This window comes from Diadema setosum, chromosome 8 (genome assembly GCF_964275005.1).
Source record: "Diadema setosum chromosome 8, eeDiaSeto1, whole genome shotgun sequence".
In the NCBI taxonomy this organism is placed as follows: domain Eukaryota; kingdom Metazoa; phylum Echinodermata; class Echinoidea; order Diadematoida; family Diadematidae; genus Diadema; species Diadema setosum.
The window spans coordinates 4,163,515-4,218,109 of record NC_092692.1 but is presented as its reverse complement, the minus strand read 5'-3'; the positions used below and the strand labels follow the sequence as shown (position 1 = coordinate 4,218,109).

Sequence of the window (54,595 nt, the reverse complement as noted above, 5' to 3'; positions counted from 1 at the left end):
GTATTTGGAGACATTACCACAGGACAGTTACCACAGGATCACCACACACCTTATAGGGTTCTACCTCAGAATTACCACACAATATTACTACAGAAATAGAACAGTAAATACCATATACACTATGCGTAACTTATACCACTTTCCATGCACCCAGCTTGAAAACTATTTACAAATCAAAATAATGAAATCAGTGTGATTGAACTGCAATCAACTACTAGTACATGGATTTAATCAAAACGAGAAATATACACACAAAAAAAAAACTGCTTGTAGCTCATAGATTAAGCAAGTACAACTATAGTCGCTGATTACGAATTCTGTAGCTCCTCAATAAATACATAATTATCAATCTCTATTTTCTTTTCCCTTCCTCTCCTCTTTCTCTTATTTTTTCGATGTGTTTCATCGTCTGTACTCATCAGTCCATGAGCACAAGTGATTTTGATAAGATTTTTTTTTATTATTGCTGTGCTAGCAGAATTTTATTCTTTATCGGCACTGTTTCATTATTTTTTTATTTATTTTTTTTATTTTTTTATTTTTTATTTATAATTATTTAGAAATTCTCGTTGTTTCCACTCCACCACCCCTAGGCCGAACTGAAGAAGAAATTCGTCGAAGAGACTACTCCTCGGATCCTTTCCTTCTTGGAGAAGATGCTGGGTTCTACCGACTACGGAGACAAGGTAAAAAATTACTCATCGTCAGCTCCAAACAAAAGGTGCCATCGATATCAAACTCCGAACGTTCGTTAATCCGCAAACGAGAAAAACGAAGTCGTCATTCCGAACTCTCTAAAAAAAGAGAAGAGTTTAAATTTTTTCACTCTTGAAGGAGTGAATGACAGAAAAGCGTGAGTTTCGAGTGAAATTGCAGTGCAGTTTTAGTGAAAATGTTCATTTTCACTCATTTTGGAGTGACCTCAGGGATAACTCGAAGATTTTGGAGTGATCCCTGAGGTCACTCCAAAATTAGTGAAAATAAACATTTTCCCTCAAAATTCACTCCAATTTCACTCGAAACTCGCGCTTTTCTGTTATTCACTCCTTCTGAGTAAACATTCTCACTCTTCTTTTTTAGAGAGAATATTCACTAATTCGAGATTGAAATAAGCTTCATAAATCCGAAAAAAAAAAATCTCGGAAACACAAACATTGTTTCATTTTTCGATTAACATTGGTATTAGTAATTGCATTATGTCATTTCTACTGAAATCCATACCATTATGATGATGATAAATAATGGTCTTGCATAGTTATGTCCGCGATCGATCAGGTAATTGTTTGTCAATCGACTATAAAGTCCATTTTCCCTCTTCATTTCGATATTACTTTGACCTCTCATCTGCAGCCATCCTACGCTGATGACTATGATGTCAACGTCTTCAACCTCATCGACGTCGTGATGGAATAGCTTGGCGAAGACAGCTTCGCCAAATATTCAAAGCTCGTGGAGTTGAAACAGCGTGTCTCAGAAATCCCCAACATCAAGGCCTATCTGGACAAACGACCTAAATGCCAAAAACTAACTACCTTCTTGCCGGCTTGCCTTGCGTTGTAGCAGATTCCACAAAGAGAAACATCTGTAACAGTTTTCAAAATTATGTCATATTATACAGTGCACTCCCGTTATAACGAACACGGTTATAACGAAATTCCGGTTACAACGTAGTAAAACACAGGTCGCCACATTATCCGCTCTATGTTTTTTTTTTTTTTTTTTTGTGTTATTTGTTCAGTTATAACGAAATTTCTATATAACGAAAGAAAACTGCCGGTCCCGAGGACTTCGTTATAACGGGAGTTCATTGTACGTAGCCCGAAGCCCCGAGTAATGATGAAGATTCGTGTAATACAGTACTAACATGTCCATCTCCGTTTAGATTCACAGCGATATTTAAATGTAAACGAGAAAATATATGAATAACACGACAGATTTGAGTTATAGTAATGATACATATTTAAAGCTATGTGCAGAATTTTCTGGGGTTGGAAAATTTATCATTGATAGGCGTAGACTATCCCAGGTAATGAGAGAGCGAAGCACGGGCAAGATTTGGGTTTGTGTTCTTATTGAGAAAAATGTGTTGCAGAGAACGTCAGTACAAGAAAGTTTTGTTCACACCTATCAAAATTGGAGCGATACAGAAAGTTGACGAGCGACCTCTATCCTGGTGTGCAACACAAAGAGGACGGACTCTAATATATTGCCATTTTGGCGTGTTTGACGCCATCGCGAAAATGAATCTCATCGAGAAGGTTTTGTACACAAAAACGAGAAGAAAATATGTTAATATCCCATGGGACTAACAAAAACACACAAAAAAGAGAGAGCAAATTATTGAAAATTTATCCGGCTTCACAGACTTGATGTTTACACTGAAGAAACGGCTTAATTGGCCCAGCCCCTTCTTCAATTTTCCGCGGCCCAAGTTATTTAGGCCTGGGGCGTTTCATAAAGCTGTTCGTAAAGCTACGAATGACTTAAGAACGACTGGTGATCGGTTCTTGCGCTGAATTATGGAAATTCTGATAAGTATAGCACATCAGAACTGATCAGCAGTCGTTCTTAAGTCGTTCGAAACTTTACGAACAGCTTTATGAAACAGGGCCCTGGTGAAAGCCAGGTAAACCTTTGTTGAAAAAAAAAATGATAATGTGCATACAAACTTCTTTCAAAAGTTTATCATCATTTCACTATGACTCAAAGAAGCACTTGGTCAGACTCCTCTCGATGCCATGGAGGATAATGTTTGCCTGTAGCAAAATATAATCTTGGTAACAGGCCAAGGGAATGTGTATTTTTTTTTTTTTGTAGAATCTGAAAACCTTTTCAATTATTAGTGTGTTTTCTTTGACTCGTTCTCTTTCTTTACAATTTCGAATTTTTGTAGAGTTCCGAGCCACACACAAGACAGAGTATGCAATTGACGAAAACTTGCCAGAATCACGTGCTGTGAAGGAATTTTCTGATGTACTCAATTTTTACCTATCTTCAAGTATTTTAAAGTATTTTCTGTTCATTTTTGATTGGCTGAATCTACATTATGGGGAAATTTGCAACTGCCAATGCAAAGCAGTACGAAGTCTTGACCGTTCCCATTTCGTCTCTTTAAAGAAGAACTCCGGATGATTTTCAGACTTTAGGCACGTTTACAGTGCGGGGCCGGGCTCGGCCGCGGCTCGGCCGCGGCCGAGCCCGGCCTCAATTGCGCGGCCGAGCCTCGCAATTTTGTCCGTTTACACTGCTGGGCTCGGCCGCGCTTTCGATTCAAACCTTTCATTATTTGGTCGTAGTGGCGCTCTGCGTGTAAACTAACGCAATTTGGTATTGTCTGGTTTTCAGACCCTTTGCTAACTGAATTCCGTGGCGACGAAGTCGCCGTTCGGGAAAAGGCCTTTGCCGAAAGAAAAAATCCTTTGCAGGACAAAACTACCTTAAACTATACTAGTTTTCGACGTTGAGGGGGTTAATATCCTGAACAACGAAAGATACAGGCAGAGGGTTTGGAAGCCAGACTAAAACTGGCCGCGCAATTGGCCGCGCATTTGGCCCAGTTTGCGTTTACACCAAGAAAAGGCCGGGCTCGGCCGCGGCTCGGCCGCGGCCGAGACCACCTCCAGAGCGAGGCCAAATGCGAGGCCAATTTTGGCCTCGCATTTAGCCTTTTGCGCGTTTACACTGAAGCGGGGCTGGACTCGGCCGCGGCCGAGCCGCGGCCGAGCCTCGCACTGTAAACGGGGTCCTTTACATTTGAACAACTATAAATTGGTTATATACTAGGGACAGAGTTACAAAATTTATAGTGATTGGGATAAGGAATAAGAATGTTTTCAAAATGTATTACAAAGCACAATCAACAAGGATGATAACATAACATAGCAGTTCCACCATAGGAATGCGTGAGTTGGAGCTCAAGGAAGCAGAACAAAAGAAGAAAACAGGCAAAAATTCTACATAGGTGAGCAAGTGGTATTGTAAAGGATTACATTGCTACATTTCTTAAATATGTGGGCCTCTACTCATGAATTCTTATGGTGAAGCTGCTATGTCATCATCCTTGTTCAGTGTATAATCTGTTTTGGGTTTTTCTGAATATTGGTTTCGCTGCTCAAGGACCATAATCATTGATTCCACAAATTTAAACATGAAGCTGTCGATTTATTAACTAATATGATGTGAAATCATTAAAATCTCCAGAACTTCTTGTTTAAGAATAAACACATGACTTGTATGCTGTCGAATTCATAGATTGCTACAATATGATACAATCTGTTAAAATTCTATTCAATAAGATAAAAAAGACGAAAAATATTGTGAGGCTGTTCATTTTGAGTTTACACGCAGTTTACTTTTATCACTCCTTCCAAACGACTCCATACCAGGACGAAATTAAAGTGAAATATCAATCTGAGCAAAATGAAACATACAGAACGGTACTGTCTTTGAAAAAAAAAAATCGAACATTGAAATCAATCGTCTGTTGAATTTCAGTGTTTCACAAATTCAAAGGAGACAAAAGGATTAGTGCCAGATCACCCTCTAACTTCAAATTAGAATAAATTAAATCACATAAATCAGCTTCGTAGAAATAAGGACCTTCTGAGCCTAATCACAAAGACTTACCCATAGTTAGTTTTCATTGTGAGAATATTTTTCCCTCTTGGAAGTTAGGGGGAGGGAGGAGGGGTCTATAGTCAGATTTTATATGTAATATGTGTGTGTGTGTGTGTGTGCGCGCGCGCGCGCGCGTGCATGTGTGAGTGTGCGTGTGTGATATCATCTAGAAGGACAAGAAAAGTGTGAAATCGAAGGATTTCGTCGGGTGTTATAATGACTGAGTCATTTTTGTGTCTCTCAGTTTTCAAACCACCACTTCAGATCAACATGTGTCCTTTAAACGGATTGAAATGTCCTGTCATTCCAGGGGACCAGTTCGATTCCAAATTCCCCCTGCCTCTCCAACAAAGGCTTTGCAAACATGAATGACAATTGTTGCAAACCTTTGGTATTTTGGCACAGGGCCATTAGCCTGGATCAGTGATGTCACTTATTGACTGGTTGCACGTCCACTATTCCGGAAGAACTTTATTGCTGTTCGTGAACGTGCCTAGGAAAGGGGATAAAAATGATGCGAAAAGAAACATTGCATGTAGGCTGTGTACTTCTATTTGCAGAGATTATGAAATTATGGCAACAGACAAAGTAAACAACAAGCTTACATACGCAGCAAATATTTCGCAGACAAAAAAAGTGTTAATAACGGTCCCGTGAATTCCTCTGATAGAATAGGGATTATGTATAATCTTTAGGATAATTATAATGTATCCCCAAAAGTTACTTTTTCATGTTGTTATTCTGTGTACTTTTTACATGATGAAATTTATATGCATTTGAATTTAATTTTAATGTAAAGAATAAAAATTATTACGTTCGATTTCCCATTCCATATCTTTATACCTATCTTGATACCTGTGAACACGCCCATTCAGTTCGATGAAAGACGACTAAAACCAAAAACAAAGGAAGTGACGCACATAACAAGATTATCATCATATTCACTCGAATCACCTCTATCTCCATTCAAAGTACATTGTATTCTCCCATTTGTTTGTGTTGTGTGACGGATATGTTTTGTGTGTTACTCCTGCACACACCCAACTTCCGCTGTATAGCGCTCGCCCCAGACAAAATATCACGCCCTAGTCTGAAAGGTACAAACTTTAACCCGACATTTTCTTAAAGTATACAGCGAGAGGGCCTTGTCAAAAGGCTAGCTCTGCATTAGCACCCGCTTAATCACCAATGATAGACTTACATGGGCTACCAATAAAAGGAAAATACACTAGTAAACTAGTACACTAGTGTAGAGACTCAGTATAGTCTGTCATTGCTGACACTCCTTTTAACAGCTTTCACCAATCCTGTATCGTCCAATCAAAGGAGCTAATGACAGTGTTCACGCCCCTTTGACCAAATCCCTTGTCTTCATTCGTTGAAACAAAACAAGCAGTTTTCCTTTAAGTTTCCATTACATGACCGAACCCGGGGACCGAACTAGGTGTGGTTGTCACTCCTCATGTTCCTAGCCAAATGAAACCGTCCAAATGTCGCATCTCATGCCAAATAATGTCTTAGTACTTGCTGCTATTTGAGGCAAACGAGGGCGTGCAGAACAAAAGGAACGATCACAATGTAAAACAAACAAACAAACAACCAAACAAACAAACAAACAAACAAACCGACATACTCAGTATGTGTTTCCTTCCCTGGGAATGATCTTCAGCCTCAAACATTATTCTCTCTTCTGTAATTTTAAAAGAATCACAGCTCCGCATTCTAGAGACCTTTATAGAGGCCTTTAAATCAAGAATGTACACATCAACATTTCATGGGTTTGGAATAATCTAGAGTGATATCAGGCACCATTTTAATATATGGATATGTGGAGATGAAGTAATGTCATTCCCTCACTTATACTCTCCGATTGGCTACAGAAAGAATTACCGAATATTTACTGTAGAAAGAAAACAGTAAAAGAAATTACTTTTCATTTTTTGTGCATTAAAAAATAGACGATTTGAATTCAGTCAAGATTCTTGTGTTAGTATGACGTTAACATTAAATCTTCTTGTAATTCGCCGATGTGGATGTGACCGACATCACTGATCTGGAAAACGTGAAATTTGAAATTCACTAACTTTTCGTAATAATGTTTGTTTGATTGTATTATAAAGCAGGACTGTGAGAAAAACAACGTATTTGCGGAATGTCCCTCAACAATTCCCTTCTTCCTGGCTCTTTGTCTTGTTTTGTTAAGTCTCGTTTTCGAGTGAATGTAATCATCGACAGCTCTGGACGGAACCCCATTATTTTGCTTCACTGTTTGTGGAAGTCAATTTGAACAACGACTAGGATTTTTACAGGGAGGTATAATAGATAGAGGGACAATACTTTGTAGGTTTAATCCATGCAAACACATGTATGGGTTCTAAAGCATTCCGACTGAATTTTCAACATTCCTATACTCTTTAAAGTAATGCTCGGTGTCTCCCCAGCCCGAGACAACATTTGGAGACGAAGAAACAGTTTCACATTCATTATAGATTGCAAGCTGTTAGCATTTTGAATGAAATACTGTACTAGAATTTGTTTAGAGCTGTTTAGGAAAAAATCAAGTATACAAACACGTGTCTTTCAGTTCTCTTTGTAATATGCACATCAAAAAGAAATGAAAATTAGGTCCTCGTAAGAATTTGATATTTTTCCATGATGTGTTCATAATTTAATATTTGCGCATGTTCGGTTCCGCCCAACTGGTAATGTAAGGAAAAAATAAGTGCATTTCTATACAGCAGATGCTATATACATAAAACTCTTTAACCGCGCTGCAATATGGTCCTATATGATATTTATTGGATTGATTTCTCATTTAGATAAATGTTGTAATTAAAATGTTATAAAATGTATGTGTATATATATATATGTGTGTGTGTGTAATATATGAGATTATGAGAAAGGAAGGAGAAATCGGTGCGTAGCTTTGACATTATTCCTCTTACTGTTCCTCCTTTTCGGAAAAGCGCAAGGGTTCAAAAATATGTGTATATATATATATATATATATATATATATATATATATATATATATATATATATATATATTGCATTTGCATTTTATATGAACGCAAATCAATATCGGTGAATTCATGATCTTTCATGGGAAGCACTACTGGGAAGAGACGCCTTATAAATCATCTACAGAATGGTAATAACCACCTACCTGGTTGGGGACCTTCAGAAAGGATAAAAGCGAGAGAGGTGTATACCACAGAGAGGTACAGAATATAAATCTAAAGTAATCAGCTTAAAACACCAGAGAAAAGTGTGAACAAACAGTTAGATCAGTGGTTTGCAGGCGTCAGTAAAAAATAATCGAAATTCAGACAGACTGTGAAGAATGTCAACTTAGCTCGGTCTTTACTCTATCAGTAACTTACAATATTAGCGACACTCTTTATCAGCGGTAATATGCGAATATCAGAAAGTATATAATAGCCTACTTAATAGTAATAATAATAATAATAAATATCATTTATAAAGCGCTTATTACAACGTTTCTAAATAAATCTCGAAGAAAAATTGGTACGATAATGCACTACTTGCAGCAACGTTGCCTTGTCATGTTTTATTTGTTTCGCTCTCGTGTTCTGCCATCCGGTAAGAGAAAAAGCATTACAGCGAAACTACAGCTTTCTGTCTTCTATAGAGTTTATACCAAACTGTTGGTCTGCCAGAACCTCGGTACGGCAATTTTCTTGAAGTAAACGAGGTCATCTTAGTCATAGAACGGCGTCGTTGCAATTGTAAATACAACAGTGCCACGTACAAACAGCGAGAGAGTAAAAATTCATATCATTTCACTTCATTTATTTTCCATTTTCAACAACAAAGAGAAAAAAAAATAATCAGAAACACAACGTACTGGTATGATTGCAATGTGTCTTTAATATCTAAATCAACACGTGAATTATTAAAGGACAAGTTCACCTTCATTAACATAATGATTGAGAGAATGTAGCAATATTAGTAGAACACAACATTGAAAGTTTGAGGAAAATTGGACAATCCGTTCAAAAGTTATGAATATTTTAAACATCTGCGCAGTCACTGCTGGAAGAGAAGACTACTGCAGTGTATGATGTCACATGCGTACAATTATATAAGGAAAATAAAAAGAAAATTTAACAAAACTTTAGTTTTTGAATAAAGTGCACATTTCTTCGACTTGCTACTGACGTATGTTAGAGTAATATTATTCCCCCTGCCTTCTGAAAGAGAGAAGTCGAGTGTTCTTTTGTTATGCGAGAAAAATGGAAATATGTTGAATTTTCTTTTTTCTTTCTTTATATCGTTGTACTCATGTGACATCACAAGCTATAGCAGTCTTTTCATCCAGCCGTGACTGAGCAGAAACTTCAAAAATTCTTAACTTTTTAACAGATTGTCCAATTTTGCTCAAACTCTCACTGATGTGTTCTGCTAATATTGCTGCATTCACTCAACCCACATGTCTATGAAGGTGAACTTGTCCTTTAAATGATTTGGTAACAAATTTTTAACAAAGTCATATATACAAAATCCATTAACGTTGAATCAAATGTGCAATTAGCATGAATTGGGCAGGCTGTTGCAGGGACTGCTAAAAGCTGACATAACAAAGATTACATAACTACCGAGCAGACGTGTGGTAGTTGCGCAAACATGGCAGCCTTTTATGTGGCGTCACGATTAAAAGCCCAACCCAAGGTAAACTCTTCTTTGTGTTACACGTAGCTCAGAATTGTCCCAGTTGAAATGCTAAGCTTTGGGATTTGTGAATACTACTCACATTCAAGGTGTCGAGAGGATTGTAAAGGTTGGCTAGAGTGCGTGATGTATAGTGATGACAAAAACCCATATTTGCCTCATGAAAATGAAGACGCTGTCCGTGTCTTGATAAATGCCATTCAATTCACTTCAATTCATTTCAATTCAATTACTTTACTTCCATCCTTCAGATGTGCAAGTCATTAAGCATATTATGAAATATAACACGAATGATATGAGAAGAAGCAATACATCCGTTGCAAGGATGAAATAAATCATAGCCATGGAAAAAAAAAAGTAATCTACTAAAAAGGGGAGCTTGTAATACGTGGATTACTCGATAAACAATATGCAAATAGCATTTAAAATTTTTATGTAAATAGTTTGCAAAGAGAGAGCATTGCGTTTTTGTAACTATATGATAGGTATGATTACGATGAAGCGTATTGTAAAGAAGTAGTTTTAAAGTACAGTGGAAGTACAAAGGAAAAATAAGATACAACACAAAAACTATTCATTGAGACTTGTATACCACGAAAATATGACAAAATGGTCGATGGTCGTTTAAATTCCGAATGTTTTCGAATGTTTGTTACGTATAATGCAATAAGATATAATAATTTACGATTCGTTATTCCGAAGGTTCGTTATGCTACAATATAGTATAATACGATATGATAATATACGTTCGTTCGTTGTAATTCCGCACACACAATTTCCATGTATAGGCCTACCTAGATATTGATCCGAACATTTTTGTGGCGTTGTTGAAGGTACGTTATTTCGAAAGTTCGTCCATTCATATTCCGAAGGTTCGTTAATCCGAAAATAAAGAGAAGATGCGTGCAAACAAACCTTCGGAATTACGAACATTATTTAAAAAAAAAAAACAACAACACAGATTTAAACTCATTACTTAAAATTTTTGTGTTAAAATTTTTACGTTCAAGTGGATTTTACATCATATTTCTCTCATATAACTGAACTCAAAATGGAAAAGACTATCAGACTGGTTGAGTACAGTCGATGGTGTACAACATTATATTAAAACTTTAAGTACAAGTGTATTACATAGTTTGTTGTCATGCAGTATGATCAATAAATACATTAGACGAATCGGTATTTACTCTAACTCGGTATTCCTCTCGGGGGCGAAAGTTAGTGCTCTTTCCATGCAGAGGGAAATCTCATCCTAAATGTTCTTGAATGCAATCCACATTCCCAAAATCGTTGCTAAGTCGATAATCTCTGGCAAGCTTCCTGCGTGTCAGAGTTGATTCTAAAAAATGTGCATATCGGATTTGACTGTAATATTAACTGGTCCATGCAGACATACAAGACGCAGCCTTCAACTCCATTCCTCCCTTATCATCCCTTGACTAGTGCCTTCTACCAAAAGAAAACGAGCTGAAATTGAAGCTTAAAGTTTGTCTTTGAGTACGCCAGTGACGTTCCGGCGGGACCAACATCTCTTCAAGATGTCAGGACTAACGTGAAACAAAGTGATTGTAATTGGGATCCTAAAGAGAATGATTCTTTCGAGTATCATACAGATTAATGTCCACTTATACTAGGTGTTTCAAAAAACATTTCCCACTTTTGATCATTAATAGTTCAAAAACTTTTCATCCGATATAACTGTCATTGATAGGACTAATAGCTGAATAGTGTATGATTTTGTTGGAGGTAATTTGAATGTGAAACTGCACATTGCCTGAATATGAGACCATTCTGAAGCAAATAATAAGCCAGTTTACAGTTCCACTTTGCGCATGAGCAGAAAAAGGTCATTTGTACAATCAGGCATGTTGGTTTTTTAATTCACTGAGACAAGCATCCCTGATGTAATGATTATTCATGTAACCCTTATAAATGGTGCTTACTAGCACATCCACCTGACAGCTATCCTGGTATTTAGCGATGTACGTAGACGAAGTTTGTTTATGCATTCAACACAAAGCAATAAAATGAATGCCTGCCGAAGTGTCAATTGACATACCATTCTTGTCACCTGCTCTACATAAGTTCATTCTTTGTTTGAACGTGAAATCCATAAATTGTGGGCATGCTTATGCATCATGCTGCTTTGAAAATAAGTGAAGTGCCTAACCAATTGAGAAAAAAGAAAGGTCATTTGTACCAGTGTGCCTATGAGCTAACATTACTGTGAACTGGCTTATTTTCACACGACAATAGATATATAATGTACTCTTAAATGAATCCCACAAGGACTGGAAAAATCATCCCCCAGCATTCCCACTGTTTCTCACTAATCAGTTACTAGCCATCCCCATATACACAAGTGTACACTCTAATCGATTTTCTTTGCTTCCTGTCACCATGTTTACGATAGAACAGAAGGTATTCATTGTAATTTCGCTTTTCAGAAGTAGGGCGAGCACTGTCGCGACTCAACGACAGTATCGGCAGGCGTTTGACTTTACACAGATGCTGCAAGAGGCTGAATAAAGACTAGTTGTGATAGTGGAATTTCTCATGAATAAATAATGAAGCATTCAAACCCTGGCCATTGTTCAGGACCATTGTCAGGGTGTTAACCACACACTCCCATACACACCCATTGACCCCTGTGCAAAGTGAAAGTTTTGTACAGAGGGTAGAAAATAGAGCAAAATCTTGAACCTAACTGTGAAATTAATCATGGATTTCATGAAACTAATTCATGCTTTCATATTTAAACCACCTCCAACAAAATTGTACACTATTCAGCTATCACTCATATCAATGACAGTGTTATCTGATATATAGTTTTTGAATTATTAAGAATCAAAACTGGGAAATGTTTTTGAAACACCTGGTAAAAGCAAGTTTCTACTTGAAACGTGAAACCTTGAGTTTGTATACTAGTACTTCCATCGTCAGTTTCTGTCCATTTCGTTCTTTTCTCAGGTGGATCGACAGTGTCCTACACCACTTTTTTTTTTTTTTTTTTTTTGAGCAGGTTGTGCAGTTTACCAACAACATTGTTATATATTGTACAAACGCTCACGTGTGGTGAACAGATAGGTATTACCATAAGACAAACAGTCTTGGTGCGTGTAAAACAAAAATAAATATACAGAGAGCGGAAAGGAAAAATAGCCCCGTCATGATGCCCTATGCACCGACCTATTTGCCCAGGGAAGCCTTGCTTGCATATGAATAGTTCGCTTGAGCACGTCGAAACCCTTGAAGTGGTAGAGTCAGCGTATTATGGGCATCGCGTCTCGTCTTCTAAGGTATAATAGGCCCTCCTATATAGGCCCTCCTATATGGTAGAGGTTTGACTCGCTGACGGAACACTGTTGTACCAGTCACTGCGCTGTACGGGCCTCGTGGTGTTCGTCCAATCTGGTAAGTGACAGTGGTTCTTTCGTTTTTGAGAAAACTCGCTGTCTTGCAAAATACTTTATGATTGCCTTTGTATACCCTTCTCTTTTGTGTTTGAGGCATGAAAAGTGACAATAATCTTTGTACAGAATCCATAAGGGTAAAGGTAAAAAAAAGAAGAAGCTTTTACATGAAATGTTTCACCACGCCCAAAGCTGCATCCGTGGGACGTTGAATAAGTATAGGGTAATTATGCGTAGGTTGCTAGGAGATAAAGATGGGAGTGTGAATTACATCAGAGCTATACACCGCGTATATTTAGATGGTGCATAATTAGCTCAATGAGAAAAAAAAATTAAAGTGGCTGATTTAATTACATTTTTGTTTTATTATCGATCTCCCCTTCCCTCCCTTTCCCTCCCTTTTCCCCTTTTCCTCTTTCTCTTCTTTTTTCAGACCATAAATCTCCTCCTATCTTATAAAAAAGACGAGAAACGCGAGAAAGATGCCGTCCTACAGGTTGGTTTATTTCAACGCGCGAGGTCGAGTGGAGATCGCCCGGCTTCTCTTCGCCCTAAAAGACGTCGAGTTCGACGATGTGCGCTTTGAATTCACCGCCTTTGCTGACTCCGAAGACAAAAAGAGTGAGTGTCCTTCGAATGACAATATTGGAGTATTGAGGGAGAGTGAGGGGGGGGGGGGGGTGGTGGTAGAACAACATAAAGAAATAGTTTCATACCCCCCCCCCCCATGATTTGTTTTATACCCGGAAACCAAACCAAGTCCTAACCCTCATCCTTTCTCTGTATACCTGTAAGGACTGTGGAGTCCGTGTGACCCAATAGGACATTATGTCCTCGTATCTTGAGAATATGAACAGCCTTTAAACACAAAGGATCACACAATCACACACACACACACAATCAGACACACACAAACACACACACACACACACAATCAGACACACACAAACCAACACACACAAACCAACACACACATTAACGCATCCAATGCGATGCACGTGTTAATACATTGTGAGGATGTGAATGGAGTATAAAAATGTTTTTGTTTTTGCTTTTGTTTTCAATTTTAAGAGGGGATACGGCTTGCATGTGAAACTCTATAGCCCAAGATTAATCATAATTGACTGCAAATTTTCACGACTTCTTTGTTTAAAGGGATCGTACAGTTTTGGTTGCGACAATTTCAGGTTTCTAACATTTTTTGGTGAGATTATGAGAAACCTCTTATGAAATATGAAACAGCATGTAATTCTATGAAAACTTCAACATTTGATGAAAATTGGCTTTGAAATGGCTGAGATATCCAAAAAAGAGCGATTCTAATAAAGTATGGGAAACACACTTTATTACGATCGCTTTGTTTTACTTTGTTTTTGGATGTTTCAGTTTATCCAAACCCGATTTTCATCCAATAAACGTTGAATTCCTCTTAAAATGGTATGTTCTGTACCATACCATAAGTGTTTTCTTGGTATCTCACAAAAAGTTAAAAGCCAAATTCTCATCTCCACCAATACTGTACCATCCCTTTAATACTAATTAATTTTCTATAGAGGGCTCATTAACCAAACATTTTTTTTTGCTTCATTCAGAAGGTTTCGTTATTTCGAAGGTTATAGTTAATGCCAAAATGAAATAATGTTCGATCATCCGAAAATGAAAAGAAGGTGCCTACAAGTGAAACTTTGGAATTATACAAACCTTATTTCGTTTTTAGATTAACGAACCTTCAAAATAACAAACTGTATAACCACCTCGCGCTTTATCTCTGCGAAGGGGACTTCGACCAATAGGCCCCGTGTTTGCTTGTTATTATTGTATTCATCATGTTCATTGCCTCCTAAGCTGCCATTAAAAAATATCATAAATCATGTACCAACCGTCCATTTATATTGACACTGGATAAACAATGCGTCAAGGTATTCATATTAGTCAATGCTGCAACCGTCGTATCACACGACAGGATTTTCCCCCCTTGGTGAGAAGCAGTTATCACCAAAAAAAATAAAAAATCTAATTTTGCAACTTCAAAACACACACCATGAAATAAAATCTCAAGATTAATCTGTAAAAGTATCAAAAAATCGCCGATTTTCCTATGTTGTTCTAATCTTAAAACTTGCCTTACTCTTACCATCAGTATACTTACCAGGTATGCATGCAAGCACTCTCACAAAGCAAACTCTCCCAATTGAAAAGGGATCCAAACAGAACCCCTAATAATACTCCTCATACATGTTGCAGTATATTTTGTAATGCTCCCCATGCACTGAGTGATTGTACACCACGTATTCTTTCTTTGGTATGTGTGTGGCCCTGAAAAGGGCCTACCCATACTGGGAACTTATATGGGTCGGCGGCCTAACAAATGTTAGTCGGTCCTGCTGGAATAACATGCTGGATTAGCTATATGCTAGTCCAGCATGTGACAGACTAGTTTTCAGTGAGGCACTCTCGCACTGCAAAAAGTCCGGTGTTAAATATGAAACACCGAGCTGGTGTTAAACTTTCGGTGCTCATTCATGGTGTTAGATTAACACCTCCGGGTGTCATTTCAAAATATAAAATTGGTGGGTTTTCTTTTTTTTTTGAGAGTTTCTTAGTTACTGAATTTCTTGTTAATTTTGTACTTCAACAAGACGATGAAGAATTTTCCGATAAAGTACTTGATTTTTGAAAAAATGTGTAAACACATTTACACCACAGTAACACCAGTTGGTGTGGTCTCCTATTCAAGCTGGACGGGTGTTATACCATTGAAATTAACACCACCAATATCAAATCAACACCATGCGGTGTCATTAATGAATTAACTCCAGCGCAGTGTCAAAAATATCACCAGCTACAGTGTCAAATTAACACCACGAAGTGCCAGGTGAACACTTTTTAACACCGTCACAATACATTTTCTACACCTGTGGGTGTGGTCCTCTATTGAAGATTGATCGGTGTTAGATTTAACACCCATGGTGTTAAATCTAACACCGATGTTTTTACAGTGCGACGTTGTTCTCCCGCCCTGGAAACCTTCAACGATTTCATGAGTGTCAGTTGTTCTTGGTCTTGCCAATTAAGAACTGTCTTGTCTTGATATGAGCCTGCCACGTATCGCTAAACAGATGAATGTAGGTCTTTTTGCCAACAAGTGTTTCCAATTTATTGGTCATTGGTTTATGAGTCATTATTATGAGTCATTGGTTTCATTTCGAAAACCAATTTATGATTTATAAGGTTCATACAACCATCATCATCTTGTCTTGATACATCAGAATGAATGTTAAATAATAAATGTCAGATGTTCCTAGGTGGGGCACGCTCCCGCAAGCTGTCACTCATGGGATACTTTTTTTAACGGAAATGTGCGTGAACGTGATGTCGTACAACATCGTCAAAGTTGATTGATAGGCCTACATACAATGGTCACTTTTTGTTTCTCAATCCATTATGTCGACAGAAGCCCCGCTAGGCCAGGTACCCATCCTGGAAGTGGAGGGCCAGCCGATCATGCCGCAGAGCCGAGCTATTCAGCGCTACCTCGCCCGGGAATTTGGTGAGATACACCTCTCAGCTGCTGTAGTTTCTTTATGGGTTTCCTTGTTTGATTTGATGTTTGTCTGTATATTCGAAACCTGCGCAAATCTGTTCCTAATTCATCATGAGTACTAGTTTTGTGTGGAAGCGTGACACACAAAGTGAACGGCATGTCCAATGTTAACGTGTGTTCTTAATATTATGCATACATACATGTACCTGTGTGTGTGTGTGTGGGGGGGGGGTGTTTGCGTGTGTTTGCAAAAGTGAGTTGAATAAACATTTACTCACGTCTTTACTTAAGTTATTCATTCTTTCATTCATTTATTTCTTTGATCGCTTGTTGGTTGGTCGTGACCTGTTTATGGCTGATCTGAGCGCGACAAGAGCGTTGGTTGTTGGGCAAAGGACAAAACGTTTATCAAACTCCTCCCACCAACTACTGGTATGGCGGATCTCTTGATACCACACATCTCTGTTTACTATTAGCATCTTTTATTACCGAATGAAATAAAACTTCACAATGTCCGAACTTCCCTAATTCTTACTTGATTATCATTATTATTATTATTATTATTATTATTATTATTATTATTATTATTATTATTATTATTATCATTATTACTGATTATAGGCTTGTAAGATTTTACTCTTTCTTTTCAGAGTAACTGTTAAAGGGATGGTGTAGTAATTAGTATTGGTTGAGGTGAGAATTCAGCTTTTAATTTTCTTGCGAGATACTTCGAAACCACCACGACCACTTTATGAAATGTTAAAGAGCACACAATTCTAACGGGAATTAAAAGTTTATTTGATGAAAATCGGTTTTGAAATGACTGAGATATCCAAAAAGAAAGTTAAACAAATTAGCGATCCAAATGGTGGGTCCCACCTTTTATTAGGATCGCTTTGTTTTGGATATAATATTAGCCATTTCAAAACCAATTTTCATCAAATAAACTCTGAATTCCTCTTAGAATTCTATGCCTTTCATATTTCATAAGAGGTTTCTCCTTATCTCTATAAATCCCCATAAAAAACGTTGGAAACCTGAAGCCCCATCTCAACCGTAACTGGACCATCCCTTTAAGTGGTCCGGAATTTTCTTTTGTAACGGTGTTATTTCATTATTGATCGCATTGCACAGATCTCTATGGCAGCAACAACAAGCAGTCAACCTTCATTGACATCGTGGCCGAGACCTGCGACGAGTTCCACGAGGGGATGTATAGGTTCCTCTTCTACGAGACGGACGAGACGAAGAAGGTATCACGGATCTATGGGGTCATCCCACGAGACCGACACCCACGAGACCGACACCCACGAGTCATACAGCCCATGAGTTCGACATTGAAAACATGGTCCAAGAGTCATACTGTTCACGAGTCATACAGCGCATGAGTTCGACACTAGGTAAAAACAGCCCACGAGTTCGACAGATACAACACGGGGTTTAATGTTTCGATCTCGTGGGCCTTGTTAGCTTAGTGTCGAACTAATGGGCTGTATAACTCATGGGCTGTATGACTTGTGAGCTGTATGACTCGTGGGCTGTAGTGGCCTATGACTCGTGGGTGTCGGGTCTCTTGACGTGCTCCCGTAAAGATGACACTATGATATAACATCACGATCATGTCACGATATTCATAACATTCACGTATCAATCATTATTTTGCCTTGCGGTGCTTATAAATGCGAAGAAGTAGTCATATCTTGATTCTTAATTTCTTTGCTTAAAATTTCACTTTTCAGTGTTCATTCTTTTCTCCTTACACCATTTAACATAGATTAAGTTTTAATGCTGAAATGTGTTTTAAATTTGTCCCTGTTCATTACATATATTTGGATACCTCTTTGAACTGTTTATCATGGGTAGTGACAATCTATTCTTTTTTTAATCGAGAATCTTAAAAAGAAATGAATCACCTTTCCGTTGATTGCTCTTGTATTCAGGTATCACAACTTTGCCAAAGAAAGTTTGCATTCCTAGAAGACTGCAGCTCAAAGAAAGGTCCTTTAGCCAGGTTTTTGACGTGTACTGTGACATGTTTAGACTTTATATAACTTAATGTCGCTTAGACTCAATGAAACTTGAAAAATCAGGAAAATTGAACTTTACGAAAATGAGTATCCGAAGGTACTCCACTTTCAAGCTTTAAGAGTACCCTTTTTTGAAAAAAAAAAAGTTTTGATATCCATTTTCAATGAAAATTAGGTATCCCTTCAAGTTGTTACTAGGAACTGGCCAGGCAATTGTTATCCATGCTTCCTTGAAATTTGTGTGAAATTCTGCATATATTTATGGAAATTCCTACATAAACAGTCATAACTTCTTAACAACATGACTGATTTTAATCAAACTTTCACTGAGTGGTTCCGTACTCTTTCTGAATGTACTTTTTACGCTAGAGGTACTTCTCTAGCAAGCAAACAAAATAAAAACACACAAACACAATAACAAAGACAAAACAAAACAAAAACAAATAACAAACCAGCAACCTTCCGCTAAAAGTTGAGAAGAACAGATTACGTAAACCTTGGGAATGTTGAATACCTTGAAATGATTTAGAAATTCTCGTTGTTGCAACTCCACCCCCCCCCCCCCCAGGCCGAATTGAAGAAGAAATTCATCGAAGAGACCACGCCTCGGATCCTTTCGTTCTTGGAAAAGATGTTAGGTTCTACAGACTACTTCGTTGGAGACAAGGTAAAAAATTACTCATCGTTAGCTCCAAAAAAGAGACACTAACAATATCAGGCCTAAACTCCGAAGGTTTGTTAATCCGAAAAAGAAGATTTGTCATTCCAAATGTTCACCGATTCGACATGTTCGAGATTGAAATAAGCTTCGCTTATGTGGGAAATGAAGAATAAAAAAAAGGTGTGTTCCATATCAAACGAACATTCGAGCCTTACTTTATTTTCAGATTAACGAATCTTGAGAATAACGAACCTTATGTCATTTTCGGTGATACGGACCTTCGCAATAACGAACCTTCCAAATAACGAAACGTAAACGGGCATTACTGGCATCTACTCGTAATATATTTAGGAAGTTTGACAAATTTAACAACACTAGCCGTGCTTCAGCCATATCTACACCTCTTTATACCCTATCTTATGTTTCTACACTGCTTGGTTTGTTTTAATGTGAGTCATTTTGAAAAAGAACGTCTCGAGGTAAATTTGTACCGTATTCATTGTTCAATTACTTAGCTTGCTTGAGTATATTGAGCGGTTTGATTGTATTGCAGGGGTGAAATATCTACCCTTGGTATCAGTATATTTGCATTGTAATTGTCACTTCCACTGAAAACCACACCATAATGACGATGAATAGAATGTTTTGTCGCATATCAAATTTTATGTTCCGGGATCGATCGGGCATATATATATATATATATATATATATATACATATATATATAATATACAGCTCAATATACTCAAGCAAGCTAAGTCATTAAGTACAATATATATATATATATATATATATATATATATATATATACCCGATCGATCGCGGAACATAAAATTCAGTATGCGATATATCTATATATACGTCGTAGATATTGTATGTATGACATACATGTATGTTTGTCAACCGATGCAGTCCGTTTTCCCTCTTCATTTCGATATTACTTTGACCTCACACCTTTAGCCATCACTTGCTGATGTCAATGTCCTCAACCTCGTTGACGTCGGGAAGGACCATCTCGGCGAAGAAGTCTTTGCCAAACATTCAAAACTCTTGGAGCTGCATAAGCGCGTCTCAGCAATTCCCAGTGTCAAGGCCTATCTGGACAAACGACCCAAATGTCAGTACTAACACTCTCCTTCGCGCACCTGATGGGTTGCCATGGCAGCAGACTTCTACAGATGTCCATAAAGATTTTGGAAGTCAATGGTCACATAAATCCCCAGTAAAGATGAATAGAATGGTTAGCAATAGCTGAACACAATACTAATTTTCCTAATTGCTTCTAGAGAGTTCAAAAAATATCTACACAAAGGGGAGTTTATTCTCATATCAAAGTGAAGACTGATTCAAGTTATTGCAATACATTTTAAGCCTATATGTGCAGAACGTTCTAGAGTTGTATCATCTGTGGTTGATAGGTGTAACTATTTTAGATGATAGGGCAGCAGAAGCACAGGCAAGATTAACGTTGTTGTTATTAGTTATGTTGGTTATTGTTCATAGAGGTCTTAAAAAGTTGATGAGAGAAGTCTAACCAAGAGATGCATACACTACCTACATAGAGGGCGGACTACATCAAATCGCAGTTTCATCATGGAACGTCTGAGGTCATCACGAAGATGGACCACCTCATCGAGATTTAGTCCATAGTATCTACTGTGAAACAAGGAGGAACTATACTAAAGGCCACCGCACACTACACGATCAGACCGGTCCCACGAAAAGAGAGGCAAGCCGCGTCGTTTTTACTGTACGACCAGTCGCACGACTCGACACTGTTACGGCACATTTTGGTAAATTGCACATTTTGGTAAATTACCAAAATGTGCAGTTACCAAAACGTGCCGTGACATGTTACGGCACACTTAACGATCACACTACACAGCTATAGGCTTACGACCGTTCTGGCTTCAGGAGGCCTACATTTTACTGTAGTATGACTGGCTGAAAGCCAACGACCGGTCGTGAAAATTCGACATGTCAAATCTCTACGACTGACATTAAAACCCAGTCGCACGACTGGAAACTGGTAATGCTGGTGACGTCACACTTTCGGTCTAAGGTCGTACGACAGGTAAATCGTGGCAAGGTGGTGTAGTATGTGGTGGCCTTTAAATGAGGAAAAAATATTAAGACTCTGAAATTCATGGCTTATATTCTTTTAAATCGTTCTACTCCTGTGTCAGATCAGTTCGAATTGTTGATTATTTTCCATCCAGACAAGACAGAATACGGAATCAATCAAAACTTGAATATCCATAATTTTTTCAAGCGATTTTCTAATGTTCTCAAACGTTCACCTATAGTTTTTCAGCATTTTGTTTATTTCATCGGCTGAATTTACACCTATCTTAAGAACATTAATTGAACTGTAAGTTCATATGTCATAAGTTGATACAAGTTCTTCATCTTCCTTTTTTTTCATCTCCTTGACCACATGCAATGTCTTGTATGCTGTTGAATGCATGAAGTACTCTGATATGATCTGCTGCAATTCTCTTCAATAAAAAAAAGAAAAAAAAAAGAAATGTGAAATATTGTGAGTCTGTTCATTTTGAGTTGACTTACAGTTAACTCTCTTATCCCTCCTTACAAGTGATGACCTGGGGGTGTTTCATCAATTTAGTCCGCGCTGACAAGTTGTCAGCGCTGACAATCACCGTAGTAACAGTGACCAGAGCATCTCATCCAATCAAACCAAGTATTTTGCTGAAATTGTCCGACTAACGTTGATGAAAGGACCAAATGAAAGTGAAATGCCAAACCGACTTCCAAGTTGACTTTCTCAGAGCAACACCAAGCATGCATGCGGAGCGGTAGTAATTTTCTTAAAATCAAAGGTTTAAATATTGATCGTTTGTCATATCTTCCTCACTTCTTATCCGATTTTTGTTATTTTTGTACATGTATTGTTCTGTAAGATATTTTCTTTCTTTTGAAGCTTTTCTATTTTTGGGGTGGATTTCCTCTTTAACTCTACATAACCAAATACCACGGTCAAGAGACAGCATCAACACCAACCATATAATATTGACATTTAACCTATTGCAGTACCGCGCATTTATCTTTTTGGTGACAACACCTGTACTCTGTAATCTTTGATGGGACTCATTGTGATTTAGTCATTTTCAAGAGACAAAATTCCAGGTTAGAGTTAATAGCACTCCAGTGGCTTTTTACAGAGAATCTCTCGGTTCTTTCATAAAAACAAACAAACAAACAAACAAGCAAACAAAAACACCACAAACCTAGGACAATGTAATGTGGATGCAAATTTATATCTTTTATTTACAAAGAGTGGAGCCAACAATTAACATCAGAAAAATATCAAAGATTCATCGCATTTATACAACAACGAAACAATCCGAAAAGTCAAATATTGTATTGACACTGTCCAAAAGTAGGTCCCTATGACAGAAGCTCTTAATGTACACACTAAAGTCATGCAGCACTAGCTTAGACAATATACACGATTAGATGAAATCGGAACGAATAAATAAATACCTGTATTAGTGTTAGCTCTACAATGACGCAATTATTACAAAGATTCATATCAAACAACACATATATGTACTTGAATTCATCATCTATTGCTTTACTACATGGACGTTTAGGTGATTCGGCAGTATTGGAAAAACACATGTATACGTAAATTCCACAAACTAAAGCTACAAATCCAAACACAAATCAAAAAGTTCTATCAGCTTTGTACAACACTAAATCAAACGTGATTACTCTGCATATTTTGAAACATGAATCAGCAAACAGCAAAGAGGGGAAAACCCCATTCTCCCGAATTTGAACAAGGACGAGAGAATACATCATATTATATACGAATAATACGAGAATAGAGCAATATTTCAGGAAACAGTCGACACAATCTAAAGTATTTTACACTGGGGAATACAATGCCTCACGCGTTACATCATCAGTTGAAGCGGTTAATAGCACATGGAGATAGAATGATACATGGCTTCTAGCGGCCAAGTCGTCAGGCGTTAGTCCACAAACACGGCATATCTAGCACACCCCAATAGCCTTCCACAAAATGATGAGACAAAAGTAAGCTTTATATACCAACCTGCGCGTTATTACACAATGCGTTCAATATTGTTCTTCAGCACACCACTTCACGTCACTTACACAGTAATTATGTGAAGTGTTTACAAATAGGTTAATACGGACAAAAGCTATGAGAGGAAATGTCACGTGATTTCTTTCCTTGGAGAAAATGATCACTTTTGGGAGGAAAATGCTGTAAAAGAAAGGTCATCTTCACAGAATTTACTTAAAGCAAGGAGCTTCTATTTGAAGCTCCTTCCTCAAAGGCAGTGCCTATGTAGAGAGCAAGAAAAGGAACAGAAAAAAAAGATACTTGCCAAAATGGCTTCCACAGCGTATGTTTACATGATTACATACACACATGACTGATGACACAAGTCATTTGCATTTTGCGAAGAAAACTACAAATTATTATGAAAGAATACTAACAGGTAGTTTCATTGTACAATGTTTGAGTCTGAAGATCGGGAACTGCAAGATTTAAAATTGGCGTAAAGTAGACGTATTCAATTCATGACCGCAGGAGAATTAACATTTAAACTCATATTCGTTTAATGTTTGCGTTTGAATGTATTCCCAGAAAGATAATCATGTTGCACTTGAAAAAAAATGCATGCAAGAACATAGAAAAAATATACCAACAACAATGCCGGCATCAAAAGTTGGTGTAAATGAAATCGTAAACTTGCCGAAAGGTAATGCCCCTTTTTTCGTGCGCTAAATTTTGCACGAGGTCTATTAATGATATTATAAAATATAATAATGTGATATGATAACTATTCTCACTTTATAACGAAAATGAACACCTTAGAGTCAGTCTCCACGTTACATCACGTCAAAAAATGACAATCCGATACACAGATGAGCTGAAGGATATTAACACAAGACAGAGCACATTATTCCACTGCACTATACCATAAAGACTTTAAATTTAAGACAGAAGATGATAGTTATATACTCCCTTTGGCACTTGACTTTGGACAAGACACCTATTTCTTTTGTTTTCAAAGTTTCCTCACAAAAGCCATGCTAATTTTGCAGCTAGCATGCATTACGGGCATTAAAATACTTCAATTTCCTGTAAATCAATATCTGTGCGGTAAAACCAGATAAACATATGGAAAGATCATTTCTTCATATATTTTCTTCAAGACGAATAAATGCTGAGTGAAAAGAATGCATGTGTGTTTTGTACTATGAATGAAAGATGTAAATAAACCATTACATTAGGTGTTAGAATAATTAAATTTGTCCTTTCACAATGAACAATAAACTGAATTAATCAAGACACATTATGAATTTTCATACCACTAAATAAGCTGTACAGCGACATATTCAATACCATGCGGAACATCCATGCATATTTCATCAAAATCCAGTAATTTGTAGAAAATTGTAAAAGGGCTCTAAAGATACTGACCACTGGTTCCAAACTGACGACCTACATGTTGAATGATGTCTTTCATTCACTGCAAAAAAAAAAAAAAAAAAAAACTTCTCTTTTTTTGTAGTCTTCTCTTTTGCATTTAACAATCATTTCACATCATTCCTACAATGTTCTAGTATACTGTACAATGTCAAGACTGTTTCATTCCATTTGTATAAAGTTCTTGTTCTATTCTTACAAAAAAAAAAAAAAATCACTTCATTTCTATAATGTTCTCACTTCAATGCCACAAACTTGTCACTCAAATTTTTACAACATTCTCACTCGGTAATATTCTCCATCATATTTTACAATGTTCTCGCTTCACCCTGCAATATTCGCAATCGTATTTTACAATTTTCTCACTTCAATCCAACAAAGGTTCATTCTCAATTTTTAGCACATTATAGATCGTAATTCTATACAGACATCAACTTATTACAATGTTCTACTGCAAACTTCATAAACTCTTCCAATTCATTTTCTTACATTGTTTTCATTCCATTCTAACAATGACCTCACTTTGTGTTTGTGCTGTATACTACATTACATTGTCCATTTCACTTCATTCTACAATGGTTGTGCCCATAAGATAGTTCACAGAAATTATTCCCTGAAAACACGGATCCCTACCTCCTCACATGCATTTGATTTCTCAAGAAGTTTTTGGCAGAGCACAGAATGATTCAACTTGAGTGAAGCATCACGGAAATCATGGCCATTAATATTTCATGAAGTCGAAACAGTTTATATATGACTGCAAACGGGTGGCTTTACTTCAAAGTTGGAATGTTAGACTCTTAATGGTAACATTTCTCACTCCTTATCTCTATGAATTCTGCTATTCTCTACCAGTCTCACATACACTATGCAGGTCTGCTATGAACACAACATGTTTCAGCATCAATGGGCTTTGTAACTACAGTACATACGCATACAGCACACAACTCCATAATTGTGCAAGAGACACTATTTAGTAGACTTATATGGTTAATACCTCCCTTGGTGTTTCACACGGGCAGGTGACCATTTAAAATAGAAATGACTCAAACATATTTGATGAATGCTCAAAAATGTTATTAAAGTGAAGAGTTTGTTTGCAAAAACCGATAAGTCCATATTTGTCAAATGGAGATATTTGCGGTTAAAGGTCAAGAAAAATAAAGAGAATAATAAGAAAATTTCTGCTTCTTTTGACCATAACTTCAAAAATGTACCTTCATATTGTAGTGACCAATATATCATTTAAAAGGTATTATTTTGAACTTTATGACAGAGACCGTACTTCAAAATCTTCAAAAATGGACTTATCGGTTTTTGCAAACAAACTCTTCAAGTGTTTTGTGCATAAAGATACAATTTACACTTATTTTATACCATGCATCACACAAATATTACAAATGTTAAACAAAATCATGAAGCAATGTACAAAACTTGCCCACAAAACTTTGTGAAGTTACATAACTTTTCTCTTGGAATAATTACTAGGTGACAATGAAATACATGTAGGCCTATACAATAGCATGCAAGAACCGGAACTGTATTGTTTTTCATTCTGGCATTGTCATACAGACAGTAAAGGCAGAATTAATTTGATGAACTCCTTCCATGGAATGATAATTATAAATTCCTTGAACTTATACAGGTTGATTAGCATCTGTCTTGAAACATAATGCTGCATCATTTTATTTGGCCTTGCTGTCTAATACTTGATAACAAAGTCGTAATCACTGCGGCTGCATATAATGCAATTTGGGCTACATTCATGTTGTATCCTGCTAAGATTTAGCAGCAATATTTCACCAAGCAATACTCATTTTGTTGTTTTGAAAGCAATCCTGACTTGAGACATCTTCGAAACACGATCAACTGAAATAATGCAAGCTACAGTGCAGAGTTACTTCAAAGACAATATTAGGGAGCTTTAGATTTTGACGCGCGGACGTTTGAGCCGACGCTTGCGCTGGACGTTCTCCTCTCCCTGCGTCGTGTGGAAAAGTAGCTTTAGATTACGCTGGGACTCAACGTATAAAAAATAAAATCGCGCCTCCATTCCACCATAATTATGATCAGTGCACGAAGAAGCTCTCTACGTCGCAAACTGTGCGGACGTGAAAATAGGCCAGTACGCGTAGTGAAAAACTCAGGCGACGCAAGCTAAAAATAGATTGACTTTACGCGCGCTACTGCGCACGCTCAGAACATTTTTTTTTTCCTTTGAACGTCCGCGCGTCTAAAATCTAAAGCTCCCTATTGAAATGGAGAAACAGACACATAGAAATAATCTGTAACTAAGTTATAATGATGCTATCCCCCTTTTCATCCTCCTGTGACTATATCTCGTCGTCATGGTAACCTGACCTCCATGTATCCCTCCACTGGTTGCAGAGGAGCATGGGCGGCACCCAACCAAACATCACTGAGTGGAGGTAGACTTATATAGTTTTGTGGGTGGGTATACCGCTGTCATGACAACCACAACGGCATGTAGCCACAGCAAGAGATAGCATTTAATATTTTTTTCTTTCTTTTTCTGACATGTCTTTTTTTTTTTTCAATTTGAACATTCCATTGATAGCGAACTATAAAAGCTTCTTTAATAATACTCTCATGCCAGATAATGAACAAGTGTGAGAGAAATAGGTGCAGGAGAAGCAAAATTTTTCATTCCTCAATTTTCATATTTCAGATGCTCTGACTTTCAATTAGTGAATGTTGCAGCAAGTTTAGTACAACTAGTGGATGCAATAAATAAATTGATTTGTGCATCCTCTCTTACGAACAGTGCCTTTGTTTGAAAAGATAACAGGAAATAACAGCAACATTGCTTTAATAAACCATGAACCATGCAATGTGCTATTTTGCTCATGCATGTATTAGCCTGCAAAATCACGGCTCGAGAAGCAAAAGGGCACTAATGCTACAGACTTTGAAGAGTACTACAACATATCCTCTCCTGGCTCTCATCAGAAAAATAGTTCTTCTGACATATTTGTGTTTTTCAACCATTTGAGGGCAAAGATGATTGTGCTATAACATGCATTTCCTACAGACACCTTTGGATTGGATTTGCTATGGATTTAAAATCATGAACATGGAACAAGTGTATACATTGTACCCTGTGTATGTTGTGTAAGCATACAGTGGCCTTTCCCGCCTGTGTTCTACCCTCATCAGTGCAAAAAAGGCTCTAATCAAATGAGCAAAGTCTTTTATCCCATCACTATTAGCATTCTATGATCATCCTTTCTGATGAGTTACACACAAAAAGACATATTCTCATCATTTCATGCTAATGCAGTTACAGATTTCATCCCTTACAGTTCAGTACCATGGGAATCCAAGATGTTGTTTTCTACTCTTCGATGTTGAGAAGAAAACATGCAGCTGATTTTGAATATAATATCATCATGCATACATCTTTCAAAGGCATGTGTGAGATGCAAGCGTTAACTACAGTATCTACAGTGTAAGCTGTTAGTGTTATGCACTCTTCAGTGCATAATATGGCCATGCTTGTTTGCAGAAGAACACAATCTTTTCTTCTTCTTTCTTTTTCCAGGATGATTGCAAGTCTCTACACTATGTACAGAAAACCATGAATGTGATGTGACATGTCCTGTGTCACAACTGACAAATTGTCCACTACCGCAAGTGCTGAAGCATGGTCAGAGTTTCATAGTAGCAAGTTTTATAATGCAACAGCTGAGCCATGCTTTCAATTGTACCATGCTTGACTTACAGAGTGCACATTTTAAGATAGGAGATGCAGAACTGTGTACACACTTTGCTCTAGCCATAAAAAGTATCTCATGTGGTGTATACAGCTTGTAATTAATGGAAAATGACATTTTTTCAAGAATCTCCACATTCAAAGCCCCTGAGAGAAACTGACTCTTACAAAAATATAGATGATGTTATCAAATATAGAGGATGCTATCACTGTCATAGTATAGTGGATACACATCACAGACATCATATGACAATATTCCAACTACACGTGAGCATGAGATTGGATTATAACTACTGTGGATTCTGTGGCAGAAATGGACCTTATTTACTGGTCAAGATTTTCTCCTTAAAATGATTACTCCTCTTTACTGAAGTATGATTATGAAGTCATTATTCACATCATCCTCGTGCTCACTGTGCCCTGTATAACAGAGCCTTGCACTCAAGCTGGTTATACATTTAGACCCCTGTTTAACATAAAGGTGACCTTGAGACTGCCTCTGTTTGTGTGTGTGTGTGTGTGTGTGTGTGTAAATGGTTCAAGGCTGTTTCATGAAATATTTTCACATTAAACTTCATGGAAGCTTGAGCAGCCCTTCCCTCAGGACCTGCCTCCCCCCCCCAACTCTTGGGTCACCTCATGCTTGCTTTCCAAACTCTGCCATTGGGATGTCAAGGTTATTTATTTATTTATTTATTTTCTTTTATTATTTTTCCATCATGAGTGTAATTTTTCAGTCTTAATTAAGAAGTTGCTATTACAGAAATTTAAGACTATGACCGAGGTTGAAAGAAGGAGAAAAAATAGAACACATCTTTAATGCCAGTTAAGCATCGAACCAACTCCAAACTTTACATGTTTCTTTTTTCCTCTAAGGTTAGTTCTTGATGGTGATATTATCATTCATGTTGATATATTAAGAGTAAGACCTTTCACTTTAACACGCAATGACGTGAACAACCAACTCTTCTGGTAAAACATGCACCACATTACTATAAAGCAAATCAGAACAAGACATAAAAGCGTGACTATGAAGTGACACAAACACTCACACCCACACACACACGCATGCACTCACACACAAATACACTCCCTTTGGTGGCCGCTATGAACAGGTTTGACTGTATATAAACCTACCAGAAATTTATCAAAGTTGCAATGTTACAGACGGGCAAGATTTGGAATAATCACTCTCCTTTTCTTCTTCTTCTTCTCTATCTCTCTCTCCCTCTCTCTCTCAGCTATTGCTGTACAGATCAGTATTAAATATCAGCCGGTAAAGTACTCCACCATTATTCGGTGGACAAATCGCGTATCAAAGTGCACATATTGCCTTAAATAGGATACAATCTTTGAGAGAAAATGACTGATATACAAACATTTTGCTATAAATTTTGCATATTTGTTTGAATACTATGAAGTTCTTTACAAACTGCTAGCGAAAATGAGGTCATATTGATAGTATTGATAGATTGAAGGCTTCAGAATACACTATTCGTTACTCAATCTAGAAAAGTTCCATCCATTTGATAACAATTAAGTTTAAAGTGACCACCAATTAGGAAGGTGCCACTGCACTGTCTTGCCAATTCCATTACAAAATATAACAATATTGATCTTTTATGACAGTGAATCTACATGTAGGATGAAATCATCCTAACATTTTTTGAAACCTTTTGTTTTAAATAGTAGATGAAATAATCATACATAAATTTCAGATAGAATAATTGTTGCAAAACATATACAAATTTGTGTTGCTGACCTTTGCTAGAATGACAGCTCAGTAGACAATCTAACTTCAATGCTAAACATCATTATTATTGTTCATACAACAGTGACACATCTTTTTTGAAGCCCAACCGCTTTGTTTCTAGCCAATATGGATTGCTAACCTTTAAAGTGTTCAATTCAGTGATGTTCATTTAAATTAAAATGCTGAGTGAACCACGCTATCAAAATGAGTTTAAGCCTTGGTGCCAAGATGACATCATGGCGATTTATGACCTCAACCAAGCAAATTTGAGAGCATTCTCAATTCATTTACTTGAGTGCATTTTACTCTCAATCATTATATTTGTGCTAAAAGAGAAAAAAGGGTTTGTATGAACCAGGATACTAGTAGGTTACAAATATTGCAAAGAATAAAACTTCTATACAAAAAGAGTTGAGTAACCTACTCTGAATACTGTTTTCAAAATGAATTATCGTTGCTTGCCTTTAATCCTCCTGCCTTGACCACTTTGTAAAATAATGCCACCATTAAATATCCCCAGATTGAACTTACTGTAAATCACGCCATTTCAAATTGACACGCACATGCAGAGATACAGAAATAACAGCACATCCAGAGGAATGTGACTAGAAAGAATATTGACACACTTTCTGGCTAACTGAAAGGAAACACAGGATATACTAAGTGCACTGAAGAGCTTTTAGAAGTGAAGTGAAAGGAATGAATGTAATATTTACAAACTGGCTATGAAGCACTATGCACCTTACTGCAATTACCTCTGTAAATAGTGCAGCACTGATTTCAGATTAACCTATGTACAGTATTTACACATAAAGGAAATGGTTCAGATTGCATTGAGCGAAGAGAGACTATTACCCAGCTATTTCTCCAAAGAGGGAAAGTGTTCCTCATTTGGACTTTATGGCAAGAATATGCGATTGAAACAATTAGGGGGAAACTTACTTGATGGATGATGTGCAGCTGAAACAAATTCCATGTGAAACCACATCTCAGCGAAATGCATGGAGCAAGCTTAGACATTCGTTGTAGCATGGAAACTCCCAGGATAAAGTATTCTGCATAAACCTTGATAATTCTTTGTCATAGTGACAATCACATTCCCCTATTACTTCTCATAAAGTAACAAAACACTTCAATGACACAAGGACTGCTCTTTGTGCATGTATTTGCAGTTGAATCTGGGGAAAACTTCCTTATCCAGGTACCACAGTTTTCTCATGGTTTAGAGTAAGATTCGTGGCACTTTGGATTTACGATCTTCATGTTTTTCTACCCGTCTACTCATTTACTTTGGAAAAAAAAAAAAACAGAAAGATGAAAGAAAAAAAAAAGTATACCCTGCTCCACTGTTGAAATTGATATCTGCAGTCTGTGGTGGGTCAGCTCAAGAAAATGTTCTGATTTGTTACCATGGATACTATGTACTCAGGATGATGCTCTCGATGTCGTTCGCCTGGATCTTGGCATCTACCTCTTCCCCGGCGACCCGGAAGGAAATCTCTGCATCGTACGAGATGCTGATCTGCCCACACGTTGCATTCCACAGCCATCCCTCGCCGCCTCGCTTGTAGATCGTCACAGTGACCTAGTTTTCATGTAATGAAAATCAGAAGACAGACGGAAAGAAGGAAAGAAAAATTGTTCAATATATTGGATCTGACGGAATCAGGATTTCCTATCTAAATGATGCAAAGAGTACGCTCAAAAGAGACTTTCTTTATTGACTAGTCTGTCACATGATCCATAAAACTGCCATTCTTGCCATTTATAGCAAAATATCTGACTGCTTGCTCAGTGACCTTATAAGGGAAATCTCAGTTGAAACCAAAATTCATTAAGATTGCTGTCTAGGATATTTCTCCTTGCGATCACATAATTTGAAATAACTAATGGAAAAAATAAAACATTATGTCAATTTCATGAAATTCCATGCATGCAAATAGCTGAAGCAGGGCTGACAGAAATGCTTTCAAATGCACCAAAATGCAAATAACATGGTGTAAGATAACTACAATCCATCCATTAGTACTTTCCTGGTTTATTGGAAGCAATCAATTTCTTGGGATCATGATCATGTGTTTCTGATACGTAACTAACACATAATTTTGATGGGTGTTTCATAGGTACATCTCATGGTATTTCACAGTGAGTATTCAACATTTTACAGAGAATATACTGCTAAATCATATCACACAAGATAATTTGTGATTTTGGAATTTTCAAAGCAACCAGCACCATTACTCATCAATGTCTACAGCATTCTCATCAGTGCTTCAAACACACACACACACACACACATTCTATCATTGAGATTATATATATATATATATAATTGATGCTTGAAACATCATTACCATAATTGCCTCAACCCATTGAGGACGATTTGATTTTGCTACCATGTACAACACCCATTGCCCATAGACGCTTGCCCGAGTATACTCAGGACTCGTCCTCAACAGGTTAAACATCATACATGCCTACACAAATGCTGGGCACTACATATCAAAAAAACATTCACAACAATACCCTAATACAGAACCTAAACCATTAATGACTTCATATTTCCAGCAAGGCCTCACTGCTCTACTTGCTTTTATTTTCCTTAATAAATTTTCGGAAGTGTAATTGATACCTTGTGTAAAGAATAGATGAATATAGGTGTAGACAACATACGCTATGCAAGCTTAAAACTTCATGCAGTGACAATAGGTTACAACAACAGTGTATAATTATGATCCCTCATAAAAGACTGGAATTTAGAACTGAAATGTACATTGTATGCTTCACTAAACTGCTCTTGATTTGCAATTGAAACTGCTCAGTCCAAAACAAAAAAACAAAACAAAACAAAACAAAACAAAACAAACAGCAAATATGAATAGGATATAAATAAGGAACTGGCTTGTGGTGTTTATATTGCAGCTTTACTGCATTGGTGTACAGCTGCCCAGTCCTGCAAGCAATATACACAATGTATTCTCACCTGAGTAATACGTCTTCATATTGTCAGACTTAATAGCTAAACCACAGTGATAATGGTAAGGTGTGATACTGAGAAAAACAGATTGCTCTCTTTGCAAATGCTCCATCATGAAGTAAAATTATAAAATGTCTCCCTCTTCATGTAGTACATGACTCGATGAAGAGATCTATACAGAATAACATACGCTTTCAGAGTAAATACTTGCTTATCTAATCTCAAATGAAATTGTCATTATTAGTCACACCTCACACTAATTGGCAAAAACTAAAACTAATCACAAAAACTATACACTGAAACTCAGGGATGGACTTACCACAACTCCATCTGAACCAACAAGATACCAGATAGCAGGTGTTTGTAACTGAATAAATCTTTGGCATGAGTCCAAGCAAAACAGCTATGACATCTGTTTTTCACTCATCGACTAGGATGTGACCTCTTTCCCTAGTTAGATGACATGCAATGAATACCTAGTTGACCTCACCAAATGAGCTGAATCCTGGTATGGGTCATTTCCCATTGTTTTTGCAAGAATCGACCTTCTGAGGAGCTTGCATGCAGACTGTAACAATGACCTTTTTTTAACAGCCAACCATTAAAAAAGAAAAAAAAAAAAGCAACCAGACTGATGGGTAATTTCCTTCTTGTTGGGCGATTGATAGACATGCCACTATAGTTTTGAAAATCACATTCACCCTCTATTTACAGGGAATGTACATTAGCTGATGGAGGTGGCTTTCAACTGGAAAGTCAGTCTTCAATTATTTTTCTTTCTCTGAATGAGATTCATTTAGAGTGCATTGTAATGACTGATACAATGCATTTCTATTTTTGTCATATGAAAAATAAAACTTCATGGCATGATCTCAACCATATGCTCATTGAAACAAGACAGCTGTTCCTCGTGCAAATAATGACAGCACTAATTACTGTATGGTTGTCTAACATACAATATATGAATGCCATTACAAATTGTTTTTCACAGAGCACACTGTACATCTGTTCTGTGTCCTATACATGCAAAACAATTGAGCCATGCAAGGTCATACCTGTGGTGAGAAGCCCATAATGGCCCACATTGAGCCAAGAACCGAGCTGCGTTGGTGGCTGAATTCCATTCTGCATGCTGTCTTCCTGTTGAGAGTTAGGTCCTTATTGCCCTTGAAGTCACCTTGAAAAAAAAAACAATAACACACACCACAACGCTAACAATAAGAATTCAAACATGATGGAAAAAACAAATTGCACCAAATATGAAAATCAGGAAGCGATCCTTTCTAACAAATTATAGTACTCTCTGCTACACTAAGCTGTACATGGAAGAAACACAAAACTTAGTGTTTTGAGATCTTATAACGCTACCAAGACTTTTAAACAGCATTTGCTGTGCAGTCTGCATAGAAATAATTAGGTTTGACAAATCTACAATGCATTGCAACAAGTGCCCTATAAACTGCAGAGATAAGGTAACTGCATCTTTTTGAAGTACAGACTGCAGCCTATCAAGAAATATGACAGCACAATCAATTAATTCACTGGGTTCGAAAAGCTGAATTTCTGAGGTTTATTGCAACAAATTTTACTATTCCTTGCTAGTACTACACAAGGTAGAGTGAAAAACTCTCATAAAAACCTTTTGTTGCTCCACTATGGATGTTTGTTTTGGTTGCAGATTTTTCAAAAGCCTCTTTGTTCCTACAGTAGTATGAATGTTGTTGTTGTTTTTTTTCGCAGGCAACACATTACAAGTTTAAGAGAATGGAGTCCCTAGCTCTCTTTGAAGAAATTGGCTAAAGTTTTGTTTTGTTTTTCTCAGCCAAGTCTGTGCAGCTTTTGTATATCTAAACTTGCTTCATCTAAGTTTTTGCCACCAAAAATATGCAGTGACACTTTAATTTGCCAATTCAATGACAAGGTGATGATTTCTGTATCGACATTCCCCTACGACTTAGTGGGACCTCTAAATCCTGCACTGCACAAGAAATATAATGTACATCCCCTAAATGCGGGTCACCCCCCCCCCCACGGTTTGAACTTGCCATATACTTACTCACAAAGTTCCTGAATAATGGATGTCTTTGTCTTAATGTACGTGCCCAAAAGTCTTTGAAAAATATGGAATTGATGAATGCACACAATGTAGAGCAAGAAGGACCTTACCAATGATCTGTTTGCCTCCGTTCAGATTCACAATGTCCCAAGTGCCAATCTGACTTAATACATTCCTCGCAGCCTCCATTGCACCGAATGACAACTGACCTATATGTACAGTATTTAGACAGCAGGGGGAAGAAAGGGCAAAATTTCTCACTTTAATACTGCATTGTTTCCAATTGATTAAAGCTACATTTGTACTTGCTTGCCTAATATGCATTGGTGTGGCCATAACAGGTCTCTTCAGTGGCTACTGCCTCCATTTGAAGTTTACAGAACAAGCCCTTCTTAAAGATCTTTTATCCATTCTATGTTTTTGGAAAATATAAAATTGGTATGAATTTATTACCTTTTTTATATACAAACTCCCCAGCTCACCAATAACAACTACATGATCTGCTGCATTTTGAAATGTTATTACTGCCTCTTAAAACTCCCCACATACAATAGCACGACATCCTACCGAAGTATGACGCGAGCATGTTAGTTCTCATGCACACCATGCTTGGTAATATTTGATCCAACTTTATGAGAAGAAATTCCACAGATAAGGGAAAATCCCATCTACTGTAAAAGTTGTTATTTTTGTGCAAGTAACTTTTCACATTGGGCCAGGTCAGATGAATTCTGCGTGTTTAAAAACTGCAGAATCGGCAAGCAAAAAATATTCGCGTACGAGGTAGGCCTACTTTTATTTTCACACCAATTTCCACTTTTACAGTACTTATCATTATTTACCTTTCTACAATATTGTTGTACACAAAGACCTGAGGCAGCATTGATATACAGTGTTTTATCAGTGTTTCGCTTGCTGAGATGTAGATTGAATAGCTTCTTAGAAACTTTGCCTGGAACAATACCAAAAAACCAAACAAAAAAACAAACAAACAAACAAACAAACATACAAACAAACAAAAACTGTCAGTTTCCAGAGTAATGGACACTAATAATTTTGATATTGTCACCTGAAATAAATGATGGTACCACTGAGTTCGCCAGCTTCCCAGCGTAACTACGGCAGAAGGACTGCACAAAGGTGTCATAACGATCTGGTGTGATGACTTGGTTCTCTGTCCACAGTGAACTGTCCAGCTCTGACCTTTGATTTGTGAGCACCACTCGTGGGGCAAAGAACTTTTCTGCCAGGCACACCCCCTGCCGGACCAGGTGGTTGCGAAGGAGCTGGGACTTGGACCGTACCTCGTTGAGGGCGTTGTTGTGCGAGGCATCGAATGTAACACTCGACTGGGTGTTTGAGTCCTTGATGTGTCGCTGCTGAACCCACGACTTGCCATCCTTGCTGACAGAGATCTTTCCAGACCAGTTCTTAACTTCAATGGAATAAATCCCATACTCTAAAACCACAACCAGATGAAACAAGAGGCAAGGCAATGAATTCTCAGATATAGATTCCTTTCACTGACTGATTCAATATCACTGTATGTCCAAAATTTACAAAGTACATTGTACCTGTAATTCCATATGACTTAATTCCTATGACATTCATGAAAAAAGAAACATTTGTTTTAAACTTTACGAGTGAGATTAAATACCGATTTTTTTTTTTAATGTAATATGGCACTACATGTAAATTCTAAGTATGCTTCCTAAACAAGGGAAAAAGAAGCCTTGCATTTTTTTTCTGCTGGAGGAATGGCCGAGACTCTGAAGATCATCCCTATATTTTGTTGAAACGATAGTTTTTTGTTTTGTTTTTTAAGTGACTTTATTACATTTGAACATCAGGTTTCTCTAGTCGTAAGTGTACCAAGCCTCTTGACAACATGGAATTTGACCACACTAACCAACATTATGAAGCAACAAAAGATGAATGACAGCACCAATGCACATCAATAATACACTTTAGCTCTAAATTCATGCATAATTTGAGACATAAAAAGACTATTTTGGCAAAGTTAAGACATGAGAGAATTTTGCACCTGTCAGCGCGACAACATCGATTTCATGACGCCCGGTCTGAAAAGTGTCTGGAACCCTGAGCCTCCTGAATATGTGGTCGTATGGGATGCCTCCCATTGACACCAGGTCCCTGATTAGCTTCTCCTCTGCATCTCTCCCAGCTCTGACCGCTTCATCTTCAGTATGAGACATGGGGTTGCTAGCCTCCTTGGCCTGCACAATTCTGTTCGTTAGACTGAACATGACACCCGACTCCTGTAGAGAGCCAATGTGATTCACAATAGGTGTACAGCAGGTCATCAGTGCCTTACAGTAATCACACATACATCAAAGTGGGGGAGGGGAAAGGGGAACAATATGATGAGTGAAAAAATCTTACAGCACTTCTTGGCAAGGCAAAGTCCAACATATAAGAGTAGGGTAGTGCTAAATTACGCAACATTGCAATAATATCTGGGAAGCAAAACTTAAGTCTACTGAGAACTAGTCAGAACAACTTACCTGAATTGCACTGGTCACTGCTGGTATTGCACTATTTTACAAGACTACGTCAAAAAGTATTGTACATCAAAACGTATTGCACAATCCAAGGAATAGATTACGACACAAGCATGGCAAGCAACCACTGCTGGCACAGCTGACATTACAATTTTCAGGCCGGTGTTGAGGGCATGGCCAAGATAGAATAGAACCTCGCTTTTAAACACAAGCCTGCATAGCTGCACCTATTCCTCAACTTCACTTAATGTAGCGACCCTCAGCTCAAAATGCAAATCCTTTCGCCTTCATCGATCTGCCTCTGGCAAACTGCGTTTCTTTGTTGACATGCGAGAATGTTTACATCTTTTGCTGCTGTCTTCATGGCTTCAATTATCACAAGTTTCCTTCACGAAAATGGGGGGTTTCTACTCACTTTTACGAAACTACTTTTGCAATAACATCACCATCATTGGCTGCACTTTGCATGACTTGCTGACGCTTATCTCCGGCCAGGAGCAGTCCATGGACAGCAGAGGAGAATAGAAGTATCTTGTGACAATGCGTCGATTGTTGCCATCTATTACGGAGATTAGAGGGACTTGAGCTCAGGAACGGTTGGCGATGATGGTGCATGCTGTGACGCATAAAGCTTTCATACTGCAGCGTCGTGTGTGACAAAGAAATCCAATCGTGTAGATCGACCAGCTGCTCTGATGTAAACAATGATGACGTAACTCAACAAAAACCAATACGCGTGTAAAGATTTGTATCCTTTACATTTTCCATTTACTTTAGTTTTAAAGAGATGATAAAAGATTTAGAAAAAAATATCAAAATAACAGATCATTAGTCAATCAGGAAACATTTTTGATCTCAAACATTCCAAGATGAAGTTTAGATTATTGTCATATTGCAAAGTATTTGATAACAATGTATGAACGAGCCTAATAAGTAAAAAGCAGCGCGCGCGGGAATCCCAGCTTCCGGTATCATTTCAAAATTTATTCGGTAAGTTGCAGTACTATTTACCCAGAACTCTGATTGTCTGAACGTGTAATTTCAAGTTAAGCATCACCGGGGCACTTACACCATTTACATAATCCTTTTTATCATAGTATTATCTAATGGAAGGGCAGGCAGCAGGTTGTTTTAAAATAAGAATGAGATTGTGGTTGGGAAGTACGTAAATATGAATGAATGGGACTGGGCATATCATGATATTGTATCGACACATCCGTGGTCAAATCAGGTGAGTTAGCTTACGCAGTTACGTGAGGAAGACCGTGTCCTTGGAATTAATAGCCAGTTCGGGGTTCCACTTTGAGCATGAGCAGAGCATGCTGGTTTTTTATTCACTGAGATAAGCATCTGTGATGTAATGATTATTCAAGTGATCATTATGAGTGGTGCTTGCCAGCACATCCACCTGACAGCAAAAACGGAATTTGACAATATCAATAGAAAAAGATTGTTAATACATTCAATGAGAAATAATGAAATTGATGCTTTCAAAAGTGCTAATTGATGGATCATTCTGGTCACTTGGTCTACGCAAGTTCATTCTTTGTTTGAGCATGACTGATGAATTCCATAAATTGTTACGTCGGGTAAGCTGAAATACCTTCTCTCGCTTGAAAACTCGTGGAGTGCCTAATCAACTGAGAAAGAAGAAAGGTCATTTGTACCGATGTGCCCATGAGCTAATCCCGAACTGGCTTATTGCTTGCCATCGTATGCAGAAAATAAGCAAATTGTGAATGTTTTTTTCGTCCACGTCATTGGCGTTTCAAGTTCAAAGATAAACTGCGCACTCTACTTTGATCGTTGATTGGAAAAACTAAGTTTTTGAAATTCATATGGGTGTTTTGATTTTTTTTTCCACTTTTTTTTTTGACAATCTGAAAGGGTGTTGGGGGGAAGGGGGGTTGCTAGAGCCTAGAGGGTGAGGTACCTCACCCAGCACATCCATAGGGACAGTGGTAATAATACATGTACATCCCCCACAGCAGGGTCTAATGAGAAGCTTCCATCTCGACTCTGTCTTAGAGCCATAGAGGAGAGCCATCAAAGTAAACAATTACAGTTCGACCTCGATTATCCGGCCTTCTTTTATCCGGAAATCTCTATTATCCGGACGCGCTCACGCAGTGAAGGCCTTTTTTTTTTTTTTTCATCCAAAAATTGAGAAAAACGCAGTGACTTTCATGGATCTATTTCACTAATTTCATAAGATGTGCATGGTAGGTTTCTCAATATCTAATGAGGTAGAACATGTATGCCTAGCTGCCAGTGCACTGGGACGGCAGCTTGGACGGTAGCCCGACCAGACACTGTTACGCTATGCGAAAACAGCGTCTGACGAGCACGGCATGCAGCCTCGAAGTGAGGAACCTCAACACAACTACAAAACTTAGAAACATATATACTTTTCTCCTTTAAACAGAATACTTTACTCACGTTAAATGCATGTTTCTATTACAGAAGAATAGTTCGCCACACTGGGTCCATGGAGACCACTTGCGATAAGTCCGTGGAACAAATAAATGACACTTTCTGGCGCAATTCCTGACCGTCAGGCTTCGTCGTTGCTGGATTCAAAATGGCGCCTTGACTTATGCGCATGCGTGACCAGATGTGCTCCAGAGCGAGCGCGTGTGCGTTGAAAGTGTCGAACAAACCTTGGCGTCTGCTACACAATAACCGTGGTATGGAGCTCAATGTTCCTCGCCCGACCAGACGCCAGCCGCCGCCAAGCCCAGTACATATGGCTTTGTATACTAGTAACCGTGACGTACCATGTACAGCAACTGGGCTGTGTATAGTTACTTGGACGGCAGCTATATACATTAACATTGTGTCTCCCATATCCGGCCAATTCACTTATCCGGATGAGCGCCGGTCCCGACATGGCTGGATAATCGAGGTCGAACTGTAATATTACAATAAAATACAAGATGGTCCAGCAAAGGTGCGCCTGCTATGTGACAGGTGACTTCAACCAAACATCCAGTGTGACAGCCATGCTTAACAACCTGCAGTGGCATTCCTTACGGGATAGACGCCTTCACAGCCGCCTGGCTATGATGTATCGCATCCGCTTTAACCTTGTTGACATCGCTTGGCAGTCCTACCTCAGCGAACGGACATCAGCCACTAGAGGACACGGTTCTCGACTGCAGACGTTCCAATGTAGCAATCAGGCATATGCTTCTTCCTTCTTCCCAAGGACCTGTAAGGACTGGAACAGCCTCCAAGAGGACCCAGCTTCTTCTTCTTCTCTCGACGCCTTCCGGCTTGTCTTGAGTGGGAAGAAGAAATAGTTTTGTCTCCAGAGGACACAAATTTTTACTTACACATTGTATATAAGCACTTGCACAAAAGCTACAATATCCTGTCTTAGATGTGTGTTTTGGGGTCCACACACTCACACACATTTCACAGTGCGATAATCTTCAAAACTTGAAGTTGCACTCTACCTGGAAGAAGAAAAGAAGAACACTCCTCCAAGCAGACAGATTTTTCTGTCTAAGTTAGGCGTGACCAACTGGACCACTGTAATTATAGAATATTAAATTCATGCACACTCATAAGTCATTGGTCATAGTACCTACTAGTACTACTTATGCACAAATGGCACTTGATGAGATTGCTTATTCAGAAAGTACCAGAATATATTTTATATGAACTTTACAATTTAGATGTATACAGTCATAGGGTGGTTCTATTTTATCTTAACATAAATAACATCTTAAAACTTTTTTTTTAGTTTGATTGATGCAAATAGGACAGAATATTCACATATTTCATAACGCTGTGCAGTGTTTCTTTTATCATAAAATTTTGTTTTCTATCAATTTTAATTTTTTTTTTTCAGTTTTTTTTTTCTTTCTAAATTTAACTCCTTACAATGATTTTCTCACATTGAAATTTGCCGTTGAAGGGTTGACAATGACAACAATGCCTTCGGCTGAACCTGCAACTTTCCAGCGTCCCTCTTGCCAGTATGAGAACCTCTCCTCCCGCTTTGAGCTGAAGAATCGCAGCTTTCAGCGACAGTATGCCCACCTCTATGCAGAGAGGCTGAGTTGTATGAGGCCACGCTTGCTGAAGGTGGCCCAGGAAAAATGGGGTAGGTAGTTTCCAACTAGTCTGTGTTGCATTATTAAATATGTTTGTTTGTTTTGTTTTTTCTTCAAAATTGCTTAATTTTGTCTCAGGTGAGTCAAAGGTATTAAATTCTTTGTTTTGTTGCTATATTTCATGATAATGCTAATCTACATGTACTTGCTCAGTATTGGATATGGATTTCTGATTGGGAGGGCTTAAAAGTAGAAACAGACACAACTTGTTAGTGTAAAAATGAGATTCCATGATGTGTTTTCTTTGTTGTTTTGTTTTTATACATTTTTGAACAGATGCTAGTATGCAATCTGTGATAACATTAGAATTGATTTATTTACTCTTCATGTCATTTTTTCTCTTAATGAGTTTGTGATCATGAATGTAATTTTTATGAAATATTGATATAATTCTCAGTATGATTATGATTATATGATTATATGTTATAATAATAAATATGTTACAACAAAAATGATGATGATAATAATGGTAATAATTATGATGATGATGATGATACTGAATATACAACTGTACAATTCTTCTGTGCCAAATGCTTCTAACTTGACTGTATAGCTGGATCTGTAAGGGAAAAGAGAGGAGATTAGTCACCATTGTCTTAATATTTTCAGGTCGCGATGCTCCCCGTCGCCAAATCTACCAACTGAAGAAGGGAGAAAAATGTTTTGTCATCGGGACACTGTTCAAGAAGATGGAGCTGAAACCAAATATCCTCAGAGAAATCAGCGAAGATGTAAGTTTAGAGCAGAATGCATTGCAATTCATCACAGTCATGTATTTCTGTCAGCTCTGTGTGAATAGCTAGTGGCAAATGGAAGGAGTCTCTCAGTTATTTTTATGATTATTTAGAGTTACAAAGCGCAACAAAATTTTAAGTCGTCCTGATTGTGTGCTGAGTCTTCAGCATCACCTAAAAGTTTAGATGTTTTTGAGTAGGGGGTGTGGCTATCGTGAGATTTGATGACCAAAAAGATCATTAAAAAAATGATTACAAAAAAATAAAATCAGGTGTGATGACAAAAGGATTCTAAGATTCCAGTAGTGTAAGTGTTACCATGATTTTTTATTGATGTTTTGTTTTCGTAAAATACAGTGGATTCCTGTGATAACGAAATCCTCGAGACCAGCAGTTTTCTTTCGTTAATTTAATATCAAAATTCCGTAAGGAGTGAACAAACAAGCAATAAAAATACTTAGAGCAGATAATGTTGCAGCCTGATTTTTTTATTTTGTTGTAACCAAAGTTTCGTTATAACAGTGTTCATAATAATGGGAGTGGACTGTATTTTTTCATGTACTTACAGAGAAATCTGACACCACAGCCTCCCAGGGAACGATTCACGTCTGACGATGATTTTGTTGTGCTCGAGGATGAGCTGCAGAGGGTGAACTTAGCTGGTGATATCAATGTTCAGACCACCATGACAGGTGAGTGATATACATGGAGGTGAATCCATTCAGTTATAGTTGTGTGTGTTGGGATGATATGCAAACACACCAATTCCGACTTTGCCCAAACATCAGTTAGGACATGTAGCAGGTCTTCCTGCAAAACAAGTTCCATTTCCAAAATGATGATTTGCTTCAAGGTGGTAAATTGAAAAATTCTTTTGACAAATTACTGAGATATTATTGGCACACATTCATTTATAACAATGCCATTTTAATGTCTTTGAAGTACTTATTTTTATGATCTTCTGTGTGTATTTTTGTTCTGCTGTTCTACTCTTCTGCAAACAAATTGTTGTAGAGTATGCAAGAGATTGGAACACATCAATATAAACAAAATGTTAATGATTCAACACTTTTTAAGACTTCCACAGAGTGTTTCATGAATGTTTCAACATTTATGGAATCCATGTTTCACTAATGGTTCGACATTTACGGAATCCATGTATATGCTTGGAGAGTTTCCCTGTTCAAAGGATATTCAATGGCAGAGGTAAAAACTGATGTGACCAGGTTCTGTGTCTGTTACATGGCACATTTTGGATCGGCAAACTGGAATCTTTTTGTCCTCATGTGCAGGTGTAGTGATGGCTGTCCTAGGGCAGGAGAATGAGGATGGCATGTTTGAGGTGGAGGACACATGCTATGTAGATCTGGCTGAACCTGACGTCGTGCCCAAGTTTGAAGAGGATAGGTGGGTCATGATGTGCACAATATGACTGTCAACAGTTTGGAACCTTTTAACTACAGTAAAAGAGGAAATTTTTGCTGTGTTGAGATTTTCGTGCATTTGCGCAACCAGAAGCTAAGTATAAAAAAAAAAAGCACGCAAATATTTTTGTTTACCATATGTTCAAGTAGTTGATGTTTTGTTTCTGCTGAATGAAAAACATGCGAAAGTCTTTTTATCCGGCCAAGCGCAAAAAATCATTTGCACAAAAATATCCACTTTTATAGTATTCATCTACTAAATTATTATTGGTGATATTATTGATTATAATTATCGATATTTTTTATCATTGTTTGATGTTGGTGTCTTTCTTATTCATCATTTCAGCTTTTACAGAGTATGTATGCTGAAGACTGAACAGTGTTATGACTGAAGAACATAAGTATACATACATACATATACACATTGGGCATCAAAGCAGAGGAACAGATGCTGCTCACTTATTTGAAGAAGATAGGATCTCATACTCATTTCAAATGCTAGTACCAAAGAAAAAGGAAGGAAAAAAGACAGAACATTTGTTATGCTTTTGAGTTTGTTCAGGTTTATATGTTCCAGTATTTCTTTGTGTGACATATCTCCTGTGAATTATGTGTTCGTGAGTGCAAGCATGCAATAACGATTGAAAGTGCATGTGCACTTTGAACTTTGAACCTTTCACCTTCCTTCTGTTTTGCCAGGTACATTGTACTGATGTGTGGGCTGGGGGTGGGGAGCGAATCTACTGATGTGATGAGCCTCCAGCTGATGTTGGACCTCATCACAGGCCAGCTTGGCACCGAGGAGCAGCAGGAGATGTTCTCCAGGGTGGTGCGGGTCGTTGTCGCCGGCAACTGCCTCAGCAAGAGCATGCAGGACAAAGATGTCCTCACCACGGTAAGCAGGGGGGGGGGGGGGGAAGCAGATTGAAAATGTTGTGCATTCTTACAAGTGCTAATTAGGTCAGGTGATGTGTGCTATTGAGGATAGAAATAGTCATGGTTCAAGGAAACCAAAACCCAAAGAGAAATGTGGATTGAGTGAAAGCAGCAACATTAGTAGAACACATCTGGGGAAGTTTGAGGAAAATCAGACAATGGGTGCAAAAGTTATGAATTGTTAAAGTTTTGGTGTTGAAACAACTGGATGACAAGACTACTAGAGGTTATGACATGTTTGGACAACAATACAAAGAAAATGTAAAGGGAATTCAACAAAAATTTATTTTTCAATGAAAATTACATATTCCATCAACTTGATACTGACATATGTTAAGGGTAGCAATTATTCCCCCTGCTTTTTGAAAGCGGTTAGTCAAGTGCTCTTTCATTATGCTAGAAAAGTGAATTTTTGTAGAATTCCCGCAATATTTTCTTTATGTTGTTGTCTACACATGACATCATAACCTCTAGTAGTCTCCTCATCCACTGGTTTCAACACCAAAATTGTAAAAATTCATAACTTTTGCATCGATTGTCCACTTTTCCTCAAACTTTCACTGATGTGTTCTACCAATGTTGCTGCTTTCACTCAATCCACATTTCTCTTGGGGTTTTGGTTTCCTTTAAAGTTCACAGGAGTTGTTTTGGCTCAGTTGTTAAGACCACAGACTACCTATCATGATGCACCTGGTTCAAGTCTCTCGGCTGCAGCGATCGTGCCCCTAGTCAAGGCACTCTAGTCTACCATTGTCGAGCCCTTCACAGGGAGTGTGAAGTCGACAGTTCCATGGTTCCTAGCTTACATGCATTCAGTGCTTCCTTAGCATTAGTGTAAGAACAAGTCAATGTTACATAACACTACCCTCTTTATGTAGGAACATTTGTCTTTGCATGCTTTTATTGTTGTTTTCTGCTTACCGCATATTGTTGTTTATTCATATCTATTGCTATTTATCTCTTCCGTTCCTGCAAATGTTCCACCTGATCAGGCCAAGTATCTCACCAGGAAAACCCAAGCAGGAACTGTAGAAGCAATGAAGTCTTTGGATGATTTCCTGATTCAACTCACGGTGAGTAAATCTAGCATCAGTTTGCTGTAGTTCCAGGAATGACATGACCTTTTGCATACAATTTACTTTGCTGCCAGCCAGCCACTCATGTAAACTAGTGTTGGTTAGATTGGGTTCTGCAAGAAGGCAAAATTTAATCAAGGAAGATTAAATGGGCATAAAGAGCTGGATTGTAATTGATGAAATGACTGAAATTCTTACCCATGGGAAGGCATCATGAAAATTGCTTGAATCTGCTGCTGTGACAATGATAGCAATTTTTAAAATCCAATTGAGCTCTCCTGAGATTCTAACTATCATGTTATCCATGTAATTTTAAAGCAAGTCACAATCAGCCACTGGGAATGGCAAGAGAAGCTTTAGTGCCATAAGTGATTTCTGGAACCTCTGGACAAAGTTTATGAAGAAAAAAAATGCTGTAATACAGCATCTTGAAGATGACCTTGGCCACAGTATTAATGTCAAGCAATCCTTTTTCACTGATTTTTCACTGAAATATTGGTTTTGTCCCTCAGCATTTTGGTGCAAACTTTAACGTGATTAAGTTTACTGCTGGTTGCACCACCTAGTATTTCCCTCCATTGCTGTTTTCTTTGCGTAGAGCTGTGTGCCAGTTGACCTCATGCCTGGGGAATATGACCCTGCCAACAGTAGTCTTCCACAACAGGCTCTTCATCGCTGTATGTTTCCCCAAGCTGGTCTTTACCCTACCTTCAACTGTGTCCCTAACCCTTATGAGGCCAAGATCGGAGGAGTTAGGTAAGTCGAATTCGTGCCCAATATCTACACATGAAGTGATAGAATTAAATATTCTTCCTCCAACAGGTAATTAGTCAAGTGTCTGATTCATTGATAAGAGACATGTGCCGCCATATTTTGTCTTCCTACCAGTGAGTCTGTGTTGTCCCTGTCAACCAGGCCTGTTTGATACTACAAATATGTTACATGGTTGACAACAATTCAGGTTTTTTTTTTTACCCTTGCTGAGACTTTAATATATTCGTTATTTATGGCGAACATGCACTCTTTGTTTAAATTGCTATTACTGTAAATTCCATAATGTAGTCATTTCCTAATGTATCAGTACTCATTCCTTACATACTTGCTTGTGATTCTCATATTCATTCATTTGTTTGTTCACACAGAGTGCTAGGCACATCTGGGCAGAACTTGACCGATATCTATCAGATTACAACGATGGACGACCGACTCACGATCCTGGAGGAGACACTGAAAGTGGGCCACCTCGCTCCGACAGCTCCAGACACGTTAGGTAGGAGCAGTCACATTTTTTCAGGAGGGGTGCTCACCAAAGTCAAGTTGTCATGATCACAGTTGAGGTGGGAATTTTCTTCAGTTTGTCTCCCTAAGCGAATGAAATTTGTGAGATTGCAACTGGGTATTTTCAACAAACATGCCAAAAAAGAAAAAGAAAAAGAAAAGAGGAACCACAAGACTCGAACATGTTTGTTAGATTACAGATCAGCAGTAGTGATCTTACAAATTTCATTTATACAAGGAGACAAATTGAAAAAAATTCACACCTCAACCTCTCTTGCTTTTTTGATCACAGTTGTTTGAAAAAACAAAGATAAATCCATGAACTTTTTCTGTGTGATAACAGAAGACATTCAGATCAAATTTGTGAAAGATAATATATCTTTAAAGATAATAAAAAGTTTTGGTACCTCAAAAGTGTCCTTGAATTTCCTTGTCTTAGTTTGTGTTTCAGGTTAAAGTACCTTTCATATAACTAACACTGTGAGACTTACTCGCCCCAAAGTGCTCTCATGTCTTAGTAATCATGCAATTAACTGCGATCAGCAGCCCCATACGCATAGCGACCAGCAGTCCCATACGCATAGCGTAATCGGGCTTCGCATTGTAGCATTCAGGATCATGACAGATTTAGTATCGTACGGTAAATGTCAACTTAAAATCCCATAAATTCGTCAATTTGAAGACTTACCAATTAAGTTGAAGTATTGAAAACAGGCTTCGGGCAACGTTTGGTTCTGCCTATAGTCCCTTTCTGTTCGAATTGATGACTGAATGTGACTCGGTCGACAGGACCTTAGGAGAGCTACATACAGTACACTGAATACTACGGCCACTGCATGCGAACACATCCAATGCACACAGATTTCAAATCCATGAACGGATAAGATGTTTGTGTGCGCATGCGCTGGCCATGGTATCCAGTGTATGTAGCTCTCCCAAGGTCCTCTCGACCGAGTCACATTCAGTCATCAATTCGAACAGAAAGGGACTATTGGCAGAACCAAACGATGTTCGAAGCCTGTTTTCAATACTTCAACTTAATTGGTAAGTCTTCAAATCGAAGAAATTTTTGGATTTTAAGTTGACATTTACCCGCGATACTAATTCTGTCATGATCCTGAATGCTACAATGCGAAGCCCCATTACACTATGCGTATGGGGCTGCTGGTCGCAGTTAGCTATGCGTACAATGGGCTGCATGCTGCTGGTCGCAGTCAGTGGTTTCGTACAATATTTATCGACGCTGTACAGCGTCGGCTCTGGTACGAAACCATTATTGCATGATTACTAAGACATGAGAGCACTGTGGGGCGAGTAATTCTCACAGACAACGTACTTTAACCTGAAACACAAACCAAGACAAGGAAATTCAGGGAAGCTTTTGAGGTACCAAAACTTTTTATTATCTTTAATTGTCATGCATGCTTTTGGTATGAAGAGTGACAAAATCGCTGAAGACCATGATTTGGTCATGGCAGCAATGCTACACCCTGATTTTACTGCCTCATAGCTGTTAAAAATAGTGTTGTCATATTTCTGGTGAATATGGTAGTTTGCCACAGGTAGAGTACCATGAAAGCAAAGTGTTCTGCTTAGGGAGCACCTGTCCTGACTTGCTCTGCTCTCCAGGGTCTTTGGTGTCATAGAAAGCCTGGAAAAGTTGTTAAATATTGAAAATGTTTTTCCAGGCCTGGAACGTCATGGAAAATGCAGAATTAAAGATGTATCGCGGAAAAGTGATGGAAATTTGTAGGTTTGTATATTTTTTGCCTTGAGTGATCTTTTTTTTTTTTGCGATGTTATTTTGTTTTTGAAAAAAACATTTCATCAAATTAATTCGGACCAACTCGTCTACCACACACATTGTTGATGTGGTATACACACCAACATTTTATATGGACACTATTTATCTAATAGCAATTTCCAGTTATTTAGCATCAACCAGTTAGGTTTTCATAAATTCGCTGCCCAACTGAATTTCTAAAATTTTACGTGGAAAAGACATGGAAAAGTCATGGAATTCAATTTTGTAAAAGATGCAGAGACCCTGATGTATTGTCTCTTTAAACCTGGACAAAGCACTCCAGTCTGTGTTACATGTCCTCATGTGGTGTTCTTTCACTATTAACCTGTTGAGGACTAGTCCCGAGTATACTCGGGTAGGTGTCTATGGGAAATGCGTGTTTTAACAAAATTAGCCCATCCTCAACGGGTTAAATTGATGTCTCATTGATTAATGTCTGTGGCATCATTCTGTCTTTTCCAGCCCTACGTCTGGCTAATCCTTGTATCATTGTCTCATTACCCCTTCTCTCCCCTCATGTTATTCCTCCAGCGTGCTACCCCTACTATGACCAGGACCCGTTCATCATCAATGACTGCCCAGCCATCTACTTCGCAGGCAACCAACCAAAATTCCAGACAAAGAAATGGACAGGTGAATACGCAAATCAAATTTCTATCATCAAAGGAGATAAATAGATCTAGATTAAAAGAAAACAAAAACAAAACAAAACAGACAAACATACAAACATGTCAATGACAAAAACCAGTTGTATACACAGGATTATAGTGATAGAATAGTAGGTTTTTATAACACAAAAAAGAGCAATTATATTCAGATATTTTGTATGTGACTTCAACAGACATGATCTTCACTGACCTTAAGAGGACCTGTAACCTAAAGTGGATAGAGAAATATGTAATGTGTTTAAAACTAGAATGTGATATTAGCACAGGAGTAACTGTTGCATCAACGTAACAATATATGTAATAAGTTTGCTTACCTATTTAAGTTAACAAATGTCACCGTGATAGAATATCAAGTTTCTTGGTTGAAGGAATAAAAATGAGTGTGCACGGGCATGCGCTAGCAGTTTCAGATTGATAAAGCATATTTGAATTCTCCAAAACTTTTATTTCTCTATCAATATTTCATCTTCTCAGGATCTGGTGGCAAGGATGTACTGTTGGTCACTGTGCCAAGTTTCCACGAAACTAAATCTTGCGTGATCGTCAACCTTCGCACGTTGGACTGCCAACCATTAGTCTTCTCTTCAGACCTCAATGCGAGCTGATCGGCCAGACAGGTTTTTTGTGCTGTTGTTTTTTGAAGATCCATCAGGCCAAAGCACAAGGACAGCAAAGAAAGCCAATGGACTGAGTTTTTTTTTTTTCCTCACACAGTGCCAAACACATTCTGATGTCTTGGCATGAAATATTCTTCCTCCCAAGCTCATCGAATGGTGCCATGGGAACCTAAATATTTCGGCAGTGGCACCTTAGTGAGAAGATTGATGGGATTTCTGTACCTAGTACATCCACAGACAGAGAAGATATGGAAAGATGTCTTGTAGAATGTTGTGTACTTCTGGAATTGTAATTTCCTGTTCACAAAGTGTGTCTTCAATATCTTTTCAAAATAGAGGAAAAGATAATGCCTGAGCATGATAGTAACTCCCATACTAAATTGCAATTCTGCCTACTGCTTTGGAAGACAAAATGATGTCTATGATATGGCAAGAATTTCATAGGATATTCCAGTTTTGCGCAACGTTGAATGCACCTTAGTGTTGTGGAGGAAAACATGTAGAATCAGAGAGCAATGGCTGAATACTGTTATTGTTTTGTCACAGTAGTTCTGCCTTTATGTAAGGGCACATTCAGTACCCTGCTACGTTTCAAAATTATCACTCTGAATTCTAATTTCTCCTCAATGTCAATTATTCATTTTGGGAACAGATCAGAATTTCTACAGCCGACCTGGAAGTCAACATTGGGATATTTTCGGCCTACTCACAGACAGGCAGATTTTTGTGCACTTGAATTCAATAATTCTGTCCATACAGGCATGATCTCTCATATTTCACAAAACTGGTGATATTCATGTAATCTGTTATTGTATCAAACATCTTTGATGTCAGCTTGTGAAATGTAAAATTATCAAGCAGACTGTATCTGTGTCTGTGTGTGTGTGCGTGTACGTGTATGTATGTAAATGATAGTACAGTCAACCTTGTGTAAGTTAAATCTTTTTGGACTGAAGAAATAGCTTAGACTTACAGAAAATTTGACGTATGAGGGATTACATTAAATACATTAGACTATAAAGAGAAGAGGACTTGAAAAGACCTTCAACTTCGGCGATTGTTCAACTTATGAGAGGTTGACTGAATGTACAGGCGACTTGCATTATAACGAAGTCCTCGGGACTGGCAGTTTTTTTGTAATATTGAAACTTGACTGTAACTGAACTAATAAAGTATATACTCTGTAATGAAAACATACAAACAGTGCATATATTGTATGTTATTCATTGTCCACTCATCATACACTGCACTTGATGTGCTGAAAAGCAAGATATGTTAATGCAATGAAATGCCATGAATAATTTAATTTAAATTTAACGTTCAAGAGAGCATAGTTGTTGTTAAGCAAGTTGTTTGTTCTTTACTTTCATGCTTAGTGTGAAAATGCATATACACGTGTATGAGAAGTGATGGCCTAGAATTCTATATCTTTCCTTCTTGCTCCCCACTTCAAAGCATTCGAGACACACCTCCACTTCACTATACACAGGGCCGGCGGAACTGGGGGTTGGGGGGTTGGAGGCCCCCCCACCCCCCTTTTTTTTTTTTTGCACAATACATAGGAATACATAATTATACACATAGGGTATAACCACTTTGGCCCACCTCCCCACACCGGAATAGAATGTGGTTAAGCTTTTGACGTTTGCCAGCCGATGAAGCGCGGTAACGGTTTTTTGTTTGTTGGTTGTTTTATTTTTTTGTTTTGTTTTTTGTTTTTTGCTTGTCTGCTGACGAAACCCAGAAATGGCAGCATAAGTTGCATATGAAGGCCTTTTTCTTATTTGTTTGTTTGTTTTGCTTGTTAACTGATGAAACCCAGAAATGGCAGGATAAGTTGCAGGTGAAGGCCTTTTTTTTTCTTTCTTTCTTTAATGGCACCAGAAAATATAGAGTGCGCCCCCCCCCCCCCCCCCTCTTTTCAAATGTGGCACCAGCCATGATACAGTACAGTGATGTCAGTAATTCTGTATGTCTTATTAACTACTCAAAATAGAGCAGATTTCATCTAGGCTTTTTTGTGTCACTGCACAAAATATTTCTCCACAGTGTTTTGTTGCACAAGACCTTAGTTTGCCATGTGGGTATTTATCTGGGCATGTGAGCAGATTTCAGGGGATAACTACATGTAGTAATGAGAACTGAACATTTGTGTACCATTGAATATACCAGTATGTGCAGAATAAAAGTTAAAAGTTTAAGTTCAACTTTTTCATTGATTTTTTTCCCCCCATACTTTATTGACTTCAATAAAGTGGTATGGACATGCTGTATTTTACATGTACAATATATTGATGTGTAAATAAAACTTGTCAAGTAAGAGAAAAAGCCCTCTTCCATATTTGATAGAAGTCATACGCCTTGGTGACAAGCATCAGTAATCCTCCATAAGATATAATTTCATTTCTGCTAAAAAGGTGGTTACAAGTAAAGCTGTAATGGGTCACACAGCCATTGTTGCATCACTGCCAAATAGTGTTTTAAAGGCATTAAGTTGATTTTTTTTTTCTCTCTCTCTCTCATAAATGTAAGAAGTTATGTTATGAAATTGTGGGTTTTTTCTGAAGCATGTGTAGTGTATGTGTGATTTACCTATTTTCATACCCACATGTTTGAATTACAGGGGATAGCAACAACGGCGTAGCCAGGATTTGATCTTAGGGGGGGCGGTTAGTCTGCGAGGGAGCGAAGCGACCGAGCCCGAGCGAGCGGAGCGAGCGAGGGGGGGAGGGTGTGGGAGGGGGTGTCCCCCTCCCACGGTGAGAACTTTTTGCATTTTGATGTTGTAAATGGTGCAATTTGATGCAGGCTTTTGCACGCTTTATTGACGTGAAACAGTCCCACTTGTTTAAGGTAGCAGTATATTTTGATATAGATTATTATTGAACAATTTTCCTACAAAATGGTATGATTTAAATACACTTCTTGTATTAATTCTTTTCACTGAATATCAGGAAATTGTCATTCCCAAAAATCAACTAGGTCTAAAGTGGGTAACAAGCAATGGAATGGTGGCAAGATACCTCTCCCATATTCAAGGGAGCCTTTTTTCAGTTTTAAGCTTTTAGAACTGAAATTCAACAATCTGGCGTACACTTTTGTTGGAATATCTGGAAATTTTTCAATCAGAAGAGAAGTGTAGCAAGTCTGTGGAAGGAGATTCTATATAATTTTCTGATTGCAGTTAAACGTTTTGGTGCACACATTTTGTGTCATATTTGGAAAACTGTTTATGTTCAAAGTGTAGCCACAGTCTACATGCATGGGGGGGGGGGGGGGAGGGGCGGGCGAGCAGGAAGAAGGTGTAGGCGAGTGTTATCTCCACCCTTCCCGTACGATGGAGCTTTTGCCTTTTTTAAGGTTGAAATTGAGATATATCGTATACGCATATACGATACGATTGATGGAATATATGGGAAATCATTAAAAAAAAAAAATGATGTGGGGGGAGGGGCTTAGGGAGGAAAGGGTCGATAAAAAAGGGAAATTCCCCTTGTACATGAGGGAACATTGAGTTTTCGGAATATAAGTGATAAGTCATGTGCACTCAGAATTTTTCATAATTTTTTGTAAATCTAAAAAGTGTACTAAGGCTAGGGAAAGAGGCACAGAGGGGGAGGGTCTGGGAGGGGGATCCAAGCACGAGAGATTTTGCATATTTTGAACTGAAATTCAACGATATTGTGCACACTTTGAGTGAAATATTCAAAAAATTATGATCTTATTTGATGAAAGGTTGAAATGGAGATCCGCTTCATGTGCATGCATACAGTATACACGCATTTTTTTTTTCCGCCTCGCAAATCCCCCGTCCAAATCTTAGGGGGGGGGGGGGGGCGACCGCCCCCAACGCCCCCCTGGCTATGCCAGTGGTTAGCAACCCTTTCATTATGACATCCATAACACCTACAGGGCTGCAAACTTCTGATCTGAATAAATTGTAGTTTCATACCATGAAATTGTATTTGAATTGATTCACCATTTTTATAGTTGTCATTGCGGAGGGTCCTGTTGTATTTTTTTTTTTTGCGGGGGGGTTTTGGTTTTTTTGTTTGTTTGTTTTTTTGGGGGGAGACTAATTAACAACCCGATAGCCATCCTATCAATATGCAACTGATATTGCAATTCAAGTCAGTAGGCCGTCTATGGTCATGATGGAGTTAAGGTAGAAACTTGCATGATTTCTTCAGTTGAAATGGTACGCATACAACTGGTTACCTGTAGCCCACTTTGTAAAAACATCACTGCAATAGAATGAACAAGGAAAAGTAGAAATTATGCGGTGCGTAATATATGTCCCCGCCGGAAGTAGCATTTTGTAACAAAATGTGCAATATAGGTAAAAAATCAAGGTCAAAGGTCAAAGAAGTCAAAGGTCAAAATTCTGTGTAGAAATTTTGAAGCCCTCACCTAGTGCCATTACATAAAGCAAATGGAATCGAAATTGGGTTAGAAA

At 38.0% G+C, this 54,595-nt stretch overlaps 3 protein-coding genes across 3 annotated transcripts; 2 read left to right on the top strand and 1 right to left on the bottom strand.

Annotated features, from left to right (window-relative positions):
• The first annotated feature begins 12,413 nt into the window (after positions 1-12,413).
• LOC140231770 (S-crystallin SL11-like) lies at positions 12,414-20,839 on the top strand. Its single transcript, XM_072311923.1, has 6 exons — positions 12,414-12,722; positions 13,155-13,342; positions 16,176-16,271; positions 17,400-17,518; positions 18,861-18,959; positions 19,913-20,839. The coding sequence occupies exons 2-6, from the start codon at positions 13,204-13,206 to the stop codon at positions 20,078-20,080; spliced, it is 621 nt and encodes a 206-aa protein (XP_072168024.1). The 5' UTR covers positions 12,414-12,722; positions 13,155-13,203; the 3' UTR covers positions 20,081-20,839.
• A 9,703-nt stretch (positions 20,840-30,542) lies between these two features.
• LOC140231837 (uncharacterized) lies at positions 30,543-38,111 on the bottom strand. Its single transcript, XM_072311988.1, has 6 exons — positions 37,897-38,111; positions 37,004-37,238; positions 36,029-36,418; positions 35,070-35,168; positions 33,959-34,080; positions 30,543-31,511 (listed from the first exon to the last, which is right to left on the bottom strand). Exons 2-6 carry the CDS (start codon positions 37,224-37,226, stop codon positions 31,344-31,346), a joined length of 1,002 nt encoding a protein of 333 aa, XP_072168089.1. The 5' UTR covers positions 37,227-37,238; positions 37,897-38,111; the 3' UTR covers positions 30,543-31,343.
• Positions 38,112-38,439: 328 nt separating this feature from the next.
• On the top strand, positions 38,440-52,042 carry LOC140231425 (DNA polymerase delta subunit 2-like). The gene is made up of 11 exons (XM_072311546.1): positions 38,440-38,471; positions 41,404-41,592; positions 42,212-42,333; positions 42,905-43,028; positions 43,629-43,743; positions 44,460-44,655; positions 45,689-45,769; positions 46,371-46,528; positions 46,915-47,042; positions 49,386-49,487; positions 49,997-52,042. The coding sequence occupies exons 2-11, from the start codon at positions 41,412-41,414 to the stop codon at positions 50,125-50,127; spliced, it is 1,338 nt and encodes a 445-aa protein (XP_072167647.1). The 5' UTR covers positions 38,440-38,471; positions 41,404-41,411; the 3' UTR covers positions 50,128-52,042.
• Positions 52,043-54,595: the final 2,553 nt, after the last annotated feature.

What these genes read in the sequence shown, in the direction of transcription:
- LOC140231770 (XM_072311923.1), top strand. Translation starts at nt 13,204, where the DNA reads ATGCCGTCCTACAGGTTGGTTTATTTCAACGCGCGAGGTCGAGTGGAG. An exon ending in AGACGGACGAGACGAAGAAG is followed by an intron (nt 17,519 to 18,860) that starts GTATCACGGATC and finishes CCCCCCCCCCAG; the next exon opens with GCCGAATTGAAGAAGAAATT. An exon ending in ACTACTTCGTTGGAGACAAG is followed by an intron (nt 18,960 to 19,912) that starts GTAAAAAATTAC and finishes TCACACCTTTAG; the next exon opens with CCATCACTTGCTGATGTCAA.
- LOC140231837 (XM_072311988.1), bottom strand. Translation starts at nt 37,226, where the DNA reads ATGTTCAGTCTAACGAACAGAATTGTGCAGGCCAAGGAGGCTAGCAAC. An exon ending in CGGAGGCAAACAGATCATTG is followed by an intron (nt 34,081 to 35,069) that starts GTAAGGTCCTTC and finishes TTTTTTTTCAAG; the next exon opens with GTGACTTCAAGGGCAATAAG. An exon ending in TTATGGGCTTCTCACCACAG is followed by an intron (nt 31,512 to 33,958) that starts GTATGACCTTGC and finishes CATGAAAACTAG; the next exon opens with GTCACTGTGACGATCTACAA.
- LOC140231425 (XM_072311546.1), top strand. Translation starts at nt 41,412, where the DNA reads ATGACAACAATGCCTTCGGCTGAACCTGCAACTTTCCAGCGTCCCTCT. An exon ending in GCCAAGATCGGAGGAGTTAG is followed by an intron (nt 46,529 to 46,914) that starts GTAAGTCGAATT and finishes TTGTTCACACAG; the next exon opens with AGTGCTAGGCACATCTGGGC. An exon ending in GACAGCTCCAGACACGTTAG is followed by an intron (nt 47,043 to 49,385) that starts GTAGGAGCAGTC and finishes TTATTCCTCCAG; the next exon opens with CGTGCTACCCCTACTATGAC.